Here is a 72089-nt window from a genome sequence, read left to right on the forward strand (position 1 = left end):
CATTCATCAGAAAACTTTTCTTAATAATTTGTTGTTGCGGTTCAACATGAGTGATTGCAAATCAGTTGCAACTCCTATCGAATGTAATTTGAATTTAGAGAAAGGCAGAGAGAACGAAAGAATTGATAAACCGTATCGGGAATTGATAGGCTGTCTAATGTATGTGGCACTAACATCCCGTCCAGACCTATGCGCAGCAACGATTTATTTTAGCCAGTTCCAAAGTTGCCCTAATGAAGAACATTGGGTACATTTGAAAAGAATACTGAGATATATTAAGGGAACGTTAGATTTAAAATTGATATACGATGGAAATATAGATAGGGAGATATTAAAAGCATTTGCAGATACCGATTGGGCTAGCAACAAGATAGATAGAAAATCGTTATCAGGATATATTTTCAAGGTCTATGGAGCAACAGTTTGTTGGCTCACAAGGAAACAATCAACAATAGCATTGTCGTCCACAGAAGCAGAATTAATTTCTCTTACTAATGCAGTATGTCACGGAGCTTGGTTGGAACGATTGCTTGAAGACTTAGGTTGCAAGCTAAGTAGTCCAATTCCTTATTATGAGGATAATCAGTCCACAATACGTGTAGCTGAAGATGAACGAAACTTAGGTCGGCTGAAGCATATGAGTGTGAAGCATCTTTTTATAAGAGATAGAATCCAGAGCGGAAAGATCGTTTTAAAGTACATTGCTTCAGCAGAACAACAGGCTGACATAATGACGAAAGGTTTGCCTAGACAAAGTTTCACTATGCAAAGAATGAATTTAGGATTGTTAGTGATATTGAATTGAGGGGGAGTGTTGAGATACTAATTCAATATGTAGAAACCGTGCTTAATGTATTCACATATACAACTGTACACTTGTAAATATCTTGAACTAGAATGTAGAATAAAAACTCTCAACGTATTAATACACGATGCGCAATCTCAGATTGCGCATATATTCGTTTTATCAAAATATATGTCATTTCGCGTAGCCAACTCTGAGCTATAAACGTCATTTCCATACATTTAGATTGCGCCAAGATTGCGCATAAATTTTCAAGATTATATGTCCGAGCTATATAATTTTTTTTTGACAGATAAATATATCAAATCGACCCGTTTGACAGATAAATATATGCGCAATCTGAGATTGCGCATCGTCTATTGCTACGGTCAGTTGAGCATTGGCAATCGACAGCAACGGTTGTGTTTACTGCGCTCGCATACGCCCAATACAAACATCAATTCGAAAAACATGCATTTTAGCATTACAGGGTTTAACAAGTCAGATTCAAATGTCAGCAAAACAATTTCAGAGGCTCAAGATGCAGTTTAGCTGTCAAAAGTTGTTGTTATCATTATCATAGCAATGGAACACAACTAGTCTTGTTAATTGTCTACATTTTATTCTGACATTCACAGTAAGCGGCTGTCAAAATCATTTTTTAATCATGATACAGTAATTATCCTATTATATATGAACCCTGGTATTTGACAGTTGTGTCATAACGCCTGACAGGTTGACCCTACCTTTCGTTTGTTGTTAAATGTCATTCTTTTTTTACACATTATTGAATTCGTTTGGTTACTTTTTGCTACAACTCCTTAAACAAACCTCAATGTACTTTTCTGCCTAATAAATGAGAATTAAATACATAACATTTTGGTGTCAGAAGTGGGATAGTCCAGGATACGTGTCGGATACATCTGAGCCAGCGGAAAAGCGATTTGTTGCCCGCTAAACAAACGATACATCACACACACATCCCAAGCAGAAAAGTGAGGTTAGCATCACCACGTGCGAACAACATTACGACAAGGAGGTTTCTTTCGCTGTACGCTGAATACAACAGAAAACGATGGCAAATGATAACCGTGAGTTGCTGGAGGCCCTTTCCGGAATGCTTGTGCAGGCACTTAAGGCATCCATCGGACCAGCCGTTGAACAAGTAAGTGCAGAACTACGCAACACAGGTGAAAATATCCCAGCGCCGCTTCCGAAAGCTCCGTCATTTGCTATGCACGAATACCGAGCCAACGAGGGAACATCGGTCGCTGATTATTTTAACCGCTTTGAGTGGGCGCTTCAGCTAAGTAAAATCCCGGAAATACAGTACGCGGATTATGCTCGTGTGCATATGGGAGCCGAAATTTTTCGGCGTTTTTTTAAACACGTCGCTAAAATTTTTAGTCGCACCAAAACAACCACAAGAAGTGCCATATTCGGAAATGCGGAGAATTTTAGTAGCTCATTGGGACCAGCAAAAGAATAAATTCGTAGAAAGTATTAAATTTCGAACCATCGTGCAACAACGAGACGAATCGATTGCACAGTACGTTCTCCGGTTAAAGCAAGGTTCAGCAAATTGCGAATACGACAATTTGTTAGACCGAATGCTCATTGAGCAAATGTTACATGGATTGGCAGAGCGCGGCATCTGTGACGAGATAGTTGCAAAGAATCCATCCACATTTCAAGACGCTCTCGATGTAGCCCTCGCGTTAGAAGCAACTCGCAATATTGCTCGAGACATTAATACGTCGCAACCAGCTTCCGAAGCTACTAACAAGCTAGGTTACGAAAAGCCAAATATAAAAAAAACCATACACGCGTCGAAACACGACAAACAAGCAGCATACAAACTCGCCAGAGAACACCGCATTCAATAATACACACGGTAACCAGCCAGTAGCTTGTAATGGCTGTGGAGGTCCACACCTCAGAAGCGAGTGTCGTTTCCGTAGCGCCAAATGTAACAATTGCCATAAGAAAGGTCATATTGCTAAGGTCTGCAAATCGGGTAAGTCCAACCATCACATTTCACAACAAGATATCTCTTCGCCCTCCGGTAGTATTGATCAAGTGCAACGGCTTAACCGTATTCATAACATACCGTCGAGTGAGAAAAAAATGATCGATGTTAAGATCGATGGTAAATCGTTGAAGATGGAGCTTGATACCGGTGCACCTTGCGCAATCGTATCAGAAGCAACCCTCAAATCAATTAAACCACATTTCACCTTGCAGACAAGCGACAGACAATTTTCTAGTTATACTGGGCATCGCATCAGCTGTATTGGTAGGATGAATGTCAATGTAACTATTGGAGCCACAACGCGAAAGGAGCAACTCTATGTAGTGTCCGGAGCACACGATTCACTCCTGGGACGCGAATGGATCTCTCACTTTGCAGATCAGATCGATTTAAATCGCATGTTCTCCTCGCGTACATCTATCCATACAGTATCAAATAGCACATTATCTCCAAATTGCGAAACGCAGCTAACAAGATTATTAGACAGCTATGCTGATGTTTTCAGTGAGTCTCCGGGTAAACTGACAGGTCCCCCGGCAAAAGTACACTTGAAAGAAAATGCAACACCAGTGTTTGCTAGAGCACGCGACGTTCCCCTCGCGCTGCGAGAAAGGTATGCCAAAGAAATTGATAGTAAAATAAATTCCGGTTTTTACGAAAAGGTCGAATATTCGGAGTGGGCATCTCCTACACACGTGGTCGTTAAGAAAAACGGTAAGCTGAGGATAACTGGTAATTACAAACCTACTGTAAACCCTTTAATGATAATAGACGAACATCCTATTCCTCGAATTGAGAGTATTTTCAACCGAATGAAAGGTGCTACTCTATTTTGCCATTTGGATGTTACCGACGCGTATACGCATCTTCCCATAGACGAACAGTTTCGTCATGTCTTAACCCTTAACACCACAACCCATGGGCTCATACGACCAACCAGAGCAGTATACGGTGCCGCCAACATACCCGCAATCTGGCAACGTCGAATGGAAGAAGTTCTCTTAAGCCTTAAAAATGTCGTTAGCTTCTATGACGACATTATCGTGTTCGCGAAAGATTTTGAAGAGCTTTTACAAGCCTTAACAAGTATCCTAAGCAGAATCAAGGAAAGTGGTCTGAAACTTAACCGATCTAAATGTGTCTTTGCCACACCAGCACTCGAGTGCTTGGGTACCGAATTGATCGCGAAGGTCTTCACAAGTCGACGAAACACATTGAAGCGATCCGAGACGCACCAAGACCGTCTTCTCCCGAACAATTACAGCTATTTTTGGGTAAAGCCACATACTATTCAGCGTTCATACCAGATTTGTCAACAAGAGCAAAGGTATTGCGTGAGATATTATCAGCAGATCGTTTTGAGTGGACGGCTGAAGCCGAAGAAGCCTACCGCGATATCAAAAACATTTTAATTTCACCACAAGTCCTTACTCAGTATGACCCAACACTACCATTGATATTAGCTACTGACACAAGCAAGACGGTTCTCGGAGCAGTGCTCTCCCATCGACTCAGTAACGGGGTAGAAAGACCCATAGTTTATGCAAGCTGTACAATGTCGGCGACGGAACAACGCTATCCGGTTATCGACAAAGAAGCTCTCGCTATCGTTTGGGCAGTCAAGAAGTTTTTCAATTATTTATATGCACGGAAGTTCACGCTCGTCACGGACCACAAACCGTTGACGCAAATCCTGCATCCAGAGAAGTCACTGCCTACACTTTGTATAAGTCGCATGGCAAACTACGCTGACTACTTAGCGCACTTCAATTTCGATGTAGTGTACCGATCGACTAACGAAAATAAGAATGCCGATTATTGTTCACGCATTCCAAGTCCCTCGACACAATCCAGTGTAAACAGCCTTTCTCTTAGTAGAGGAGGAAATGAGGATCAAGACGATTTTGAAGATTTTGTGCTTAACCAAATCCAGCAGCTGCCCATTAAAGCCGATCAAATCGCACGCGAAACGCGAAAAGATGAGCACATGGGTAAAATGTTGAAAGACCTCGAAATGGGACGAAACCTATCACAAATCGGCTATAAAGCACCAGAAGCCAAATACACCATGGTTGCCAATTGTTTGCTGTTTGAACACCGTGTCGTGATTCCCGACATCCTTCGTCCGGCAATTCTGCAAGATTTGCACGCAGCACATATTGGTGTGGTGAGAATGAAGTCTTTGGCCCGTTCATATGTCTACTGGCCGGGCATAGACAAAGACATCGAGCAGCTAGCCAAATCATGCCACGAATGCGCTCAAACGGTCTCAGCACCTCCTAAGTTCAATCAACACCATTGGGAGTATCCATCTAACCCTTGGGAGCGTGTTTATGTTGACTATGCGGGACCCGTTGCTGGCGAGATGCTACTGATCATCGTGGATGCGTACAGCAAGTGGGTTGAGGTGAAAGTGACTCACTCAACCACTACCGAGGCAACCATAAAAATCCTCGACGAGCTATTTGCATCCTATGGAGCCCCCCTAACTGTTGTAACAGACAACTGAACACAATTTACTGCAGCAGAGTTCACCACATTTCTTCAACGAAGCAGTGTCAAGTTCCACAAACGCTCCGCTCCATATCATCCGGCAACCAATGGGCAAGCAGAGAGATACGTTCAGACAGTTAAGCGAGCTTTGAAGGCTATGAATTCGTCCAGCACTACACTTCAAGCTAACCTGAACGAGTTCCTGCTCCAATACCGCAAAGTCCCGCACAGTGAAACCGGTGAAGCACCAGCAAAGCTTTTCCTAGGGCGAAACATCCGTTCACGTCTCGACCTGGTTCGACCACAATCCGTCCAGACAAGAACAGCAGAGAAGCAACGAGTCGCTTTTGAACCATCGTACCGAACATTCTTGCCCGGACAACTCGTCTACTGTCTCTCGGGAAGTACGAGAATGGATAAGTGGATCCGAGGTACAGTGGTATCCCGACTAGGTGATCTACACTACTCCATCAACTGCAATGGTAACCAGATGAAACGTCACGTGGATCAGATGCGACCAACCCTAGACGACAACAGGACAGAACAGCCGCCAAGTGTACCTGTACCAACTCAAACTCCGGAGGTACACCATCACCGCAGGCACTACTACGGGTCAACCGACTCTCCACAAACATCGAGTGTCCCCGTTTCATCTCGGACAGTCTCCGTGTCATCAGACTCATCTACTTCGTCCGATTCATCGTATGACACACCGACAGGAAGCCCGATCCGAGCCAGTGACGCCCCGCCCTTCGTCCGCCGTTATACAAGACTGCGAAACCCGCCGTTGCGATACTCGCCGTAGTCCATTTGACTGGTATTTGACAGTTGTGTCATAACGCCTGACATGTTGACCCTACCTTTCGTTTGTTGTTAAATGTCATTCTTTTTTTACACATTATTGAATTCGTTTGGTTACTTTTTGCTACAACTCCTTAAACAAACCTCAATGTACTTTTCTGCCTAATAAATGAGAATTAAATACATAACAATCCGATATACGCTATCCTACGGGACCAAGCGCAATAGTGTATCTCGATTTTTGGCGTACATTACCGGTTCCAGGGTCTAAAAATATCGCCACAGAGTATTGAAGTAAAGTTTTATGTTATAAAACAGTTATCTTTTGCATAAATTTATTGCAAAATGCATTAAAAACATTAAGATAATTCAAAAATAGCATAACACATTTTTAAGATTTCAAATACTTACTTACTTATCCGGCGCTACAACCGCTTTGCGGTCTTGGCCTGCCTCAGGAGTGTCCGAAACCGCTCACGGTCTCGCGCCTTCGTCTGCCAGTCCGTTATCCCGGCCTTAATGGCGGACGCCTCCACGCCATCTTGCCACCTCAATTTGGGCCTACCACGCCTCCTCTGTCCTTGTGGACGGCCTAAAAAGACTTTACGGGCTGGGTCGTCCGTTTCCAAGCGTATAACATGGCCAGCCCACCGGAGCCTGGCGAGCTTTATACGCTGTACGACAGTTAGGTCGCCGTACATCTCGTATAGCTCGTCATTATAGCGGCTCCTCCATTGTCCTTCCACACATACGGGGCCAAGTATCCTTCTGAGCATCTTCCTCTCGAACGCGGCTAAGAGGGTTTCGTCAGATTTGGACAGTGTCCATGTCTCAGAGGCGTATGTGAGTACTGGTACTATATAGGTACTATATAGTCCCAGCTTCGTCCGTCGCGACAGGTTCTTTGAGGTAAACTGCTTTTTCAGGCTGTAGAATGACCGGTTGGCAGCCAGCATCCTTGCGCGCAACTCAGCTTCCATGCTGTTGTCGTTGCTGACCTTTGACCCAAGATAGGTGAATTGTGGGACGACTTCAAACGTGCGTTCACCTATCTGTACGTCACGCCTACGTAGATTCGGATTATTTATTGGTAGGTCCGCTGATGTTGCCACCATCAGTTTGGTCTTTGCCTCGTTTATCTGCAATCCGAGGCTCTCTGCCGCCTGCTCAATCCCTTGGTTGGCTTCTGCTACATAGGAGAGCCGCTGACCAATGATGTCTATATCATCAGCGTATGCCAGGATCTGGGTTGACTTATAGAAGATGGTTCCCGTAGTCTCCACCCTCGAGTCGCGGATGGCCCTCTCTAGCGCCAAGTTGAATAGGAGACAGGCAAGCCCGTCCCCCTGGCGCAGACCTCTGGTGGTAGCAAAAGGTCCTGAGAGTTTTCCATCCACCCTCACCTGGCATGTGACGTTGGTCATAGTCATTCTAACTAGCCTTATCAGTTTGGCCAGGGTTCCAAAAGAGCTCATAGGGTCATACAGTTTTACCCTGGCTTTGCTATCATATGCGGCTTTGAAGTCAATGAAGAGATGGTATGTGTCGTATGTGGATGGTAAGATTTCTAAAGGAACTCTGTTCTTTGAAATACTTTAGAAGTTTTTTATTTTAACAAGTTTCTCTTTTATGCGACCGTTCTCGTCAATGGTTGATTTGCGACTGACTAAATGAATCGATCGTTCCTACACATATTAAAGTCTACTTCGATTACACGGCTACTTCGTTTACACCCCCTCTCGATCGTTCACTCCAAGTTTCTTCCTGAGGACTTCGAATCGACCAGCTTCTAAAGCTTTAGTAAAAATATCTGCTAGTTGATTCAAAGTTGAAATAGGTTCAACGATTATGTTTTCTTTTGCAATATGGTCCCGCACAAAATGGTATTTGATATCTATGTGCTTGACCCGTTTACATTCTAAATTTTTCGACATACCGATACATCCTCTGTTATCTTCAAATATTGGGACAGGTTTTATAAATCTTAGTCCAAGATCCTCCAAAAGTCCCTTCAACCATATAGCTTCAGCCGTAGCAGCACTTAAAGCGACATATTCAGCTTCACTGGATGATGTGGCTACAGTTGTTTGTTTTTTGCTTGACCATGAAACTGTGTTTCCATAAACCTTGAATATGTAGCCACTAAATGATTTTCGATCAACAGTATCGGCTGCCCAGTCTGCATCTGCAAATCCAACGAGTTGTTCGATTTGTTCGTTCCTTTTCAAAGTCAGTACCAAATTCTTTGTTCCTTGGAGATACCGTACAATTCGCTTAAGCGCGATCCAGTGTTGGTGTCCAGAATTCTGTTGAAAACGACCCATATATCCAACAGGATAACAGATATCCGGACGGGTGGACATCATAACGTACATGAGACTTCCCAAAAGCTCACGGTAAGGTTCTGTTATACCGGCATCTTCTGTTCCAAGTTTCAGACCTTTCTCCATAGGTGTTCTTGAAGAATTACAATCTGCCATTCCAAATTTTTCAAGAAGTCGATCGATATTGGCAACTTGTGACAACTGCATAATTCCTGCATTTTTATCGTAGTCGATCTTGATTCCCAAAAAATATTTTAAAGTTCCACAATCCTTCATCTCGAATATTTCCAATAGTTTAAATTTCAGCTCCATGATGGTATTTTTGTTTGTGCCTGCTATTATCAAATCATCGACATATAGTACAATATATATGAAATCGTTACCTTCTTTGTTGAGCCAAGTGTAAAGGCAGTAGTCATGCTTGGAACGAACAAATTCTAGCTGCAACAGTGCGTCATTGAATTTTTCATTCCAGCAACGGGGGGATTGCTTTAGCCCATACAACGATTTTTTCAAACGGCACACCATACCCGGAGCAGCTTCTACGCCATGTGGAACTTCCATATAAATTTCTTCTTGAAGCTCGCCGTGAAGGAATGCTGTTTTGACATCCATTTGATGAAAATAACATCCCTTTTGGATACCAACGGCCAGTATTGTTCGAATTGTTGTTAGTTTTGCCACCGGCGCGTATGTTTCGTGATAATCCATTCCAGGCTTCTGCAGAAAACCCTTCACTACTAGTCGGGCTTTATACTTCACTGGATTACCATTCTCATCCTCCTTTACACGAAATACCCACTTGGATTTCAATGGTCTACACGATGTCGGTCGCTTCACTAATGCCCAAACATCGTTTGTTTTCATTGACAACAATTCATCCTCAATAGTGTAAACATCTTGAGTTTATAGTAATCTTGGGTTTGTGAGCATCTTGGGTTTGTGAGCATCTTGGGTTTTGACAAATACGATGTCCGAAGAAGTGACAGTGTGCGAGCTGTCAAAGCAGAAAAAAAAAGAGATAAGCCTTGGGGAAAAGACCTTCTACAATAAACTCCTTGTGAAAATAATAAAAAAAACCGTGTGTATTACAATAGCTTCCATCCATAATGTACAATCTTCCCGATCCACGATTTCGCTGTACGCACATGGTGGTTCAGTTGACAACTGTCTATTTCTTCCAGCTGTTGCACTAAAGCCAGTGAAATAATCACGAAATTTTATCGGGAGCCTTCGTTCTCGTTCACTATGTCGTGTTGCTATTGATTGTTCGCTTTCGCCAGTTTCGCGAGATTCATCATCACATATTGCATCGCGATATTCCTCGTTATTTTCATAAAAATCATCATGCGGTGTGGTTTCGTTTTCATCATTACGTGCGACATCTTGAAGTGCTTGCGTGATATTGGCGGCGTCATCGTGTTCATCCATGTTGGTGTTGATTTCTTCTACGTTAACAGCATCATTATTATTATCCTCCGTTTCCCCCTCTTGCTGAAAACGGATAGAAATAATTTGTTTATCGTGATTTTCAACATCCTTCATTTGACAAAACGGGAAGCACTTCTCATCGAACTTAACGTCTCGCGCGATGATAATCTTCTCAGATCTTCGATCCCAAATACGATAACCGTTCGGAGCATAGCCGACCATTATTCCTTCAACACACTTATTGTCCAGTTTCTTTCTTTTCTGGTCCGGGATCCAAGTAAAAACCTTACATCCAAAAATTCGCAGCTTTCTAAAATCTGGTTTTACCTTCAGCCAACATTCAGCAGGTGTCATATAGCCCTCTAACGCGCTTGTTGGGCTGCGGTTTATCAAATATGTAGCCGTCAACACCGCCTCTGACCACATTCGCTTTGGCATGTTAGAATCAATAAGCATGGTTCTGACCTTCTCAACCAACGTTCTGTTAAATCGTTCTGCAACACCATTCTGTTGTGGAGAGTAGGCTACCGTACACTGCAATTGAATTCCTTTTTGCTTGTAATATGTTAGCTGCTCACTGGAACCATATTCTCGGCCCTGATCTACGGTTATTTTGCTTATTTTTCTCTCAAAGTGAGCTGTTGCCATTGCTTCATACTCTTTGAATCGCTCAAATACCTCAGACTTTCTTTTAATTGGATATACTACCGCAAAGTGCGTGAAATCATCTACGAAGCTAACAAAATATTTGGATCCGTTCCATGCAACAGGATCAATAGGACCACACACATCTGAATGTATCCTCTCTAGTGGGCGCGTGGCTCGTACTCGGTTGCCATCAAACGGTTCTCTACAAAGTTTCCCGAGAACGCACGTGTCGCAAAAACCAACCTGCTTAGGCTTTGGATCTAAACCAACTGCCATATTATGCCGCACTAAAGTGTCCATAGAGTGTTGACTTGCATGTCCAAGACGACGGTGCCATAGTGTACTCACCTCAGATGTACACATACTTGCAGATGATCCAGTCGTCTCCAGCTCTAGTTGCAACTCGTAAAGGTTTCGCCGCATATGAGCTACAGCAATCACTTCCTTCTTGTGTTTCATTATAGCCTTCTCACAGCCATTTTCGCGAGTGAAGAGAACATCAATTCCAGCTTCCGACATTTTCTTGACAGAAAGTAGGTTACTTCTCAACTCCGGTAGGTAAATTACGTTCTTGATTTCCACCGTAACGCCTTCATTGGTTTTTCCTGTAACGCTACCTTCGTATTCGCCTACCAAAGTTACACCGTCTTTGGCAACGTCCACGACGAACGGTTCGTTAAGTTTCCTTATATTCTTCAAATATTTTCTGTTGTTGATCAAGTGGTCACTGCATCCAGAATCAACGATGAAAGAGTCTACTGCGAGCTCTTTTTCTCCGATTTGAAGCTGCGATTTCACCATAAAACTCACAGTTTTCTCTGCCAAGACAGAGTTGGCGTTTCTGTCTTGCATTTTGGATCGACAATCCTTTTGCATGTGGCCTACTTTTCCGCAACGATGACATTTCCCTTTGAACTTTTTCTTCTGAAAACTTCCACCGACAAAAGCTGTTGATTTTTCTTCGCCACAGTAGTCTGCTCGATCTGTTCTCTTTGCTTCTTTACCTAACAACCGATGTTTCACAATTTCTAGGGAGAGATCTTTATCGTCCATGTTTTCTAGAGCTGTCACTAATGGATCGTAACTGCTCGGCAACGTTATGAAGAGTTGAGAGACCAAATCGCTTGTTTCCATTTTTGCACCTGCAGTTTTCAACTGACGCACCAGGTCGTCGAATTCGGCAAGATGGTTTCGCATTGACGATCCTTCCTTCATACGTAACGTGGCCAACCGTTTGCGCAAGATCGTCTGACTTACCCCCGACTTCTTCGCAAAAGTGTCTTCAAGGGCTTTCCACATTTCCTTGGCTGTTCCCTTTTCTTCGACTATGGCTAGACAATCGTCTCCAACAAATCCAACCAGCAAGGATTTTGCCTTCCGGTCCATTCGCAAAAACTTGTTCCGCGGTTCTCCGACCGCCTCAGGCACGTCTTCTTCGAGCGCCTCCCAAACTTCCGAAGCTTCCAAGAACAAACGAACTTGAAAACGCCATTTTCCGTAGTTCGTTCCATTCAGCTGGGGAATGCCAGCACCTTCCTTTACTGAGGAGCCCATAACCTAAAGGAACTCTGTTCTTTGAAATACTTTAGAAGTTTTTTATTTTAACAAGTTTCTTTTTTATGCGACCGTTCTCGTCAATGGTTGATTTGCGACTGATTAAATGAATCGATCGTTCCTACACATATTACCCTACCAGCATTAAACGGCTTTGAAGGCATTCAGAAGGCATTTAAGGCCTTAGTCGCCTTAGAAGGCGAATAAAGATTTCAACCGAAACTTTCACGGCTGTAACGGGTTCTCTTCGAAATCTTTCAACTTTTTGATTCAAGGAGAACAGATAGCTTACCGCCATCTTAGCTTGTTTATATACTGAATTTGCACCTGTACCAATGTAACTGCCAAATAGAGCAGTGACAACGCTTTTGGTTCCGAACCGAGAAAGCGTGTGTTCAAATCCAGATTTTTATGATCTTTTTTCTGCGTTTATTTCTTTTTAAATTATTTTTTTCTTACTATAATTACTTTAAACAAAATTTATGTGAAGCGAAATTAAAATAATACCTTTTTAAAAAAACATAATAATTACACTATGTTCACCGTTCATTATCAGGATGGGAGAAATATGTATCTCATTTTTCCTTTTATTTTAGTTATCGAAATGATGGTATATTATCACCTTTCAATGAGTTGGTCTTTAACAACCGAATAATGTAGACCATCTTTAATAAAGTGAAATAGCTCAGAGCTTAACGCAAGAGATCATAACACGTAAATCGTGCTATCGAATCTCACGCTCATATCTGGGAACACTACAACAGTGCAGTGCTGAAGACGCTTGTAAGGATTTCTTTTGACAGTTGCAATTTCAAATTTCAAATTAAAAGCGAAATTTTTCATTGACATATTTCAAAGGCATTTAATTACTGCTAAATGCACATATTTGCATTAAAATGTATTTGCAAAAATACATGGAACTGTCAAATTACAGGATTTTCGATGATATTATTGACATGTTCAGCGAGTTGTTGATTCGTTCGGGCATATAATTGACTCTTTCAGCGAGATATACGCTTAACCTTCATTTCTATAACCACCTACCCGGGTATGTTTAGCTTATTCTTTTTATGATAACTTTTTATTGGATTATCGAATCGATCCAAAAAAATTATAATGCCTAGAGAAACATGTTTCACAAAAGTGGTAAAAAATTCAGATTTTTTTAATTTTTTTAAATGTGCTTTAAAAAATAAAATCAACTTTTACCCCTTACTTCTATAACCACCTACCCGGGTAGGTACCCTACCCGCAAATTTCCGTTAAATGCCTTCTAATCGCCTTGTAATCGCCGGCGAATTGAAGGCGATCAGCAGTGCATTTAGCAGTAATTAAATGCCTTTGAAATATGTCAATGAAAAATTTCGCTTTTAATTTGAAATTTGAAATTGCAACTGTCAAAAGAAAACCTTACAAGCGTCTTCAGCACTGCACTGTTGTAGTGTTCCCAGATATGAGCGTGAGATTCGATAGCACGATTTACGTGTTATGTTCTCTTGCGTTAAGCTCTGAGCTATTTCACTTTATTAAAGATGGTCTACATTATTCGGTTGTTAAATACCAACTCATTGAAAGGTAATAATATATCAAACTCATTTCGATAACTAAAATAAAAGGAAAAATGAGATACATATTACTCCCATCCTGATAATGAACGGTGAACATAGTGTAATTATTATGTTTTTTTAAAAAGGTATTATTTTAATTTCGCTTCACATAAATTTTGTTCCCAAGCGCCACAGATTAAGCTTAAACGACTGGAAAATTGAATATCCATAGAAAAAAAATGAAAGCTCCACAGCTTCATTGGTTTGATCAATAGATGGCGTATTACAACTCATCATTATATTGCTATCCTTTTCTTGCAATGTGTTTCGACAAGTTGCATTTTATTATGACCTATATAGCCTTCTAACTTTCTGAGCAAAAATCTATATAAATGGTCGTGTGGTTAAATACGTGGGTATCAACACCAATGACCATTGCTCAAATCTCACTTGCTTCAGTGCTGGTGGTTTCAGTTGGAGTTTAGTATTTAAACAATCGTATCGCCGTTCTAGCTCTAGCGATGCATAACTTCAATGCGAAACCATACAACAGTACAGAGGAAATGAGAAAGCTCTCCTCCAAGCGATGAAGCTCAACTGGTTGGGGTATCCCACCAACAGATAGCGCCACCAGCTTTTTTGCTATTTTTAGAATGCATGAGTCGTTTGGCGTCTGCTAAACGAAGTCTTTCTATATTCCGTTTAGGTAGAGAAATTGAGTCGTTTAGAAGCCGTTTAGTGGTCGTTTAGTGGATTTGTGGCACTTGGGTTTCAAGTAATTATAGTAAGAAAAAATTAATTTTTTTAAAATTAATTAATTTAAATTAAATTAAATTAATTTAAAAGAAATAAACGCAGAAAAAAGATCATAAAAATCTGGATTTGAACACACGCTTTCTCGGTTCGGAACCAAAAGCGTTGTCACTGCTCTATTTGGCAGTTACATTGGTATAGGTGCAAATTCAGTATATAAACAAGCTAAGATGGCGGCAAGCTATCTGTTCTCCTTGAATCAAAAAGTTGAAAGATTTCGAAGAGAACCCGTTACAGCCGTGAAAGTTTCGGTTGAAATCTTTATTCGCCTTCTAAGGCGACTAAGGCCTTAAATGCCTTCTGAATGCCTTCAAAGCCGTTTAATGCTGGTAGGGTAATACATACAATAAAGGATTTTGGTTTCGATTAGTCGCTAATTTTGTAATGATAGGTATAGCAATGCTTGTAGTTATATTTAAAAAAACCATTCCAAAAGTTTTCTAGCTCTTAATATTCTTCTAAAGCCACATAGATAGAAATGAATGCCCCGACAGTCGGAAAGACATAGCGGTGTATTAGTGTCAGTTCATCTAATTGCTATGCAATCAATTTATGTAACTAAAAGCCATACTTCATAAATTTCTAACATAAAAAGAAGTATTGTTATTATCCCAAGTGCCACAAAACCACTAAACGACCACTAAACGGCTTCTAAACGACTCAAGTTCTCTACCTAAACGGAATATAGAAAGACTTCGTTTAGCAGACGCCAAACGACTCATGCATTCTAAAAATAGCAAAAAAGCTGGTGGCGCTATCTGTTGGTGGGATACCCCAACCAGTTGAGCTTCATCGCTTGGAGGAGAGCTTTCTCATTTCCTCTGTACTGTTGTATGGTTTCGCATTGAAGTTATGCATCGCTAGAACTAGAACGGCGATACGATTGTTTAAATACTAAACTCCAACGGAAACCACCAGCACTGAAGCAAGTGAGATTTGAGCAATGGTCATTGGTGTTGATACCCACGTATCTAACCACACGACCATTTATATAGATTTTTGCTCAGAAAATTAGAAGGCTATATAGGTCATAATAAAATGCAACTTGTCGAAACACATTGCAAGAAAAGGATAGCAATATAATGATGAGTTGTAATACGCCATCTATTGATCAAACCAATGAAGCTGTGGAGCTTTCATTTTTTTTTCTATGGATATTCAATTTTCCAGTCGTTTAAGCTTAATCTGTGGCGCTTGGGATAGCTTCATAGAATAAGTAAAATACGACATTTTTTTACCAATAAATATACGAATTCCCTTCTAAAATGTATTACCTACCCGGGTAGGTGGTCATAAAGATGAGGGTGTATTTTTGGTCATAGAAACGAAGGTTAACCTTTAAGTTGGCAACCGGATACCCGGGTATTTTTTTCAACTTCGAACTGCAATAACTTTTGATTCATTGCTTTTATTAACCTAAAATTTTCCGTAGTCTCTCAACTTTTAATTTATGATTTTTTGATGCATAAATTGTAATTTTAATTAGCCTGTAAGTATTTTTTTTAATTTTTTTTAAACTTTACCACGTAAGTTGGCAACCAGCATATCCGGGTATTCCATACATTTTGTATGGAGAATGACGTTTCTCTTCTTCCTCTTTTCGTATTGTGCTTATTTTCGAGTCAAATTCAAGCGATTCCAAATTTCAATTTGAACGTTATTTTTATAATAAAATGAAAAAAAAACTTAATGAATAAATGAAATAGAAGAGAATATCTGGTCTGCATTACTTGCTTACAGCATTAAAATATATAAAGCATTGTTTACCTATGAAAATCGTTAATTTTTTGCATCAAAACGTATGGAATACCCGGGTATGCCGGTTGCCAACTTATGTGTGTAAATCTGGTTGCCAACTCTACGGTTAAACGCGCTAATAATCACCTTCTAAATAAACACACCTTGATGTCAAGTCGAGAAATGTCATTTTGCTCCTAACAACTTCACCTTGTCATATTAAAACACCTTGTTCTTAATACATTTATCTTGATACGCGGGTTCTATACCGACCAGCGTTCAGAAGGGCTATGAAACAATTTGGCTTCTTAAGGCGAAAGGCCATGGGAGTGACAAAATGCTGACAAAATTTTCAAATCGTGAGCTTTTGTAACTTTTTTGAGCTTTTTTTTAGCAGCCAGGAAATAAAGTTGACAAAAGTTGACAAAAAGGGACAAAATATGACGTTCGCGAAAAAGCGTAAACAATCAACTATTTGGCACAGTTGTGACCCATTGCTATGATAATAGTGCTAAAATGCATGTTTCTAATTGATGTATGATTCTAATTGATTCTGATGATGTGTGACCTATTTAGTACTTATTAACCGTAGAGTTGACAACCAGATTTACGCTATTAATGCCGTAAGCAAGTAATATCGACCATATATTCTCTTCTATTTCATTTATTCATTAAGTTTTTTTTTCATTTTATTATTAAAAAAACGGTAACATTGAAATTTGAAATCGCTTGAATTTTACTCGAAGATAAGCACAATACGAAAAAAGGAAGAAGAGAAACGTCATTCTCCATACAAAATGTATGGAATACCCGGATATGCTGCTTGCCAACTTACGTGGTAAAGTTAAAAAAAATTAAAATAAAATACTTACAGACTGTTTATAATTACAATTTATACACCAAAAAATCAGAAATTAAAAGTTGGGAGGCTACGGAAAATTTCAGGTCAATAAAAGCAATGAATCAAAAGTTATTGCAGTTCGAAGTTGAAAAAAATACCCGGGTATCTGGTTGCCAACTTAAAGGTTAAACAAAATATTGATAATATTCAGATGTTGGAGCTTTTTGTCGTTCTTGTGTATGTTTGGTGCGGCCACGAGAAAAGCTCATTTTCGCAGTTGACAAGCAATTTTGACGAAGTTGACATTTTTTTCAACATTTTGTCACCTCCGTGGCCATGCGCTATTTTATCTTTCTTGATTGACATGTAGCATATGCCATTGCTGAGAATACGTTCCAGATTAATGATCAACTTATAATAATTTTTGTTGAAACGAAGCTTTAGTATGGATAAAATTTCATTTGATCTTACGGATGAAGGGTCATCATTGAATTGTAGTGCAGATAATACTGTGAATAGATCGGATAGCGCATGTCCCTCCTCGGTTAGAGGGAAACCTAAATCGGGTAGGATATGGAAATCCCAAAAGACACGGTAGGTAATAAACATGGATGTGCTACTTGGAAATATAATACGCATATATCTGCATATTCTTTAGATTTTCTTCTATTAAGAAAAGTGTACAATGTAAGAAGTCATCACAGCAACACGCATTTCGAGAAGAAATCAAGCATATCAAAGAATTATCACGATCTATAAAAGAAACAAGGCGACGTGAAAATGATATCAAACGTTTGAGACGCGAAGAAAACAAGCGCAGAAGGATTGAAAATGAACGCAAGTCGGAAATCGTACAAGTTATTAAAAATCCTGCCAAAATCAAAAGAATGAGAAAGAAACAACTACGAATGATTGATAGACGGGACATCAGTAAATTAAATGTCGTCTAATGCATTACCCAAGACAATAAACTATTGAACCGTTATGTAGCTACCGTGTTTTATTTAATTACTATCCGAAAACATCGAACCTGCATCTAGTCTGACAAGGAAATAAGAAATTCAAGAAGAGCATTCCACTCAAATCCATCCTTTTTTTCACGAAGGCTGATGTTACTGGTTTTGCTCGCCACATTAAACAACTTTTTGAACGGAGCATACGAATTCAGGGTCAATCGATCGCCTATAATGATAAGTTTCTCCTTGGCTCTTGTAATTGCAACAGTCAATCGGCTTTTATCGCTTAATATTCCGTAACCGTGAGAGCTCTGTTCTTTTCCTTTGTTAATCCAGGTATCATCTGATAAATTTGATGATTTTGTGCACGAAAATAGTATTATCTGCAAAAAAATAAGACATTTACACACAAGTCATGATGAAGAGTTCTTCGTATACTGTACCTTTTTATCCTTTCCTTGAAATTGATCTATAGTGTTGACTTCAATATTGCAAATGTAATTCAATTGCTCAACATTTTCCTTCGTATATATTAGGTTATGATTTGAACATGAAGAGTGATGAGAGATTTTTTGTTTTTGAAATAATTTCTTCAGGTGTTTTCGTATTAATTCCACCTGTGCTCGAAATGGTGCAAGAATACCTATTGATTCAGGTTCAACGCCAGCTTGAAGGAAAGCCCAACTAACGTATACGACAATGGCTATTTCCGAAACGTTTGTGCAGTTCGTTACGTTTTTACTTAGATCATCTGTGATGCTAATCGATATTTCATTCAATTTTCTATAGTTTAGGTTCATTTGATATGTGTTACCAGTGTCCACTAAGACTACTGATAAGTCAATTTGATTGGATATCATTTTCATTAGCCACCTTTCTACTTCATATATCCTACGTATATTTTCCAGCTTCGGAAGGTTAATGGTGTTATTTTCCACAATATCATTTCCACATATTAATTTACCGTTATAAGCAAACTCGTTAGCCAATTTTGTCAAGACACGATTCATTCGATACTGTGTTGGAAGTATGTAAAAGGAACCTTCTTGGTCCAATCTGTGAAACATACTTTCAGATGCGCCGAGGGAGCTGAAACAGATATAAATGCATTTTAAAATACTGTATGTTGAACAAGATGCAAATTATTCTTCTCCTTCTTTGGCACATCAACCGCTGTCGGTCAAGGCCTGCCTATACCCACTAGTGAAGTGGGCTTGGCTTTCAGTGACTTATTGTTACCATAGTAGGATAGTCAGTCCTACGTATGGAGGCACGGTCTATTCGGGACTTGAACCCATGACGGGTATGTTGTTAAGACGTACGAGTTGACGACTGTACCACCAGACCGGCTTAATATTACAATTTTTAAAATAAATTATTTTTAAAGCATTACCGTGCTTCAACAGATTTGATCACAGGAGGCAGTTGTTCTGGATCGCCTACTAATAGAAATCGTTTGCTACGTAACAATGGTCGAATGAGGCTAGGTTGAAAAACTTGAGTCGCTTCATCCACAATACAAAAGTCAAAGATGCGTTTATTAATCAGCGGATGATCGGTTCCTTGGCACGTTACTCCAACAATTTTCTGTAAAAATAAACAATATTTAATTAAAAAGCTAATGGGGTTTGTATATTTCTTACATACGTATTGTTCATATACTTCACTCAGTTTTTCCGGAGAATCGCAATGCTCAGTTACAATAGCTTCTGCAGATGATGCTACAGCTGGATCGATACGATCTATTGATCCAAGTCGAATAAACTTTAGATCTTGAAAAGGCAATAGGCGCTTCAGTACATTATCAACAGCAGAATGTGTATTACTAGTCAGTAGTATAGAATGGCCTAAGAGCGATAACAATCTGATCAATCCAACAATTGTTTGAGTTTTCCCAGTTCCAGGTAAACCCTTTAATAAGCAGTAGGATTTTGTAGCAGCGGCCTTAAGGGCTGCGTTTTTCTGATGACGGTTCAACTTTTTCAGGATTTCCTTGGCCTTTGGAATCATAGATTTTGAGAGAAATCCATCTGAGAATGTTGGCTTTTCACGATCAATAATAATCCTAGAATGAAATTTTAATGAAATTCATCGTAACATACGCCAAATTAGAGATAATTATTTACCTGCGATACTGCGAGCAACGGTCATCGTTATAGAGAAGCAATGCTAAGTTGGATAAATTAAATGTGGATTTATAGAGATTATTTTGATCTAATATAAAGGTTTCAGCTCCATAATTAGTGGACAAATCCCGTTCAATAGAGACAACAATTTCGTTACTAGCATGACTAATTATGTATCCAGAAGCTACGGCAATCCGTTTAGAAGTACTACAAATAATATAGTCACCAACTTGAAAATTATCCAAAGCTTTAGGTAATTTGCTACTTGCTGCTTCTAATTTGAAAGTATGAAAATATAAGTCATCCACGATACGCACAGGAGAGACTAAAATCAGCCCATAAATGCATCTTCCTGTTTCTGCACGTTCCTTTGGGGATGAATTCCAGATGTTTTGTACGTTGTGCGCTGAGAACGGTGGAATATGGTTAATTTAATTTTCTGGTGCTGGCGCTTAAACTCTACTTACATTGTAGTGTCTCGTCATGAGTTTCCAAGTATATAAGACCGGACCATTGAATGAAGTAATCGACGTCTTTAGTTCTTAGATGGCCACATGCTTCTTCTGCAAGTATTGACAATCCACAATTTGTTAAGGTGCCTTCACGTTCGCTTTTCAACAATGTTATGCAAACTGTGTTATATGGACATTTGGCACAAGCTCGTTCGTTATTGATAGGGTCTGGTAATATAGGCTTCATCGCAAACGATCCATTTTGAGTTAAATCATCTTTTACCATCCATTTGCTTAGGGACCGTGCAACTTCATTTCGCAGAATGATCAAATCGCGCTTCATGTTGCGATTTGCAGTTACACGACTACATTTTCCCTCTTTCAAGTACAGGAGTAATCCAGCGTCTACCTCATGTCCAACAAGATTCATCATCATTTGATACAACGCCAGCTGGCCAAGGTGTTCAAATGAATAACTAGCTCGACCTGTTTTCAATTCTAAAGGCATAATTTCAAACGTTTTCTTTGTCGCATCTCTTGATACGGAAACTGTTGCATCAATTCTGCCTTTAACTCCCAAATGATGGCACCAAATATTTTCCTCGATATCATTAACATCACAGATGGCAATTGTTTCAGTATCAGTTTGTATAGAACTGTGATGAAAGTATTTGTTTAAGAACGTCTCGATTTCATTAAGATATGGACCCAGTAAGCTGAACGCTTCCTTCGTGCTTAAGTTAACTTCATAAAGAGATGAAATAACCTTTTTAGTCTTCATAACTTTTCTTGCAATAGTTTCTACATGAGTTAGTACTTTACAAGACTTGTCCAAAAGGCACTGTTGGAAAATGTAATGCACCACGGTTCCAATAACCATCTAATGAGGAATACAGATTTAAAGAAAAATGCATTAAATTATGAAATTAATGTTGAGTAATTTCGCACAAACCTGTGTGTTCTCCGATTCCGACATACGAAACAGCTCCTGTAAGACTCCGCGCCGATGACAGAATAATGATCCCACTACAGTAGTGCCTGAAACGAGTCTATCAGGATCCGTGACAAAAAATCCGAAATCTGCGTTGACTACAAAATGGCTTGATGATGGACTAACTTTCATGGCCAACACTGATACTATCAAGCCCTGAGAGATGCATTGAATCATATTCCTGTAATATAGGAGACTTTGCTGAATTCAGTTGATTTTTCGTTTGTGCATAATTACCAAGGAGGAAAAAGCTGACAAATAGCTTTTTCTTCGGAATGAGAATCTTGCAATGATACTTTAATGGTTCCATTCTCAAGTTGTTCAATTGTCAAGATACTGCATCTTTTCCATGTAGTTAGGTCTAAGGTGAAGTGCTTTAAAAATAATCATTCGGTAAAAAATTTATGAAAATTTAATATTATTTCAACAAACAAAATCGTTACCTGATGTACAGTGTTACAGTGCATATCGTCCCATTCTTCATCCCAATTTATAAGAGAACAGACATTATTATCGTTATCAGAACAATCTTTCGATGCCGTTTCGACAGCGGTAACGACATTAGAAACGTTTAATTTCCAGTGCTTCTCCTCTAATCCCGCATCAATTTTGGGAGATTCGTTGTTTGAGGAACATCTCCTTTTCATCCTTTCCGTGAGTTATCAGTTGATATATATATATATATATGGAAATATATATATATATTTAGATATGTATGTGTATATGTTTATATTTGTATAACTGAGATAAGCAAAATGAACAATTTAAAGATACGTATCACAACAACTCAGCCCGTCACTGAACATAATGAATTGTCCGCCAAAAATAATACGCCTGAGCCAAGGTGGATTAAAAATATCAGGTGGTGGATAAGGGTTTTTGAGGGGTCGCCATAGTTGAGGGACTTTACGTCATTTTAAAACCGTTAACCAATGGTTTCCGCTCACAAAGCATATCAAATAGAAAAGATTTCTTTGTTACTACGTGCAATTTTATGTTTCTATTGATTTTATCGAAAAGATGAGATGTATTAACTAAAGATTTGATTATTTGTTTATGCACGAAATGTAAAATCATGTGAGTAAGGGCCGTGTCTGTGCTTCGTCGCATGCGATTCTGGCGCACGTGCTGTCAAACGCTTTTTCGATTCATGTTACGATTAATTAATGGTTTTAATAGTTTAACGATTATGAAAAATTAGTTTGTCGTTGTTCCTTCAAAACACCACGCATATAGATTTACAGATAACATCGGATGCGGCGTTCGACGAAATCGCACGTCCGACGTTATTTGTCAAATTCCATATAAAATGTTGACAGGCCTTCCGATAAAATCGCATCCGATGGAGCACAGACACGGGCCTAAGTGTTCGAATCTCACGTAAATTGTCCGTGCTGCTCGTATATAATGAGTAATTAACGTGAAAATTGCACAAAAAAATAATATCTTAGTTTTTATCCTCAAAAATGTCGAAAAAAACAATGAATCATAGAATAAATTTACGGAATAACACGAAAGAACACACTTAAATCTATGTTTAAATGTTAAATACGAACTCGTAAAGCCCTAAATATATATTTAAAGAATATTTAATCGAAAAAATGTGGTAGATAAATTAAATGAACCATTTTAAAAAATGTAAACAAAGTTTGAATCCTGGGGACCTTACGTCAAGCGACGAATTGTCAAAATGCACTAGATTCCATCACCTGATATTTTTAAATCCAACGTGGTTTGACAGCAGGCGGAATTTAAAAATCTGACAATATTAATACACGATGCGCAATCTCAGATTGCGCATATATTCGTTTTATCAAAATATATGTCATTTCGCGTAGCCAACCCTGAGCTATAAACGTCATTTCCATGCAATTTCAGATTGCGCCAACCCAAGTGCCACAAATCCACTAAACGACCACTAAACGGCTTCTAAACGACTCAAGTTCTCTACCTAAACGGAATATAGAAAGACTTCGTTTAGCAGACGGCAAACGACTCATTCATTCTAAAAAAAGCAAAAAAGCTGGTGGCGCTCTCTGTTGGTGGGATACCCCAACCAGTTGAGCTTCATCGCTTGGAGGAGAGCTTTCTCATTTCCTCTGTACTGTTGTATGGTTTTGCATTGAAGTTATGCATCGCTAGAACTAGAACGGCGATACAATTGTTTAATTACTAAACTCCAACGGAAACCACCAGTACTGAAGCAAGTGAGATTTGAGTAATGGTCGTTGGTGTTGATACCCACGTATCTGACCACACGACCATTCACATAGATTTTTGCTCAGAAAGTTAGAAGGCTATATAGGTCATGATAAGATGAAACTTGTCGAAACACATTGCAAGAACAGGATAGCAATATAATGATGAGTTGTAATACGCCATCTATTGATCAAACCAATGAAGCTGTGGAGCTTTCATTTTTTTATATGGATATTCAATTTTCCAGTCGTTTAAGCTTAATATGTGGCGCTTGGGAAGATTGCGCATAAATTTTCAAGATTATATGTCCGAGATATATAATTTTTTTTTTGACAGATAAATATATCAAACCGACCCGTTTGACAGATAAATATATGCGCAATCTGAGATTGCGCATCGTCTATTGCTACGGTGAAGAATGTATTAAAGACGTGCAACATACAGTTTTCTTAATTATTAGAGCAATTTTGCTGTGAAAATTTTGTAAAGAGCTGAAAAAAACATTTTTTACATTTTGTAATTTTTTCGAAAAAATCCGTTCTACTTTGAAAAGCTATATCTAAAAAACGGTAGTGAGTTGTACCAATCTATGCACAGTTATAGAAACTGCATTAGTTTGTTTAATTTTCATCAAAATATTGCATCGATATTGGATGACGCATTCAAAAGTTATAACCCAAATAGCCAGCTCGTACTTTATAGCTGATTTAGGGCTGTTTAACGAAAAATCGTTCCGATGTCGTACTTTATGGCTGATTAAGAGATAGACGGTACTTTGCGGAACTACGGAGCTTTTTAACAGGCACATGGTACTCTCAGGAACCTTGTAGCTGATTAGCCTGATGTGTAGGGTTCATGATGGAACTTAAAGGCTTGTTAAGAAAGCGTACCAAACTTGGTGGAACTTTATAGCTTTTTAATGCATGACATCGGTACGAGATGGCTCTTGTCAAATTGTCAAAGTGTGACGCCGTCAATCATCTCATTGCTGCTGCACAAGTTTCGTTTCGTTAATTGAAGAAGGGATTTTTAGGGAAGTGATTGTGACTGTACAGTAAATTGTGATACATTTCGTGTAATTTATTAATATTAAGGATTCAAACATACATACATGTACACAAACAAAACAAATCCTGTTGTTTATTTCATCGATGACGCTTGCTTGAAAATAAAACACAAAGAAAAACAATCCCCGGCACCGTAGCATAAGGAAGCTGCTTAGGCGCTATTTAAAAGGACCGCCTGGAACTTCGATGCTGTTTATCTACTGCAAAAGGCGAATTCAAGCAGCGATCTTTAGCATGCCAAAATGAGCTGCTTAAGCAATTCTGGCTATTTGGGAAGCCTCCAAAGTCGATGACTACCCGGGTAGCCCGGATGCCTGGAATATGATTTTTTTGGTTGCCAGTGACAGGGTTAAAATCGTCCCGCTGGGCAAAGCGATGGAAGAAATCATTGCCTTTCGTGCATTTTCTCATGCCTTCTTTTTCCCTCCACGGCAAATTTGTCAAGCAACTTGTTTAGCTATCTGTCGCTGGCTCGGCTTCAAGGCCTCGATACACGACCTGAAAACTCGAGGCGAAAACTCAAAATTGTGAAATCTTTACGTCAAAAAGTTTACGGGTCGTGTAGCCGCGTCTTGTGTACCACCATGCACACAAAACTACAGGCGGTCCCCGAGATACACGGTTAATGGGGACCGAAAACGACCGCAAAATACCGCGTATCTCGAATTTCCGCGTAAGTCGAATCTCGTGATTTCCAGCCAAAATATCACTAATTTTCGTGCAATTTTGCAAGTAGGGAGTGGTTTTCGCCACCAAATTAATTATTTGACATGTTTCTACTGAATTGAACAATTTTAAACCTTTTTAAATAGTATTTTAAAATTGTATTTATTTAAGCAAAAACGATATGCGACTTGTCGCTACAAAAGTACAGGAAAGAAGAAGTTCAATGAATCAAGATTAACGGCATGACTGCCAACCTAAAAGAGAGAAATGCGTTCCCAATGAACAAAGTCCAAATGTCAAAGTGACATCCGAATAAGCAATAGTTAAGCAGAGGTTGCTAACTTTAACACCCCCACTCAACCGATGCACCTTGCCAAACCTATGGCTAAACAGTTTCGCTGAAACGTTGCAGTCGGTAGTCCCTTTGTCAGCATATCTGCCTGCTGGTTCGCTGTCGGGATATCCTTGAGGACAATCTGTCTATCCTTCACCAAGTCTTTCAAGAAGAACAGCTTAACATCAACATGTTTCAGCCTTCCCAGTCCCTTGGGGTCTTTCACGATGCTCATCGCTGACTGGTTATCTTCGAAATAGGTCACTGGAAAATCCACCTTGCAGCCAAGGTCATAAAGCAGACGCGACATCCACACCCCATGACGAACAGCAACACATAGAGCCGTCAATTCAGCTTCCGTCGAAGACAGCGCCACGGTTTGTTCCCAAGCGCCACAGATTAAGCTTAAACGACTGGAAAATTGAATATCCATAGGAAAAAAATGAAAGCTTCACAGCTTCATTAGTTTGATCAATAGATGGCGTATTACAACTCATCATTATATTGCTATCCTTTTCTTGCAATGTGTTTCGACTGTTGGGAAGGAATGACTAGCTACCTTGAAACATGTATGCACCTTGTTGAGATGTCAAAACAAAAAGGAATAAGAATAAAAACAACTCTCTTGAACTTCGACCAGCAAAGAAAGTAGTTGTGCGTCGCTTCTCGTCTGGCATCCGAAATACATGAAAATACCAAATAATCATCAGGTTATGGGCCCAGTGCATCCCACCGTATCCCAGGTATCCCAGTAATCCGATAGTTGCTTTAATTTCACAAGGAATTCACCAAGGTAAAAGGTGTGTATTTAGCTGTGAAATTGTTCCCGGTGTGTCGCTGGCATTGTGCGTTGTTCCGTGATCGTGAAACGCTACAAGATGGCTGCCGAAGGCTTGAAAGCTTGTTTTACAAAGCTGAATGCTACAAATTATGTGGCATGGAAATTTCGGATGCAAACGCTGTTAGAACGAGAAGAAGTATGGGACGTTATCGAAAAAGAATGTCCGGTTCAAGAAAGTGCAGAGTTCGTATCTTGGAAAAAGATGGATCGAAAGGCTCGAAATACGATCGCTATGCTCGTGGAGGATAATCAGTTGCGTTTTATCAAAAAGGCTGAGACTGCTTTCGAAATGTGGGAGAACCTACGTGCCTATCATGAAAAGGCAACGATAAGCAACCAAGCGATGCTTCTTCAGCAGCTGTGTTCGACAAATCTGGCTGAAGATGGTGATATGGAGCAACACATTGAGCATGTAGAGGATTTGTATGAGCGATTAGACAATAGCGGTGTCGAGATCAGTGAACTGCTGCGAATAATAATGTTGTTACGATCTTTGCCACCATCGTACAGCAGTTTTGTTACGTCGTTGGAAAATCGGCCACAGGAGGATTTAACTATGGATATAGTTTTGGGCCGTTTGCGGGATGAAAGCTTGAAACGACAAAATCAGGATGGAGTTGGCAATAACGCAGTAAAGGCGTTGAAAGCAGAAGTAAAGAATAAAAATGAAAAGATGAAGTGCTTCTTTTGCAACCAGTCGGGTCATTTCCGCAGAAACTGCCGAAAGTTTCTAGAGTCGAAGAAGAAGAACGCAAGTTCTGCACAGCAAGCGAGACAAACAGATGCTAGGCAAATCCCCGATGACGCTCATGCTAACGTATGCGATACGGTTTGTTTCATGGCAGGTGAAGTAATTCCTGGAGCTTGGACTGTGGATAGTGGCTGTACTTGTCACATGACGAATGACCGTAATTTCTTTACTGAATTTAAAAGTGATATTTTCACTGATGTGATGTTAGCCGATGGAAAGAAAACAAAATCGACAGGTCGAGGTAGCGGAGTGATTTTCGGTCTGAATGACGCAGGAAAGCGGGTCGCGATAAAAATCGACAATGTACTGTATGTTCCTGGCTTGGAAGGTGGTTTGATTTCAGTCAGAAGATTAGTCATGAAAGGTTTCAATGTTGTATTTGAAGGGAACGCATGTAAGATCGCTTCCGACAAGGGCAATGTCGTCGCTGTTGGTGAAATACAAGGCAATTTGTACAAATTGAAAATGGCTGAGCAGTGCAAGGTAGCTACCGCAAATCATACCGATAAGTGTCAACACACTTGGCATCGCAGATTAGGACACCGAGCGATGGATGTCGTTGAAATATTGCAAACAAAGGGATTAGTCGATGGTGTGAACATCCAAGACTGTGGCGAAAGAGAGGTGTGCGAGTGTTGCCTAAAAGGGAAACTATCCCGATTGCCTTTTCCGATGGTGACTGAACGAAAGTCGAGGAAACCACTTGACCTTGTACACACTGATCTTTGTGGGCCGATGGAGAACCCTACTCCTAGCGGTTGTAAATATTTCATGGCGATGACGGATGATTACAGTCGGTTCTGCGTAGTGTACCTGTTGCGATCGAAAGACGAAACAACTGGCAAGATCAAAGAGTATGTCCGCTCGTGTGAGAATGTTTTTGGACGGAAGCCCTGCATCATTCGATCTGACGGCGGAGGTGAGTTTACGGGAAATGTATTACAAGAGTTTTATAAGAATGAAGGCATAAAAGCACAGTTCTCTACGCCGTACTCACCACAATCGAATGGAATTGCTGAGCGCAAAAACAGATCTCTGCAAGAAATGGCAAATTGCATGATTTTAGATGCTGGACTGCCGAAACGCTATTGGGGTGAAGCAGTTTTAACTGCTGCTTATTTGCAAAATCGCCTTCCGTCGAGATCAATTGATCGTACACCCTACGAGTTGTGGACCGGGTACAAACCGAACTTATCAAAGCTTCGAGTGTTTGGATGTGAAGCTTATGTGCACATTCCAGAAGAGAAGAGAAAGAAGTTCGAACCAAAAGGAAAGAAAATGGTTTTTCTTGGGTACTCCGATAACCACAAAGGGTACCGTTTTGTTGACATTACCACTGACCGTGTAACTATCAGTCGAGATGCACGATTTCTCGAACAAAGTGTTGGGTCAGGGCGACAGGAGGAGCATGGGCAAGTAAATGGTTTGCAACCCACAATATATGAAGAAGAAGCCATCGTGGAGCTAGATAGCGAGGAAGAAACGAATGGCGAGCTCGAGGAGGCTGAATCTGTTTATGAAGATAAACAAGAAGATACCCCGACTGTAGATCGTACGGGAAGAACATATCGTAGCACACGAGGTAAATTGCCATCTCATTTGGAAAACTTCATTGTAGGAAAGGTTACGCATGATGAAGAACCCAATGATTATCGCGAAGCGATATGTGTTGCTGAATGGAAGAACGCAATGCAAGAGGAGATGGAAGCACATTATGTAAACCAAACATGGGAGCTCGTGAACCTGCCAGAAAACAGAAAAACAATTGGAGCCAAGTGGGTTTTTAAACTCAAACGAGATGAGAATGGAAATGTTATAAGACATAAGGCTCGCATTGTGGCGCAGGGTTATTCGCAAAAATATGGAGATGATTTTACTGATGTGTTCGCTCCTGTAACTCGTCAAACTACCCTTCGAATCATGATAGCTGTTGCAGCTCAGAAAAGTCTAATTTTGAAGCAATTTGACGTGAAAACAGCGTATCTGAACGGAATGATTTAAGAAGATTTGTACATGAGACAACCACCTGGATTCATAGCTCATGGTCAGGAAGGATTAGTTTGCAAGCTGCGTAAAAGCATATATGGTTTAAAGCAGTCGGCAAGAAGCTGGAACAAAGCATTACATGCAATCTTGTTGAAGCTTGGCTTTATGCAGTGCGAATCAGATGCTTGCTTGTACATAGGAAGCAATGGTGGCATTGCGGTATATCTACTGGTGTACGTAGATGATTTGCTCATCGGTAGCGTATCAGAGGCAGAAATCGATCGGATTTTTCAGAGTCTTAAAGAAGAGTTCGACATTACTTCTCTTGGTGCAGTGAAACACTTCCTTGGGTACAAGGTGGAAAAGAAAGATAATGGTTACGCAATGGGACTCACTTCTTACATAGAACAGCTGATAGTGAAGTTTGGAATGGAGGAGGCATACCCAGCGAAGACTCCCATGGACACTGGGTACACGTTATTGAACGAATGCAGCAAGTCTCTTACAGAGAAAACTCGTTACCGTAGCCTGATAGGTGCACTAATGTACCTGTCCGTAAACGCAAGACCCGATATCTCATTAAGCGTTGGCTTATTAGGAAGAAAGGTGGAAAACCCTAATGAGAGCGATTGGGCTGCCGCTAAAAGAGTAATACGTTACTTGAAAGGCACCAAGGACTACAAGTTGTTTTATGGTCCTCGAAACGGATGGATACTTGAAGGCTATTCCGATGCAGACTGGGCAGGTGATAAGCAGACCCGGAAGTCTACAAGCGGTTTTGTGTTCTTCTACGGAGGAGGGCCAGTATGCTGGGCTAGTAAAGTTCAGGTTAGTGTTGCATTATCTTCCCTTGAAGCAGAATATAATGCGCTTACCCTGGCTTGTCAGGAAGCAGTATGGTTGAGACGACTATTGGCGGACTTTGGCGAACCACAAACTGCACCAACTACTTTGAACGAGGACAACCAAGGGTGTATCAGTTTCGCAACGGCGGAACGATCGAGTGGTCGTGTCAAACACATTGACACAAAAAGAAACTTTATCCGTGAGCTGAGTGACCAGAAGGCTGTTAAAGTGATCTACTGTCCATCGAACGAAATGGTAGCTGATGCTTTAACGAAGCCCTTACCTTCATCACAGTTTGACAAGTTTGTGACGCGGATTTATTACGAATCCGTATAACGTTTTTGTTTTGTCTTGAATTCGTTAGTCATTCAGGAGGAGTGTTGGGAAGGAATGACTAGCTACCTTGAAACATGTATGCACCTTGTTGAGATGTCAAAACAAAAAGGAATAAGAATAAAAACAACTCTCTTGAACTTCGACCAGCAAAGAAAGTAGTTGTGCGTCGCTTCTCGTCTGGCATCCGAAATACATGAAAATACCAAATAATCATCATCGACAAGTTTCATCTTACAATGACCTATATAGCCTTCTAACTTTCTGAGCAAAAATCTATATGAATGGTCGTGTGGTCAGATACGTGGGTATCAACACCAACGACCATTACTCAAATCTCACTTGCTTCAGTACTGGTGGTTTCCGTTGGAGTTTAGTTTTTAAACAATCGTATCGCCGTTCTAGTTCTAGCGATGCATAACTTCAATGCGAAACCATACAACAGTACAGAGGAAATGAGAAAGCTCTCCTCCAAGCGAGGAAGCTCCACAGGTTGGGTATCCCACAAACAGATGGCGCCACCAGCTTTTTTTGCTATTTTTAGAATGCATGAGTCGTTTGCCGTCTGCTAAACGAAGTCTTTCTATATTCCGTTTAGGTAGAGAATTTGAGGCGTTTAGAAGCCGTTTAGTGGTCGTTTAGTGGATTTGTGGCACTTGGGTTGTTTCCGGGTGATCCAGGCCACGGTCGATCCGAACATTTTGAAAACGCTTCCGCTCACTGATCGTCTATCGTTGGGGTCATTGGCCCAATCTGCATCCGAATACACCTCCAGCGCTTTTCCTCTGCCTCTGCGATACACGAGCCCCACATCTAGAGATCCTTGTATGTAGCGAAGGATTCTCTTGAGATGTGTCCAATGCTCGTCCGTTGGACAACTCTGATACTGACTGAAGAAGTTCACTGCAGCGGCCAGATCAGGTCTTGTCGTCTGAGCTGCATACATCAGACAACCTACTAATTCACGATAGGGTTGCGACGTACGTTTATCCTCGTCGCCTTTCATCAGCTTTAGACGATACTCGATAGGTGTCGCTAGCAGTAGCGAATTGTACTGCTTGCCCTCGATCGCGTCGCTCACCGTTTTGGCCTTCAGCCCGTGCGCCTGAATGGCAAGCTCGAGCGCGTGTATCTCCTCCCCGGCAATGTCCACTGCCGCGCGCGTTATCTCCGCCGCGAGCGTGTAGTTCTGCAGCAAACAGTCGGCCTGCAGTTCGACCGTCTTAATGCCGATCGCCAGCAACGCCTCCTTGGCCCGCTGGTGTATATCGGCGTACGAAATGGCCAGCAGACTGAGCAGCGTTTCGATCTGCCCCAGCATCTGGTCGTCCTTGGTCGCGTCCTCGGTAAACTTGTGATCGAAATCGGACAGCACGATCAGGTACAGCTCCGACAGTACGATCAGTGGGCGCAAATCCTGCAGTTGCTCCACCCGTTCGACCAGCACCGCCAGCAACCGCTCCGCTAGGTACGTTTTGCATCGATCGGGCAGCGAAATGCCGGGCTCTTTTTTGCGTACGATCAGCACGATCAAATCCTTGAACGATTGCAACCGTCCTAGCCAGTCGGGCGTAGGATCATTGGCATTATCAGTACGGCCGCCACCTCCTCCGCCGGAACCGACGCTCACATTGCCTTCGCTTCCATCTGCCGTCTGCCGGTGGGTGTCAGCGTGCGGCAGCTCAAGCACAATATCAACCCACCGCTTGAAGATGCCGAACGTTTGGGTGAAGCGTTCGAACACCTTCGTCAGCTCCGGGCCCATCTTGAGGCCGGTAGCCGAGCTGACGCGAAACAGTTCAATGCCGAGTATGTTGAACAGCTGACTGTACGAGCGCACATTGCTCGAGGTCTGCTCGCTAAACAGCGGATTGCACAGCGAGGACCAAAAGTTTGGCTTCTGCAGCAAACCCTTCACCAGCGCCTGCATGTTGTTCTTCCACAGCGCGTGAAACAGCGACATAATGCGCGACAGCAGCGGGCTGGCCAGTTTGGCCGGATCGTTCGAAATGGCCTCGAGAAACTCCTCCATGTACGTCGGTATGCCGTCGTTAATCATCGTTTTCGGGCGGCCCTTGCCACTACTGCCCGAGGCCGCCGCACCATCCTTTGCCAGCAGCAACCGACGATCGGGTTTGCCGTAGTTCACCTTGAAGAACGCTTCCGTCAATCCGGGCTGCTTGTGTACGCACGATTCGACAAACTCCAGCACGGCCAGCTTCAGATCGTCGCTCTCAATTTCATCGTGCAGCCGCTCGAGGAACGTGTGCCGGATCTGGTCCGGTTCCATGTCCAAACACGCCAGCAGCGACATGCGAAACTCGATCGCAAACCGGCGCAACAGGCGGCAGGACAGAATAGGCAGCCGGGGATTGAAGATGTTGCTCATGTACCCCGTCACCATCGGGATGATGCGCAGCGTGTCGCGCTGCTTTGGCTGCGTGTAGATCGCCGATTCCAGCGGGGACAGGTCGTACTCGTGGATGTGCCACTTCAGACGCAATATCTGCATCAGTATCGTCATCGAATGCTGGATCATCAGGTTTAGCTGCTGCTCCGGCACGAGCATCCAGTTCGATTCGCGCTCCATCACCGCCTGCAGGTAGCCGTTGCCGAGACCGACGATTTTGAGCAGCACCATGCCGTTGTCACGGTTCAGCAGGCTGTACACGCAAGCGTCCCGCAGCACGCGGCGCGCATAATCGCTCTCGAGCTTGTCTTCGCTCAGCTGCAGAATTTCGTAGATGTACTGGACGACGAACACCAGCACCCGGTACCGGTCGGAGCTCGTTTCGAAACGCCAGTTGTTGGCGTACGGCAGCACCTCGCGCAGTAGAAATATGGCGCCCGGTAGCTCCACGCCGAACACGTTGTCGCGCCCAAGTTTGGTGTAGGTTTTGAGGAAGTTAAAGTACGCCATCAGGATCGGATAGCGACCAGCGTTCCGCTCCACGTTCATCAGATAGTACCCGATAAGGCTCGAATCGTACCCCACACCGTTGGCGTAGTCCTGGTACGTTAGATTCGCGTTGTTCACCGAAGGCAGAATGTTGAGATTGATGATGCGCGTGTATATTTCCTGCTCGAACAGCGGCACCAGCGCGGTGCACACGTTCAGGCACTGTACCAGCAAATCGACCGGCGGGTTCGGGACGGCTCGGAACTTGAGCAGCACATCGAACACCATCTCCGTCGGGTGTACCATTTCCGCGGTGATGTCGTGCGGTTGCTGTATGCGTCGGACGGCCACGGCCAGGTACTTCAACCCGGTCGCAATCCGCTGCACCCGCTCCAAGTTCAGCGTGCTGGTCGCTTGCGCGTCCTCGAGCAGTTCGTTTATCTCGTGGTGCAGTGCGTTAAAGTAATTGTAGCCTGTGCTAAAGTGCACGTACGTCCGCTGGTTGTGCAGGTCCCGCACGATCAGCTTCGTACCGCGCGGGATGGTGAAATTAATCTTGCTCGATGGGGTGTAATCGTGGCACAGGATGAACTCGTCCTCGTTCGAGCTGGCGGCTTTCCGTATCTCGTACTGGTTCTGCCCGGTGTACAGCTCCGTATAGACGGGCAGATTTTCCACCAGCTCCTGTATGTATTTGTTCTGCGACGAGCCGGCCGATGCGAGCGCGTACGCCACCTTTGACAACGGTGTAAACTCGACCGGAAAGTGCTCCAAACAGATGTTGAACAGTGCCCGTATCGGGTGATCCTCGATTTTGCAAAACTCTGTTGCAATTGTTGGCGAGGTGAGCAGCTCACTCAGCAGATCGTAAATGTTGCTGTGATGGGCGATCGATTCGTCTGCATCGAACAGTTGGCACAGAAATCCCAGGTGGTTAAAGATGGACTTTCGTACGATCCTGGCCGTCAGGCTCTGGTCCTTAAACATCGGATGCGATACGATCGCGTGCAGATACTCAAACACGCCGAGCTTGATGGCCCGCGATCCCAGCTGCTGGTAGCGTCTCGTCGTGTCCTCGTCCTCGACGGTGTGCTGCAGGCGAAAGTTGAACAGCATCCACACGAGCAACAGTGGCCCGTGCTCGGGAAATTGATGCAGCGACACCATCGGTCCGTCGAGCGCGGCCACCACCCGCTCGATCCAGCCCGCGTCGTCAAACTTGTCGGAAAGATCGAGCGTGCGGAAAACCAGCGCAAGCTCATTGTACGTGATGCGCTTCACCAGCTCGGCATGGATTTCCGACCCCGGGTCCAGGTGCTCCTGCTGCTTGCCGAACGAATGCTCGCGGAACAGCTTGAACAGTTGGTCCAGCTCCTCCGGGCTGATGCCGCTGTAGTGTACGATCAGCAGCAGGATCTGCAGGATTTCGTTCGTTTCTCTCAGCCGCCGTTCGGCACAGGCGACCCTCGTTTGGCCGTGCAGCAGATCGCCCGCGAGCGGCGCTTTCTGCGAGCTGGGCGGATCCGCTATCAGGTGCGTTAGCTGGGCGAGATAGGATTTGCGCAAAGCCTGAAGGCCCATCTTTTCCACCACCTCGCGGTACTCCTTCGAGTACGGATGGGTGCCGGAGTGGAAGTATTCCAATAGATTCTTCATCACCTTCAGCTGCACCATGCGCTCCAGCGTGTGGTACGTCCAAATGTCGTGCAGCAGCTTCACCATCGACGTTTCGGTGGAAATGTACTCCGCCAGTGCCGTTGCCGCACCGCGGTACTCGTTCACCAGATAGTAGCACAATATTTGCCATGATTGTACCGCATCTATGTCCTGCAGGAAAGGGGAGGGGAGCAATGGAATTGGTAAGAGTTAGTCGGAACAAACCACCGCTCCACTTACCAAATATTGGTGCAGTTTGTTGGCGAACGGTTGCAGCTTCAGCTGGTTCCTGTCTTTGATCAGCTTCTGCAGCTTTTCCTCCGAGGCTTTGGTAGGCTTTTTGTAGTGCAGTATTCCGTCGACCAGCTCCTTCGACACCTGGAACAGCTTCTCCTTAACATCCGCGTTTGGTGTGCCGTAATGTATGCCCGAAACAAACTGCCACAGCTTCCTCCATTGGCTGGAACAGAAACCGGACCGTGTATAAGGTTATGTGAACGTAAACAAAGCCAAACGAGCGGCAATCGCGCCTCCAACTTGTTTGTCGCCTTCATTGTACAGCTCATTACCAACACTTACATGATATCGCCGTTGATGTCTTCCATTGAGAGGGGAGTTTAGAGCTAAGAGTTTGTAATTAGCACTTTGTATTCTAGTCTAAATAAACATTTACTTAGGAAAGTAAAGGAAATTGTATAATGAAATGAACCGGGCTGCAGTGTCGGTCACACAAGATGAAGATATTCAATGTACCGAGGTGAGATATGACAGTTAGAGCATGACACATGAAGGAGCGATTATACGGTGCGTAATTTTAGAGACAGTATTTAAAAAAAAATCAAGTAAAAATAAGGATTTTTTACATTTTCTTAGTTTCCTTTTTTGTTTCTAAATTTCTTCTGATTTTAGCGATAGTGATGGCATTTCCCTAAATGATAGCATGGTGCAAATGTGTAGAAATCCTCACGATTTTCATCTCTTTATCTTGATATTTCGCAGTCAAACCCCAGCTTTTCACAGGCTTATCCTCATTGTATGACGTCATAATGGTTTGTGTACACAATTCTGACTAGCGCAAAAGAGACCGCAACAGTACAGCACGCTTCGGCTCGTTACCCGATATGGGCAGGCTACGGAGCAAGCTGCAAATCTCCAAAACAAGGTCAACTAAACTGTATGGGCATACACACACGCACACATACTATTACAGTCGACAGCATTTTCGCGTGCATTGAGATGGTTTTATCGCAAGTGTTCATTCAACTGCGATCTCGATGTGTGTCTGCACAGGAACAAGCGCAAACATATCCATTTAGCAATCCTGCAAGTGGATGGCCATCCTTTTTGTTAAATTAGCTTTAACAGGCTACGTTCGGGATAAAGGAACCGTAAATTGCGATGCGGTTGTGTGTTCTTTTGTCAGTACGCAAGCAGAAACCAAACGCCCGCAAGTGGTCTCTTTGTCATATCAGTAAGCATTTTATTTGTGATATTACATTCTTCATCATCAGCCAGAGAGAGAGAGAGAGAGATATATATAAGAGGAACGAGGAACAAGAAGGGATAAAAAAACATATAAAGATTGAAAACAGAGAAAAGGTATAGAAAGAGAAAGAGAAAGAGAAAGAGAAAGAGAAAGAGAAAGAGAAAGAGAAAGAGAAAGAGAAAGAGAAAGAGAAAGAGAGAGAGAGAGAGAGAGAGAGAGAGAGAGAATTCTCCCGACTAAAGGAGACTATAGTAGATTGTATGAAACACTAGAGGAGCATATTTTTAAACCCGCTGTACATATGGTAACGCAACTAATTTCCGTCGCAAGACATCTTGAAGATAATGGCGCTGGTGAATCTGCATCACACCTTGTTCCCTATCGTAGCTTATGTTCATTCCAAGAAAGCACTTCACCTCACCAATATCTTTCATCTCGAATTCGTTTGATAGGCATCTTTTGACACAAACCACATCCTCTAGAGCTGAACCCACGATCACGAGGTCATCCACGTACAACACGATGATAACAATGCCGTTTTTCGTTGATCTTATGTAAAGGCACTGGTCGTTTAGATTCCGTCTAAAACCCAAACGTCCATGAACAAAATCGTCAAACCGATCATTCCATGCTTTAGACGCCTGCTTAAGACCGTACAGAGATTTATGTAAACGGCACACAAGATCTCCGTCAGTCTGAAAACCCTCAGGCTGTGTCATGAAAATCTCCTCCGTTAACGTGCCGTTCAAGAAGGCAGTTCGAACATCCATCTGATGCACTATCATCTTTGCTTCATTAGTATAAGCCAAGACCATGCGCAGAGTATCCAATTTAGCAACCGGAGAATATGTTTCATTGTAATCGAAACCGTAACGCTGGCTAAAACCTCTAGCCACTAAGCGAGCTTTATAACGACAAGGTTGGTTATCCATGCTCCGCTTCATTGCAAACACCCATTTGCATGAAATAGGTGTCCTATTCTCCGGTAGCTTTACTAACTCCCATGTCTTATTCCTTTCCAAGGACTGCATCTCTTCAGCAACAGCCTTTTTCCATTCGTTCCAATCCTCGCGCTGACGAGCTTCTGCTAGTGAGGTCGGTAAATTCTCAACATAATTTGTGGCATTCAATGCGTATGCTGCATATTCCACCGCATAGTCTTTGTGCCACACAGGAACCGTCCGTTGTCGTTTTGAAGTTTCATCATCAGGAACCACTTCAACATCAGAATTCAGGCTAGGAGCCGTGTCATACCCTTCCGCAGATTCGATGTCATGGTCATTGTTACTTGCTTCATCGTCTAACTCAACATCATCTGATGAACCTTCTCTATTCATTGGTGTCAAAAAGAAATCGTCGTGTGACATATCTTCAATTGCTTCTGAAGTAATATGACAGCCTTCCAAAAATACAACATCACGCACGTGCACAATTTCATGCTGCTCCGGGTTCCAAACCCTATACCCATTCACAGAGTATCCTACTAAAACTCCTTTCCAAGCCTTGGCATCCAGCTTAGCACGTTGTTCTTTCGGAATGTGAACGTACACATCACATCCAAAAATTCTGAGCTTTGTCAAATCAGGTTTCTTACCTTCCCATCTTTCGTATGGAGTCTTGTTGTCATCGATCGCATTCGTGGGGCTGCGGTTGAGAAGGTATGCAGCCGTTTGAATGGCTTGCCCCCAAAATCGCTTATCGATTCCGGAATCCTGCAGCATTGTTCTGGCCTTGTCAACCAAGGTACGGTTCATCCGCTCGCTAACCCCGTTTTGCTGAGGTGTATGTGGAATTGTTCACTCCACAACGATACCACTCTGCTTCAGGAATTGCTCAAACTGCTTGCTTCGGTATTCACCGCCATTGTCACAACGTAAACGGCTGATCCGTTGACCAAACTTTGCGGTAACAATAGCCTCGTACTCACAAAAACGCTTGAACACCTCATCCTTTGACTGAATCAGAAAAACCATACAAAAATGGCTCCAGTCGTCTACGAAAGACACGAAGTATTTCACACCACCGTTACCAACTGGAGTAACTGGACCACAAACATCCGAATGAATGAGCTCTAACACTCGCGACGATTGTTTTTCATTACGCGATGGAAACGGATTCCGTGTTTGCTTCTCGGTTAAACAAGACTCGCACACCACAACATTTTTGTCGGTACATTTCACTTTCAGCCCAGAAACCATTTCATTCCGAATCAATTGCTCAATACTGCGCACGTTTAAGTGACCAAGACGCTTATGCCATAATTCCAGCTCTTTAGACACTCGACCTGTCGTCATCATCGAATATTCACCACGCTTCACATAACTAAAATCTAGTTGATATAATTTTCCAACACGTGAACCACACGCGACAATTTCCAAACCACGATAAATCTGTACCGCTCCGTTTGCATATACCACTTTCATACCAGCAGCATCGACACGCATTACTGAGAAAAAATTACAACGCAAATCAGGCACATATAAAACATTTCGCACCACGCACTCAATTTGCTTTCCGAACGCATTGCTGATGATCTTCACGTTTCCAGAATATTCCGCACGAATCGTCACATCATCCTTAGCAATCGCAATTTCAATCGGATTTTCCAATAGCCACATTTCATCGAAAAACTCTTTGTTATTCACCAGATGATCGGAACAGCCCGAATCTATATACCACTCCATTTTGTTAAAGCATCCCGCATTTACACCAACAAAACTAACACTTGCTTCACCGACGTGTGCCTTCGATGTATTGGTGTCACTTTGCCTTTTGTTCGGACACTCAGATAACTTATGTCCGATAACCTTGCAGCCAAAACACCTAACCTTACTTTTCTGCTGCCAATTTGGCCTCGTGCCAGAGAATGCAGCTTCATTTTCCGGTGCGCGAAGATTTACACTCTTTCTTTTTGTTTCTTCGTCAAGCAACCTACATTTAACGAATTCGATGGACAGACTCTCCTCGGGCATTGTTTCCAATGCTGTTACAACGGTCGAATATGACGATCCGAGCGTAACTAACAAATGGCAAACCACATCAAGCTCTTCCAGCACAGCACCAGTAGCCCGATATTCCCGCACTAGTTTATCAAACTTTAAAAAATGCTGCTGAAGTGTTCCGCCCTCGAAACGAAGAGTAAGCATTTGTCGCTTCAAATGCATGCGACTTGCAATGCTGCGTCGCTCGAACACACGCCGAAGAGCATCCCATACGTCCTTTGGAGTTTTCTGGTCCTGAATGTACTCCAATTGCGAGTCGTGTATTCTCGATACAAGTAATGATTTGCATCGCCGATCTAACTTGGCCCGCGCTTCACGGTTCCGCTCCTTTTCCCTAGCTATCGCCTCACTATCTCCCGACTCGTCCTTCAGCACCTCTAGCCCATCCGCGTTCGTATTAATGCACTCTAACAGCTCATGCTCCTCCAAGAGTATTGTCATGCGATACTTCCATGCGGTATAATTTGTGCCGTCAAACAGCGGGAGAAAATGACGATCGTTCTTTTCTTGCTCCATCACAATACACAATTTCGATTATTCACTTTCCTTTTGTTCAAAAACGTGCTGGGCCCATAACCTAAATTGTATTTATTTAAGCAAAAACGATATGCGACTTGTCGCTACAAAAGTACAGGAAAGAAGAAGTTCAATGAATCAAGATTAACGGCATGACTGCCAACCTAAAAGAGAGAAATGCGTTCCCAATGAACAAAGTCCAAATGTCAAAGTGACATCCGAATAAGCAATAGTTAAGCAGAGGTTGCTAACTTTAACACCCCCACTCAACCGATGCACCTTGCCAAACCTATGGCTAAACAGTTTCGCTGAAACGTTGCAGTCGGTAGTCCCTTTGTCAGCATATCTGCCTGCTGGTTCGCTGTCGGGATATCCTTGAGGACAATCTGTCTGTCCTTCACCAAGTCTTTCAAGAAGAACAGCTTAACATCAACATGTTTCAGCCTTCCCAGTCCCTTGGGGTCTTTCACGATGCTCATCGCTGACTGGTTATCTTCGAAATAGGTCACTGGAAAATCCACCTTGCAGCCAAGGTCATAAAGCAGACGCGACATCCACACCCCATGACGAACAGCAACACATAGAGCCGTCAATTCAGCTTCCGTCGAAGACAGCGCCACGGTTTGTTGTTTCCGGGTGATCCAGGCCACGGTCGATCCGAACATTTTGAAAACGCTTCCGCTCACTGATCGTCTATCGTTGGGGTCATTGGCCCAATCTGCATCCGAATACACCTCCAGCGCTTTTCCTCTGCCTCTGCGATACACGAGCCCCATATCTAGAGATCCTTGTATGTAGCGAAGGATTCTCTTGAGATGTGTCCAATGCTCGTCCGTTGGACAACTCTGATACTGACTGAAGAAGTTCACTGCAGCGGCCAGATCAGGTCTTGTCGTCTGAGCTGCATACATCAGACAACCTACTAATTCACGATAGGGTTGCGACGTACGTTTATCCTCGTCGCCTTTCATCAGCTTTAGACGATACTCGATAGGTGTCGAACAAGGTTTACATGTCTCCATCTTGAACCGTCGCAAGACATCTTGAAGATAATGGCGCTGGTGAATCTGCATCACACCTTGTTCCCTATCGTAGCTTATGTTCATTCCAAGAAAGCACTTCACCTCACCAATATCTTTCATCTCGAATTCGTTTGATAGGCATCTTTTGACACAAACCACATCCTCTAGAGCTGAACCCACGATCACGAGGTCATCCACGTACAACACGATGATAACAATGCCGTTTTTCGTTGATCTTATGTAAAGGCACTGGTCGTTTAGACTCCGTCTAAAACCCAAACGTCCATGAACAAAATCGTCAAACCGATCATTCCATGCTTTAGACGCCTGCTTAAGACCGTACAGAGATTTATGTAAACGGCACACAAGATCTCCGTCAGTCTGAAAACCCTCAGGCTGTGTCATGAAAATCTCCTCCGTTAACGTGCCGTTCAAGAAGGCAGTTCGAACATCCATCTGATGCACTATCATCTTTGCTTCATTAGCATAAGCCAAGACCATGCGCAGAGTATCCAATTTAGCAACCGGAGAATATGTTTCATTGTAATCGAAACCGTAACGCTGGCTAAAACCTCTAGCCACTAAGCGAGCTTTATAACGACAAGGTTGGTTATCCATGCTCCGCTTCATTGCAAACACCCATTTGCATGAAATAGGTGTCCTATTCTCCGGTAGCTTTACTAACTCCCATGTCTTATTCCTTTCCAAGGACTGCATCTCTTCAGCAACAGCCTTTTTCCATTCGTTCCAATCCTCGCGCTGACGAGCTTCTGCTAGTGAGGTCGGTAAATTCTCAACATAATTTGTGGCATTCAATGCGTATGCTGCATATTCCACCGCATAGTCTTTGTGCCACACAGGAACCGTCCGTTGTCGTTTTGAAGTTTCATCATCAGGAACCACTTCAACATCAGAATTCAGGCTAGGAGCCGTGTCATACCCTTCCGCAGATTCGATGTCATGGTCATTGTTACTTGCTTCATCGTCTAACTCAACATCATCTGATGAACCTTCTCTATTCATTGGTGTCAAAAAGAAATCGTCGTGTGACATATCTTCAATTGCTTCTGAAGTAATATGACAGCCTTCCAAAAATACAACATCACGCACGTGCACAATTTCATGCTGCTCCGGGTTCCAAACCCTATACCCATTCACAGAGTATCCTACTAAAACTCCTTTCCAAGCCTTGGCATCCAGCTTAGCACGTTGTTCTTTCGGAATGTGAACGTACACATCACATCCAAAAATTCTGAGCTTTGTCAAATCAGGTTTCTTACCTTCCCATCTTTCGTATGGAGTCTTGTTGTCATCGATCGCATTCGTGGGGCTGCGGTTGAGAAGGTATGCAGCCGTTTGAATGGCTTGCCCCCAAAATCGCTTATCGATTCCGGAATCCTGCAGCATTGTTCTGGCCTTGTCAACCAAGGTACGGTTCATCCGCTCGCTAACCCCGTTTTGCTGAGGTGTATGTGGAATTGTTCACTCCACAACGATACCACTCTGCTTCAGGAATTGCTCAAACTGCTTGCTTCGGTATTCACCGCCATTGTCACAACGTAAACGGCTGATCCGTTGACCAAACTTTGCGGTAACAATAGCCTCGTACTCACAAAAACGCTTGAACACCTCATCCTTTGACTGAATCAGAAAAACCATACAAAAATGGCTCCAGTCGTCTACGAAAGACACGAAGTATTTCACACCACCGTTACCAACTGGAGTAACTGGACCACAAACATCCGAATGAATGAGCTCTAACACTCGCGACGATCGTTTTTCATTACGCAATGGAAACGGATTCCGTGTTTGCTTCCCGGTTAAACAAGACTCGCACACCACAACATTTTTGTCGGTACATTTCACTTTCAGCCCAGAAACCATTTCATTCCGAATCAATTGCTCAATACTGCGCACGTTTAAGTGACCAAGACGCTTATGCCATAATTCCAGCTCTTTAGACACTCGACCTGTCGTCATCATCGAATATTCACCACGCTTCACATAACTAAAATCTAGTTGATATAATTTTCCAACACGTGAACCACACGCGACAATTTCCAAACCACGATAAATCTGTACCGCTCCGTTTGCATATACCACTTTCATACCAGCAGCATCGACACGCATTACTGAGAAAAAATTACAACGCAAATCAGGCACATATAAAACATTTCGCACCACGCACTCAATTTGCTTTCCGAACGCATTGCTGATGATCTTCACGTTTCCAGAATATTCCGCACGAATCGTCACATCATCCTTAGCAATCGCAATTTCAATCGGATTTTCCAATAGCCACATTTCATCGAAAAACTCTTTGTTATTCACCAGATGATCGGAACAGCCCGAATCTATATACCACTCCATTTTGTTAAAGCATCCCGCATTTACACCAACAAAACTAACACTTGCTTCACCGACGTGTGCCTTCGATGTATTGGTGTCACTTTGCCTTTTGTTCGGACACTCAGATAACTTATGTCCGATAACCTTGCAGCCAAAACACCTAACCTTACTTTTCTGCTGCCAATTTGGCCTCGTGCCAGAGAATGCAGCTTCATTTTCCGGTGCGCGAAGATTTACACTCTTTCTTTTTGTTTCTTCGTCAAGCAACCTACATTTAACGAATTCGATGGACAGACTCTCCTCGGGCATTGTTTCCAATGCTGTTACAACGGTCGAATATGACGATCCGAGCGTAACTAACAAATGGCAAACCACATCAAGCTCTTCCAGCACAGCACCAGTAGCCCGATATTCCCGCACTAGTTTATCAAACTTTAAAAAATGCTGCTGAAGTGTTCCGCCCTCGAAACGAAGAGTAAGCATTTGTCGCTTCAAATGCATGCGACTTGCAATGCTGCGTCGCTCGAACACACGCCGAAGAGCATCCCATACGTCCTTTGGAGTTTTCTGGTCCTGAATGTACTCCAATTGCGAGTCGTGTATTCTCGATACAAGTAATGATTTGCATCGCCGATCTAACTTGGCCCGCGCTTCACGGTTCCGCTCCTTTTCCCTAGCTATCGCCTCACTATCTCCCGACTCGTCCTTCAGCACCTCTAGCCCATCCGCGTTCGTATTAATGCACTCTAACAGCTCATGCTCCTCCAAGAGTATTGTCATGCGATACTTCCATGCGGTATAATTTGTGCCGTCAAACAGCGGGAGAAAATGACGATCGTTCTTTTCTTGCTCCATCACAATACACAATTTCGATTATTCACTTTCCCTTTGTTCAAAAACGTGCTGGGCCCATAACCTAACATTGTATTTATTTAAGCAAAAACGATATGCGACTTGTCGCTACAAAAGTACAGGAAAGAAGAAGTTCAATGAATCAAGATTAACGGCATGACTGCCAACCTAAAAGAGAGAAATGCGTTCCCAATGAACAAAGTCCAAATGTCAAAGTGACATCCGAATAAGCAATAGTTAAGCAGAGGTTGCTAACTTTAACACCCCCACTCAACCGATGCACCTTGCCAAACCTATGGCTAAACAGTTTCGCTGAAACGTTGCAGTCGGTAGTCCCTTTGTCAGCATATCTGCCTGCTGGTTCGCTGTCGGGATATCCTTGAGGACAATCTGTCTGTCCTTCACCAAGTCTTTCAAGAAGAACAGCTTAACATCAACATGTTTCAGCCTTCCCAGTCCCTTGGGGTCTTTCACGATGCTCATCGCTGACTGGTTATCTTCGAAATAGGTCACTGGAAAATCCACCTTGCAGCCAAGGTCATAAAGCAGACGCGACATCCACACCCCATGACGAACAGCAACACATAGAGCCGTCAATTCAGCTTCCGTCGAAGACAGCGCCACGGTTTGTTGTTTCCGGGTGATCCAGGCCACGGTCGATCCGAACATTTTGAAAACGCTTCCGCTCACTGATCGTCTATCGTTGGGGTCATTGGCCCAATCTGCATCCGAATACACCTCCAGCGCTTTTCCTCTGCCTCTGCGATACACGAGCCCCATATCTAGAGATCCTTGTATGTAGCGAAGGATTCTCTTGAGATGTGTCCAATGCTCGTCCGTTGGACAACTCTGATACTGACTGAAGAAGTTCACTGCAGCGGCCAGATCAGGTCTTGTCGTCTGAGCTGCATACATCAGACAACCTACTAATTCACGATAGGGTTGCGACGTACGTTTATCCTCGTCGCCTTTCATCAGCTTTAGACGATACTCGATAGGTGTCGAACAAGGTTTACATGTCTCCATCTTGAACCGTCGCAAGACATCTTGAAGATAATGGCGCTGGTGAATCTGCATCACACCTTGTTCCCTATCGTAGCTTATGTTCATTCCAAGAAAGCACTTCACCTCACCAATATCTTTCATCTCGAATTCGTTTGATAGGCATCTTTTGACACAAACCACATCCTCTAGAGCTGAACCCACGATCACGAGGTCATCCACGTACAACACGATGATAACAATGCCGTTTTTCGTTGATCTTATGTAAAGGCACTGGTCGTTTAGACTCCGTCTAAAACCCAAACGTCCATGAACAAAATCGTCAAACCGATCATTCCATGCTTTAGACGCCTGCTTAAGACCGTACAGAGATTTATGTAAACGGCACACAAGATCTCCGTCAGTCTGAAAACCCTCAGGCTGTGTCATGAAAATCTCCTCCGTTAACGTGCCGTTCAAGAAGGCAGTTCGAACATCCATCTGATGCACTATCATCTTTGCTTCATTAGCATAAGCCAAGACCATGCGCAGAGTATCCAATTTAGCAACCGGAGAATATGTTTCATTGTAATCGAAACCGTAACGCTGGCTAAAACCTCTAGCCACTAAGCGAGCTTTATAACGACAAGGTTGGTTATCCATGCTCCGCTTCATTGCAAACACCCATTTGCATGAAATAGGTGTCCTATTCTCCGGTAGCTTTACTAACTCCCATGTCTTATTCCTTTCCAAGGACTGCATCTCTTCAGCAACAGCCTTTTTCCATTCGTTCCAATCCTCGCGCTGACGAGCTTCTGCTAGTGAGGTCGGTAAATTCTCAACATAATTTGTGGCATTCAATGCGTATGCTGCATATTCCACCGCATAGTCTTTGTGCCACACAGGAACCGTCCGTTGTCGTTTTGAAGTTTCATCATCAGGAACCACTTCAACATCAGAATTCAGGCTAGGAGCCGTGTCATACCCTTCCGCAGATTCGATGTCATGGTCATTGTTACTTGCTTCATCGTCTAACTCAACATCATCTGATGAACCTTCTCTATTCATTGGTGTCAAAAAGAAATCGTCGTGTGACATATCTTCAATTGCTTCTGAAGTAATATGACAGCCTTCCAAAAATACAACATCACGCACGTGCACAATTTCATGCTGCTCCGGGTTCCAAACCCTATACCCATTCACAGAGTATCCTACTAAAACTCCTTTCCAAGCCTTGGCATCCAGCTTAGCACGTTGTTCTTTCGGAATGTGAACGTACACATCACATCCAAAAATTCTGAGCTTTGTCAAATCAGGTTTCTTACCTTCCCATCTTTCGTATGGAGTCTTGTTGTCATCGATCGCATTCGTGGGGCTGCGGTTGAGAAGGTATGCAGCCGTTTGAATGGCTTGCCCCCAAAATCGCTTATCGATTCCGGAATCCTGCAGCATTGTTCTGGCCTTGTCAACCAAGGTACGGTTCATCCGCTCGCTAACCCCGTTTTGCTGAGGTGTATGTGGAATTGTTCACTCCACAACGATACCACTCTGCTTCAGGAATTGCTCAAACTGCTTGCTTCGGTATTCACCGCCATTGTCACAACGTAAACGGCTGATCCGTTGACCAAACTTTGCGGTAACAATAGCCTCGTACTCACAAAAACGCTTGAACACCTCATCCTTTGACTGAATCAGAAAAACCATACAAAAATGGCTCCAGTCGTCTACGAAAGACACGAAGTATTTCACACCACCGTTACCAACTGGAGTAACTGGACCACAAACATCCGAATGAATGAGCTCTAACACTCGCGACGATCGTTTTTCATTACGCGATGGAAACGGATTCCGTGTTTGCTTCCCGGTTAAACAAGACTCGCACACCACAACATTTTTGTCGGTACATTTCACTTTCAGCCCAGAAACCATTTCATTCCGAATCAATTGCTCAATACTGCGCACGTTTAAGTGACCAAGACGCTTATGCCATAATTCCAGCTCTTTAGACACTCGACCTGTCGTCATCATCGAATATTCACCACGCTTCACATAACTAAAATCTAGTTGATATAATTTTCCAACACATGAACCACACGCGACAATTTCCAAACCACGATAAATCTGTACCGCTCCGTTTGCATATACCACTTTCATACCAGCAGCATCGACACGCATTACTGAGAAAAAATTACAACGCAAATCAGGCACATATAAAACATTTCGCACCACGCACTCAATTTGCTTTCCGAACGCATTGCTGATGATCTTCACGTTTCCAGAATATTCCGCACGAATCGTCACATCATCCTTAGCAATCGCAATTTCAATCGGATTTTCCAATAGCCACATTTCATCGAAAAACTCTTTGTTATTCACCAGATGATCGGAACAGCCCGAATCTATATACCACTCCATTTTGTTAAAGCATCCCGCATTTACACCAACAAAACTAACACTTGCTTCACCGACGTGTGCCTTCGATGTATTGGTGTCACTTTGCCTTTTGTTCGGACACTCAGATAACTTATGTCCGATAACCTTGCAGCCAAAACACCTAACCTTACTTTTCTGCTGCCAATTTGGCCTCGTGCCAGAGAATGCAGCTTCATTTTCCGGTGCGCGAAGATTTACACTCTTTCTTTTTGTTTCTTCGTCAAGCAACCTACATTTAACGAATTCGATGGACAGACTCTCCTCGGGCATTGTTTCCAATGCTGTTACAACGGTCGAATATGACGATCCGAGCGTAACTAACAAATGGCAAACCACATCAAGCTCTTCCAGCACAGCACCAGTAGCCCGATATTCCCGCACTAGTTTATCAAACTTTAAAAAATGCTGCTGAAGTGTTCCGCCCTCGAAACGAAGAGTAAGCATTTGTCGCTTCAAATGCATGCGACTTGCAATGCTGCGTCGCTCGAACACACGCCGAAGAGCATCCCATACGTCCTTTGGAGTTTTCTGGTCCTGAATGTACTCCAATTGCGAGTCGTGTATTCTCGATACAAGTAATGATTTGCATCGCCGATCTAACTTGGCCCGCGCTTCACGGTTCCGCTCCTTTTCCCTAGCTATCGCCTCACTATCTCCCGACTCGTCCTTCAGCACCTCTAGCCCATCCGCGTTCGTATTAATGCACTCTAACAGCTCATGCTCCTCCAAGAGTATTGTCATGCGATACTTCCATGCGGTATAATTTGTGCCGTCAAACAGCGGGAGAAAATGACGATCGTTCTTTTCTTGCTCCATCACAATACACAATTTCGATTATTCACTTTCCCTTTGTTCAAAAACGTGCTGGGCCCATAACCTAACATTGTATTTATTTAAGCAAAAACGATATGCGACTTGTCGCTACAAAAGTACAGGAAAGAAGAAGTTCAATGAATCAAGATTAACGGCATGACTGCCAACCTAAAAGAGAGAAATGCGTTCCCAATGAACAAAGTCCAAATGTCAAAGTGACATCCGAATAAGCAATAGTTAAGCAGAGGTTGCTAACTTTAACACCCCCACTCAACCGATGCACCTTGCCAAACCTATGGCTAAACAGTTTCGCTGAAACGTTGCAGTCGGTAGTCCCTTTGTCAGCATATCTGCCTGCTGGTTCGCTGTCGGGATATCCTTGAGGACAATCTGTCTGTCCTTCACCAAGTCTTTCAAGAAGAACAGCTTAACATCAACATGTTTCAGCCTTCCCAGTCCCTTGGGGTCTTTCACGATGCTCATCGCTGACTGGTTATCTTCGAAATAGGTCACTGGAAAATCCACCTTGCAGCCAAGGTCATAAAGCAGACGCGACATCCACACCCCATGACGAACAGCAACACATAGAGCCGTCAATTCAGCTTCCGTCGAAGACAGCGCCACGGTTTGTTGTTTCCGGGTGATCCAGGCCACGGTCGATCCGAACATTTTGAAAACGCTTCCGCTCACTGATCGTCTATCGTTGGGGTCATTGGCCCAATCTGCATCCGAATACACCTCCAGCGCTTTTCCTCTGCCTCTGCGATACACGAGCCCCATATCTAGAGATCCTTGTATGTAGCGAAGGATTCTCTTGAGATGTGTCCAATGCTCGTCCGTTGGACAACTCTGATACTGACTGAAGAAGTTCACTGCAGCGGCCAGATCAGGTCTTGTCGTCTGAGCTGCATACATCAGACAACCTACTAATTCACGATAGGGTTGCGACGTACGTTTATCCTCGTCGCCTTTCATCAGCTTTAGACGATACTCGATAGGTGTCGAACAAGGTTTACATGTCTCCATCTTGAACCGTCGCAAGACATCTTGAAGATAATGGCGCTGGTGAATCTGCATCACACCTTGTTCCCTATCGTAGCTTATGTTCATTCCAAGAAAGCACTTCACCTCACCAATATCTTTCATCTCGAATTCGTTTGATAGGCATCTTTTGACACAAACCACATCCTCTAGAGCTGAACCCACGATCACGAGGTCATCCACGTACAACACGATGATAACAATGCCGTTTTTCGTTGATCTTATGTAAAGGCACTGGTCGTTTAGACTCCGTCTAAAACCCAAACGTCCATGAACAAAATCGTCAAACCGATCATTCCATGCTTTAGACGCCTGCTTAAGACCGTACAGAGATTTATGTAAACGGCACACAAGATCTCCGTCAGTCTGAAAACCCTCAGGCTGTGTCATGAAAATCTCCTCCGTTAACGTGCCGTTCAAGAAGGCAGTTCGAACATCCATCTGATGCACTATCATCTTTGCTTCATTAGCATAAGCCAAGACCATGCGCAGAGTATCCAATTTAGCAACCGGAGAATATGTTTCATTGTAATCGAAACCGTAACGCTGGCTAAAACCTCTAGCCACTAAGCGAGCTTTATAACGACAAGGTTGGTTATCCATGCTCCGCTTCATTGCAAACACCCATTTGCATGAAATAGGTGTCCTATTCTCCGGTAGCTTTACTAACTCCCATGTCTTATTCCTTTCCAAGGACTGCATCTCTTCAGCAACAGCCTTTTTCCATTCGTTCCAATCCTCGCGCTGACGAGCTTCTGCTAGTGAGGTCGGTAAATTCTCAACATAATTTGTGGCATTCAATGCGTATGCTGCATATTCCACCGCATAGTCTTTGTGCCACACAGGAACCGTCCGTTGTCGTTTTGAAGTTTCATCATCAGGAACCACTTCAACATCAGAATTCAGGCTAGGAGCCGTGTCATACCCTTCCGCAGATTCGATGTCATGGTCATTGTTACTTGCTTCATCGTCTAACTCAACATCATCTGATGAACCTTCTCTATTCATTGGTGTCAAAAAGAAATCGTCGTGTGACATATCTTCAATTGCTTCTGAAGTAATATGACAGCCTTCCAAAAATACAACATCACGCACGTGCACAATTTCATGCTGCTCCGGGTTCCAAACCCTATACCCATTCACAGAGTATCCTACTAAAACTCCTTTCCAAGCCTTGGCATCCAGCTTAGCACGTTGTTCTTTCGGAATGTGAACGTACACATCACATCCAAAAATTCTGAGCTTTGTCAAATCAGGTTTCTTACCTTCCCATCTTTCGTATGGAGTCTTGTTGTCATCGATCGCATTCGTGGGGCTGCGGTTGAGAAGGTATGCAGCCGTTTGAATGGCTTGCCCCCAAAATCGCTTATCGATTCCGGAATCCTGCAGCATTGTTCTGGCCTTGTCAACCAAGGTACGGTTCATCCGCTCGCTAACCCCGTTTTGCTGAGGTGTATGTGGAATTGTTCACTCCACAACGATACCACTCTGCTTCAGGAATTGCTCAAACTGCTTGCTTCGGTATTCACCGCCATTGTCACAACGTAAACGGCTGATCCGTTGACCAAACTTTGCGGTAACAATAGCCTCGTACTCACAAAAACGCTTGAACACCTCATCCTTTGACTGAATCAGAAAAACCATACAAAAATGGCTCCAGTCGTCTACGAAAGACACGAAGTATTTCACACCACCGTTACCAACTGGAGTAACTGGACCACAAACATCCGAATGAATGAGCTCTAACACTCGCGACGATCGTTTTTCATTACGCGATGGAAACGGATTCCGTGTTTGCTTCCCGGTTAAACAAGACTCGCACACCACAACATTTTTGTCGGTACATTTCACTTTCAGCCCAGAAACCATTTCATTCCGAATCAATTGCTCAATACTGCGCACGTTTAAGTGACCAAGACGCTTATGCCATAATTCCAGCTCTTTAGACACTCGACCTGTCGTCATCATCGAATATTCACCACGCTTCACATAACTAAAATCTAGTTGATATAATTTTCCAACACATGAACCACACGCGACAATTTCCAAACCACGATAAATCTGTACCGCTCCGTTTGCATATACCACTTTCATACCAGCAGCATCGACACGCATTACTGAGAAAAAATTACAACGCAAATCAGGCACATATAAAACATTTCGCACCACGCACTCAATTTGCTTTCCGAACGCATTGCTGATGATCTTCACGTTTCCAGAATATTCCGCACGAATCGTCACATCATCCTTAGCAATCGCAATTTCAATCGGATTTTCCAATAGCCACATTTCATCGAAAAACTCTTTGTTATTCACCAGATGATCGGAACAGCCCGAATCTATATACCACTCCATTTTGTTAAAGCATCCCGCATTTACACCAACAAAACTAACACTTGCTTCACCGACGTGTGCCTTCGATGTATTGGTGTCACTTTGCCTTTTGTTCGGACACTCAGATAACTTATGTCCGATAACCTTGCAGCCAAAACACCTAACCTTACTTTTCTGCTGCCAATTTGGCCTCGTGCCAGAGAATGCAGCTTCATTTTCCGGTGCGCGAAGATTTACACTCTTTCTTTTTGTTTCTTCGTCAAGCAACCTACATTTAACGAATTCGATGGACAGACTCTCCTCGGGCATTGTTTCCAATGCTGTTACAACGGTCGAATATGACGATCCGAGCGTAACTAACAAATGGCAAACCACATCAAGCTCTTCCAGCACAGCACCAGTAGCCCGATATTCCCGCACTAGTTTATCAAACTTTAAAAAATGCTGCTGAAGTGTTCCGCCCTCGAAACATGTCTAAGCATTTGAACGCGTCGCAAGCATCTTGAAGATAATGGCGCTGGAATCTGCATCCACCTTGTTCCCATCGTAGCTTATGTTCATTCCAAGAAAGTACTTCATCACCGTATCTTTCATCTCGAATTCGTTTGATAGATCTTTTGACACAAACCACATCCTCTAGAGCTGAACCCACGATCACGAGGTCATCCACGTACAACACGATCTAACAATGCCGTTTTTCGTTGATCTTATGTAAAGGCACTGGTCGTTTAGACTCCGTCTAAAACCCAAACGTCCATGAACAAAATCGTCAAACCGATCATTCCATGCTTTAGACGCCTGCTTAAGACCGTACAGAGATTTATGTAACGGCACCAAGATCTCCGTCAGTCTGAAAACCCTCAGGCTGTGTCATGAAAATCTCCTCCGTTAACGTGCCGTTCAAGAAGGCAGTTCGAACATCCATCTGATGCACTATCATCTTTGCTTCATTAGCATAAGCCAAGACCATGCGCAGAGTATCCAATTTAGCAACCGGAGAATATGTTTCATTGTAATCGAAACCGTAACGCTGGCTAAAACCTCTAGCCACTAAGCGAGCTTTATAACGACAAGGTTGGTTATCCATGCTCCGCTTCATTGCAAACACCCATTTGCATGAAATAGGTGTCCTATTCTCCGGTAGCTTTACTAACTCCCATGTCTTATTCCTTTCCAAGGACTGCATCTCTTCAGCAACAGCCTTTTTCCATTCGTTCCAATCCTCGCGCTGACGAGCTTCTGCTAGTGAGGTCGGTAAATTCTCAACATAATTGTGGCATTCAATGCGTATGCTGCATATTCCACCGCATAGTCTTTGTGCCACACAGGAACCGTCCGTTGTCGTTTTGAAGTTTCATCATCAGGAACCACTTCAACATCAGAATTCAGGCTAGGAGCCGTGTCATACCCTTCCGCAGATTCGATGTCATGGTCATTGTTACTTGCTTCATCGTCTAACTCAACATCATCTGATGAACCTTCTCTATTCATTGGTGTCAAAAAGAAATCGTCGTGTGACATATCTTCAATTGCTTCTGAAGTAATATGACAGCCTTCCAAAAATACAACATCACGCACGTGCACAATTTCATGCTGCTCCGGGTTCCAAACCCTATACCCATTCACAGAGTATCCTACTAAAACTCCTTTCCAAGCCTTGGCATCCAGCTTAGCACGTTGTTCTTTCGGAATGTGAACGTACACATCACATCCAAAAATTCTGAGCTTTGTCAAATCAGGTTTCTTACCTTCCCATCTTTCGTATGGAGTCTTGTTGTCATCGATCGCATTCGTGGGGCTGCGGTTGAGAAGGTATGCAGCCGTTTGAATGGCTTGCCCCCAAAATCGCTTATCGATTCCGGAATCCTGCAGCATTGTTCTGGCCTTGTCAACCAAGGTACGGTTCATCCGCTCGCTAACCCCGTTTTGCTGAGGTGTATGTGGAATTGTTCACTCCACAACGATACCACTCTGCTTCAGGAATTGCTCAAACTGCTTGCTTCGGTATTCACCGCCATTGTCACAACGTAAACGGCTGATCCGTTGACCAAACTTTGCGGTAACAATAGCCTCGTACTCACAAAAACGCTTGAACACCTCATCCTTTGACTGAATCAGAAAAACCATACAAAAATGGCTCCAGTCGTCTACGAAAGACACGAAGTATTTCTCACCACCGTTACCAACTGGAGTAACTGGACCACAAACATCCGAATGAATGAGCTCTAACACTCGCGACGATCGTTTTTCATTACGCGATGGAAACGGATTCCGTGTTTGCTTCCCGGTTAAACAAGACTCGCACACCACAACATTTTGTCGGTACATTTCACTTTCAGCCCAGAAACCATTTCATTCCGAATCAATTGCTCAATACTGCGCACGTTTAAGTGACCAAGACGCTTATGCCATAATTCCAGCTCTTTAGACACTCGACCTGTCGTCATCATCGAATATTCACCACGCTTCACATAACTAAAATCTAGTTGATATAATTTTCCAACACATGAACCACACGCGACAATTTCCAAACCACGATAAATCTGTACCGCTCCGTTTGCATATACCACTTTCATACCAGCAGCATCGACACGCATTACTGAGAAAAAATTACAACGCAAATCAGGCACATATAAAACATTTCGCACCACGCACTCAATTTGCTTTCCGAACGCATTGCTGATGATCTTCACGTTTCCAGAATATTCCGCACGAATCGTCACATCATCCTTAGCAATCGCAATTTCAATCGGATTTTCCAATAGCCACATTTCATCGAAAAACTCTTTGTTATTCACCAGATGATCGGAACAGCCCGAATCTATATACCACTCCATTTTGTTAAAGCATCCCGCATTTACACCAACAAAACTAACACTTGCTTCACCGACGTGTGCCTTCGATGTATTGGTGTCACTTTGCCTTTTGTTCGGACACTCAGATAACTTATGTCCGATAACCTTGCAGCCAAAACACCTAACCTTACTTTTCTGCTGCCAATTTGGCCTCGTGCCAGAGAATGCAGCTTCATTTTCCGGTGCGCGAAGATTTACACTCTTTCTTTTTGTTTCTTCGTCAAGCAACCTACATTTAACGAATTCGATGGACAGACTCTCCTCGGGCATTGTTTCCAATGCTGTTACAACGGTCGAATATGACGATCCGAGCGTAACTAACAAATGGCAAACCACATCAAGCTCTTCCAGCACAGCACCAGTAGCCCGATATTCCCGCACTAGTTTATCAAACTTTAAAAAATGCTGCTGAAGTGTTCCGCCCTCGAAACGAAGAGTAAGCATTTGTCGCTTCAAATGCATGCGACTTGCAATGCTGCGTCGCTCGAACACACGCCGAAGAGCATCCCATACGTCCTTTGGAGTTTTCTGGTCCTGAATGTACTCCAATTGCGAGTCGTGTATTCTCGATACAAGTAATGATTTGCATCGCCGATCTAACTTGGCCCGCGCTTCACGGTTCCGCTCCTTTTCCCTAGCTATCGCCTCACTATCTCCCGCCTCGTCCTTCAGCACCTCTAGCCCATCCGCGTTCGTATTAATGCACTCTAACAGCTCATGCTCCTCCAAGAGTATTGTCATGCGATACTTCCATGCGGTATAATTTGTGCCGTCAAACAGCGGGAGAAAATGACGATCGTTCTTTTCTTGCTCCATCACAATACACAATTTCGATTATTCACTTTCCCTTTGTTCAAAAACGTGCTGGGCCCATAACCTAAAATTGTATTTATTTAAGCAAAAACGATATGCGACTTGTCGCTACAAAAGTACAGGAAAGAAGAAGTTCAATGAATCAAGATTAACGGCATGACTGCCAACCTAAAAGAGAGAAATGCGTTCCCAATGAACAAAGTCCAAATGTCAAAGTGACATCCGAATAAGCAATAGTTAAGCAGAGGTTGCTAACTTTAACACCCCCACTCAACCGATGCACCTTGCCAAACCTATGGCTAAACAGTTTCGCTGAAACGTTGCAGTCGGTAGTCCCTTTGTCAGCATATCTGCCTGCTGGTTCGCTGTCGGGATATCCTTGAGGACAATCTGTCTGTCCTTCACCAAGTCTTTCAAGAAGAACAGCTTAACATCAACATGTTTCAGCCTTCCCAGTCCCTTGGGGTCTTTCACGATGCTCATCGCTGACTGGTTATCTTCGAAATAGGTCACTGGAAAATCCACCTTGCAGCCAAGGTCATAAAGCAGACGCGACATCCACACCCCATGACGAACAGCAACACATAGAGCCGTCAATTCAGCTTCCGTCGAAGACAGCGCCACGGTTTGTTGTTTCCGGGTGATCCAGGCCACGGTCGATCCGAACATTTTGAAAACGCTTCCGCTCACTGATCGTCTATCGTTGGGGTCATTGGCCCAATCTGCATCCGAATACACCTCCAGCGCTTTTCCTCTGCCTCTGCGATACACGAGCCCCATATCTAGAGATCCTTGTATGTAGCGAAGGATTCTCTTGAGATGTGTCCAATGCTCGTCCGTTGGACAACTCTGATACTGACTGAAGAAGTTCACTGCAGCGGCCAGATCAGGTCTTGTCGTCTGAGCTGCATACATCAGACAACCTACTAATTCACGATAGGGTTGCGACGTACGTTTATCCTCGTCGCCTTTCATCAGCTTTAGACGATACTCGATAGGTGTCGAACAAGGTTTACATGTCTCCATCTTGAACCGTCGCAAGACATCTTGAAGATAATGGCGCTGGTGAATCTGCATCACACCTTGTTCCCTATCGTAGCTTATGTTCATTCCAAGAAAGCACTTCACCTCACCAATATCTTTCATCTCGAATTCGTTTGATAGGCATCTTTTGACACAAACCACATCCTCTAGAGCTGAACCCACGATCACGAGGTCATCCACGTACAACACGATGATAACAATGCCGTTTTTCGTTGATCTTATGTAAAGGCACTGGTCGTTTAGACTCCGTCTAAAACCCAAACGTCCATGAACAAAATCGTCAAACCGATCATTCCATGCTTTAGACGCCTGCTTAAGACCGTACAGAGATTTATGTAAACGGCACACAAGATCTCCGTCAGTCTGAAAACCCTCAGGCTGTGTCATGAAAATCTCCTCCGTTAACGTGCCGTTCAAGAAGGCAGTTCGAACATCCATCTGATGCACTATCATCTTTGCTTCATTAGTATAAGCCAAGACCATGCGCAGAGTATCCAATTTAGCAACCGGAGAATATGTTTCATTGTAATCGAAACCGTAACGCTGGCTAAAACCTCTAGCCACTAAGCGAGCTTTATAACGACAAGGTTGGTTATCCATGCTCCGCTTCATTGCAAACACCCATTTGCATGAAATAGGTGTCCTATTCTCCGGTAGCTTTACTAACTCCCATGTCTTATTCCTTTCCAAGGACTGCATCTCTTCAGCAACAGCCTTTTTCCATTCGTTCCAATCCTCGCGCTGACGAGCTTCTGCTAGTGAGGTCGGTAAATTCTCAACATAATTTGTGGCATTCAATGCGTATGCTGCATATTCCACCGCATAGTCTTTGTGCCACACAGGAACCGTCCGTTGTCGTTTTGAAGTTTCATCATCAGGAACCACTTCAACATCAGAATTCAGGCTAGGAGTCGTGTCATACCCTTCCGCAGATTCGATGTCATGGTCATTGTTACTTGCTTCATCGTCTAACTCAACATCATCTGATGAACCTTCTCTATTCATTGGTGTCAAAAAGAAATCGTCGTGTGACATATCTTCAATTGCTTCTGAAGTAATATGACAGCCTTCCAAAAATACAACATCACGCACGTGCACAATTTCATGCTGCTCCGGGTTCCAAACCCTATACCCATTCACAGAGTATCCTACTAAAACTCCTTTCCAAGCCTTGGCATCCAGCTTAGCACGTTGTTCTTTCGGAATGTGAACGTACACATCACATCCAAAAATTCTGAGCTTTGTCAAATCAGGTTTCTTACCTTCCCATCTTTCGTATGGAGTCTTGTTGTCATCGATCGCATTCGTGGGGCTGCGGTTGAGAAGGTATGCAGCCGTTTGAATGGCTTGCCCCCAAAATCGCTTATCGATTCCGGAATCCTGCAGCATTGTTCTGGCCTTGTCAACCAAGGTACGGTTCATCCGCTCGCTAACCCCGTTTTGCTGAGGTGTATGTGGAATTGTTCACTCCACAACGATACCACTCTGCTTCAGGAATTGCTCAAACTGCTTGCTTCGGTATTCACCGCCATTGTCACAACGTAAACGGCTGATCCGTTGACCAAACTTTGCGGTAACAATAGCCTCGTACTCACAAAAACGCTTGAACACCTCATCCTTTGACTGAATCAGAAAAACCATACAAAATGGCTCCAGTCGTCTACGAAAGACACGAAGTATTTCACACCACCGTTACCAACTGGAGTAACTGGACCACAAACATCCGAATGAATGAGCTCTAACACTCGCGACGATCGTTTTTCATTACGCGATGGAAACGGATTCCGTGTTTGCTTCCCGGTTAAACAAGACTCGCACACCACAACATTTTTGTCGGTACATTTCACTTTCAGCCCAGAAACCATTTCATTCCGAATCAATTGCTCAATACTGCGCACGTTTAAGTGACCAAGACGCTTATGCCATAATTCCAGCTCTTTAGACACTCGACCTGTCGTCATCATCGAATATTCACCACGCTTCACATAACTAAAATCTAGTTGATATAATTTTCCAACACATGAACCACACGCGACAATTTCCAAACCACGATAAATCTGTACCGCTCCGTTTGCATATACCACTTTCATACCAGCAGCATCGACACGCATTACTGAGAAAAAATTACAACGCAAATCAGGCACATATAAAACATTTCGCACCACGCACTCAATTTGCTTTCCGAACGCATTGCTGATGATCTTCACGTTTCCAGAATATTCCGCACGAATCGTCACATCATCCTTAGCAATCGCAATTTCAATCGGATTTTCCAATAGCCACATTTCATCGAAAAACTCTTTGTTATTCACCAGATGATCGGAACAGCCCGAATCTATATACCACTCCATTTTGTTAAAGCATCCCGCATTTACACCAACAAAACTAACACTTGCTTCACCGACGTGTGCCTTCGATGTATTGGTGTCACTTTGCCTTTTGTTCGGACACTCAGATAACTTATGTCCGATAACCTTGCAGCCAAAACACCTAACCTTACTTTTCTGCTGCCAATTTGGCCTCGTGCCAGAGAATGCAGCTTCATTTTCCGGTGCGCGAAGATTTACACTCTTTCTTTTTGTTTCTTCGTCAAGCAACCTACATTTAACGAATTCGATGGACAGACTCTCCTCGGGCATTGTTTCCAATGCTGTTACAACGGTCGAATATGACGATCCGAGCGTAACTAACAAATGGCAAACCACATCAAGCTCTTCCAGCACAGCACCAGTAGCCCGATATTCCCGCACTAGTTTATCAAACTTTAAAAAATGCTGCTGAAGTGTTCCGCCCTCGAAACGAAGAGTAAGCATTTGTCGCTTCAAATGCATGCGACTTGCAATGCTGCGTCGCTCGAACACACGCCGAAGAGCATCCCATACGTCCTTTGGAGTTTTCTGGTCCTGAATGTACTCCAATTGCGAGTCGTGTATTCTCGATACAAGTAATGATTTGCATCGCCGATCTAACTTGGCCCGCGCTTCACGGTTCCGCTCCTTTTCCCTAGCTATCGCCTCACTATCTCCCGCCTCGTCCTTCAGCACCTCTAGCCCATCCGCGTTCGTATTAATGCACTCTAACAGCTCATGCTCCTCCAAGAGTATTGTCATGCGATACTTCCATGCGGTATAATTTGTGCCGTCAAACAGCGGGAGAAAATGACGATCGTTCTTTTCTTGCTCCATCACAATACACAATTTCGATTATTCACTTTCCCTTTGTTCAAAAACGTGCTGGGCCCATAACCTAAAATTGTATTTATTTAAGCAAAAACGATATGCGACTTGTCGCTACAAAAGTACAGGAAAGAAGAAGTTCAATGAATCAAGATTAACGGCATGACTGCCAACCTAAAAGAGAGAAATGCGTTCCCAATGAACAAAGTCCAAATGTCAAAGTGACATCCGAATAAGCAATATTGTTGCGGCAGCAACGGGTAGGTTGGTACGATTCAAAGTTTAACGAATATTTCATTTGCAACGGCTGAGTTTGGATAGAAATTCGAAGCTATTGTAACTTATCGTATGAGAACGAGATCGCTGGCCTAAATAAACATACATCTTGGGAACGGCCCGTTTCTTGAGTTCATCGATAAGCATAAGCCACTCGACCAACGCGTAGGGTAATAAAAATATTTTAGATCTGGTGCACCCCGTAGGAGGACAGAAATGCATGAAGAACGACCGGAGAAAAAATGCATGAAGAACGAAAAATGCATATGTGCATGTAACGAATTCTTTCACCAATCGACCCAAAACGAAGACGTTATAAAATTTCAAGGGCGTCATAAAATTTCAAGTGTTCCTAGGATTAATCTAGAATGCGTGAAATTGAAGCGTAGACATAGCAGCATATGGAAACATAAAGATTATAAACAAACCGTTGCATGCACCAGCCAAAAAGGGCCACGGTACTTTCATACACTGGCACCCATACAATTAAACAACGTGTACGGACACGTTCAACACCTTCAAAAATGTTAGTATATAAGAACCAATTTTGTCAAATAAACGTTAGATCTAATTTAGAAACTGAACGGAAAACGTCTCGATTTTCTTTGAACGTCTTGGCCTTTCCTAGGTTTTTCTTTAGGTCTCATCCGGGTCCCTCAGCCCCCATCCGAAAAGTTATTGAATGAATTGTGCCACTTTCGAAGCATAGGTTCCCACGAACCGCGAACACTAGCCGAAAGTTTAATGTACAATTTATTGTGGTAACTCCTTTCGGGCAGAAACCCATCTTTATATAAATTTGTTTTCGGTTGGATCTCAGGACACTGAAGGCCTTTCCTTCGCGTGGCCTGGCCCGAGTTCCGCCGTCAACATTGGTGACTCCAGAGAGGAAACGAATCCTTATTCGTCAAAACAAAAAACTCCAGTCAGGGAACAACTTTCACATCAAGAGAGGATACGAAATTTATTCGATCCAGTTTGTAAAGAAAATAGCTCAGCTTTACAAGAACGAACCTGTCCAGAGAAGAAGGCGTTCAAACCCAAGGCTTAGGCCATTAGGAACAAGCGAACTCTACCTGTTGGATAAATCCTTCAGTTATTAAACAACTGACCTACGTGCTACCTTGAGGTATAACATTTGATTAGGAAAGAAAACATTCTCTTAACGTAAAAGGAATATCAATGGAAACTAGAATGAGTTCCAGGAGTAAAAAATTCTTTGTGGAAAACAAGGATGGCCATTGCAAACTTTGTACCAGGCCTGATGATGCTGACCCATCAATGGTTCAGTGTGATGAGTGTGATATATGGTTTCATCTATCCTGTACTAAGCTAGAGAAGAAGCCCGGCAAGGGGGAGGAATATCTTTGCGTAAAGTGTAAGTTCGATAACTCGAAGTCGATGCCTCAACCCGATGATCGCGGTCAAGATTCTGTAGTCAATGCTTTAATTGAAGCGTTGAAAAAGAATAGCATGAGTGATAGTACTTTCTACAAACGTACAACACTCCGAGAACTTCCTTTCTTCGATGGAAGAGCAAAGGATTGGCCTAAGTTCAAAAAGGCATTTGATGAAACCTCGGAGGAAGCTGGATTCAGTAACTTAGAAAATATGAATCGACTTCAAAAATATCTGAAGGGAGACGCAGAAAGAAGCGTAAGATCACTTTTCCTGGATCCTGTAAACGTTAAAATGATCATGAAAAGATTAGAGGAATTATTCGGAAGACCGGAATTAATCTATCAAGAATTGCTCAGAGATGTTACAAGAATCCGAGTAGATAGTAATAAAATTCCGGAACTTAGCGAAGCGATTGAGGCGCTTGTAACGAATATAGAGATTATGGACGAAAAGTCCTATCTTTACGATCATAGACTGATTGATGAAATTGTAGGAAAATTACCCTATCATTTACAAACAAATTGGGTGGAACATAAGCAAACCGTTAAGCGAAATGAAATAATTAATTTATCTCATTTCTATAACTGGCTGTTGCCTATAGCCAACACAGTTCGAAAACTTCCAAAACGGAATGAACGTCACGCGGTAAACATGCATGATAACCAAAATTCAACCAAGTATAACAATGGAAAGAGAAATAATCCTTTCGAAAGATCATATAACAGAGAAAAATCTTGCTCAAATAATAAGAGAGCAATAAAAAACACGCAACCATGGGTACTAAAATGTCTTATTTGTAACGCAGCTCACTTACCGTCGAACTGCGATACATTCAAACAAAAGACGCTTAATGAAAAATTTGATCTTGCTAAATTACATCGATTGTGTTTGAGCTGCCTTAAGAGCAGAAATCACAAAACAAAAGAATGTCGATCAAGAATAACAAGCGATGTAGAGAATTGCAATCAACTAATTCATCCTTTACTTCATCGCCACGAAGCTCCCGCTGTTAATTATCATAAAATCACAAACGGAGTGGTTTACTTTCAAATTGTGCCTGTAATTCTCATCAATGGGGCAATCAAGCAAAAGACTTATGCCTTTTTAGATCCAGGCTCATCACTCACGTTGATGGAGGCAAATATGGCAGAAAAACTTCAACTGGATGGAACAAATGTTCCATTGACCATGACTTGGACACAAAATTTATCTGTCAATGAAAAGTGCAGTCAAAGAGTGGATTGCTTAATTCAGGGAAGTAACGATCAAACTATATACAAGTTAAAAGGAATAAGAACAGTTGAAAATTTACAACTACCACAGCAAAGTATTAACGTAGCCGATCTCAAAGAAAAATTTTCACATTTGAAGTCAGTACCAGCTGATTCTTATTTAAACGCTAAGCCAACAATACTTATTGGCTTGAATCACAGCCACCTCCTAGTTGCAAACGCCAAGAAAGTAGGAAATCCAGATGAACCTGTGGCAATAAAAACAAAACTAGGATGGATCATTTTTGGGGAGGACAACACTCAGGAAATTCGTGAAACAAATCACTTTATGGTTCACAAAAGCGAACAGCTGATGAATGAGATGATAATGAAGTACTTCTCGATTGAAGACTTTGGCGTTACAGGGTTTCCCACGATTTATTGGTTGGTTCCCACGATTTATTGGTGCGTTCCCACGATTTTTTGGTCATTTCCCATAATTTTTTGGTAGCAACCCACGATTTATTGGTCGGTTCCCAAATATTATTGGTCGGTTCCCAAATATTATTGGTCGTTTCCCAAATATTATTGGTCGGTTCCCAAATATTATTGGTCAGTTCCCATAATTTTTTGATTTGTCGCGATATGATGTGTATACTCTAGCTAGAGCTTAATTTAGGGTGGCGTGGGGTGGCGTAGGGTGGTGTGAGGGGGTGTGGGGTGGATGAGGTGATGTGGAGCGGTACGAGGTGGTTTGGTGTGTGGGGTGGGGTGGAAATATGTGGTGTGATATGAGATGAGGTGTGGTGAAGCTCGATGGGATAAGGAGAGATGATGGGAGTCAGAACGGGGCGAGGTGGGGTTGGGTTGGGTTTGGTGGGATAGTGGATGGATGCACCATAGGGGTGTAGTAAGTTGGCATGAGTAGATGTGTTAAGTGGGGTTGTATGTAATGGGTTGATGCGAGATGGGGTGATAGGTGGTAATGGGATGGGGTAAAGTGTGGTGGAATGGGATAGGATGGGGTAGCGCGGGGTGGGACGGTGGGGGAGGGAAGTAGGGGGTCGATGAGCAGAGCTGGGTTGATATGGAATTTGATTGTGTGATTTTTGGTTTGCATGTAAAAATAAAATTATGACATTCAAACTTAACTGTTGGCTTTTTTGGAGCATTTATTGCATTAAATGTTAATGTTTTGTTTAGCATTATTAACATTAACAGTTTGAGCGCTGGCTTTCTGCATTAAAACAGTGCAAGATAAAAGAGCGGTGAGAGCGTTTCGTTGGGTTACGATCGTTTACTCCCTTTCTGATCTTCAGAGACGATGCTTTTTCTGCATTATGTTCTCTCTCTCTCTCTCTCTCTCTCTCTCTCTCTCTCTCTCTCTCTTTGATCCCGCTCATATTGTCTGAGACCATTCACAGAGAGTCAAGCAGACCATTCAAGCCGGCGATAGAAATCGATCGCCGTAGCGCCACAGCCATACTAAATGTCACACTAATAAACGCAGCCATACTAAAACATTAAAAACACTAAAAAAACACTACCAAAATAGAATAAAAAATCTATAAAATTAAAATTAATGATATCTTCGTTTAGTGATAATTATTTGTAACATCTATTATATTCTCAACATAATTCGTTTATACAGGGTTTCCCACGATTTATTGGTTGGTTCCCATCATTTTTTGGTGGGTTCCCATATTTTTTTGGTGCGTTCCCACGATTTTTTGGTCGTTTCCCAGAATTTGTTGGTCCAATTGTATTGATATCCAATCGGAAAATACCAATAAATTATGGGAACGAACCAAAAATCTATGGGATACGACCAAAAAATCGTGGGAACGCACCAAAAAATCATGGGAACTGACCAATAAATCGTGGGAAACCCTGTAAGTAGTTTTTTTATATATTAATATTATTTATTTAGAGAGGAGGTGTCTACTTAATCCTCAATTATCTCCGAGTTGGATGATCGCGTTAGATACGGAATGATATTCCGAAAATAACTTTCGCAATCCCGTTGTGAAATTAAGTTTCTTCCGGTTTCTATGAGATCTGTCATCATCGCCTCATCGGTCGGATTCCCTCGTTTCACAATATTTTTCCATTTGCTAAACATATTTTCGATCGGGTTTAGAAATGGAGAATATGGTGGTAGAAATAATATTGTGAACGAGGAATACCTATCCACAATGGCTTTAATTGCCCTAGCATGATGAAAGCTTACGTTGTCCATTATTAATACGCCTTCACAAATGTTTCTCTCCTGCAAATCAATAAACAATTGCTCTAAGAAGCTACCAAAGCTAGACGTATTAAAGGCAAACCTTTGGGACGTATAGGAAATTACTTCGTTTTTGTTGATTGCGCAACAAATAGAAATATTTTTGGACTTTATGTGTGGCACACGCATGACTGCCGGGGTGCCCACTAACGATCGTCCATATCCTGTACGCATTGAAACGTTAAAACCTACCTCATCTATGAAAATAAATTTCTCTTCCGATACTTGACCCTGAAGTAGGTTTAAAAATTGATCTGCATATTGTTTCCGTTTTGTAATAGTCGACTCGCAATTCCTCCTCTCTGGAACTACTGAAGTTCTCTTAAAACTATAATTGAAGCCTTTAATGGCCCTATCAACGGTCGATTTCGAAACATCTATTCCGTAACTAGCACTAAGCCGTCTAAGAGACTAAGATCGTCTCTGAAGATCAGAAAGGGAGTAAACGATCGTAACCCAACGAAACGCTCTCACCGCTCTTTTATCTTGCACTGTTTTAATGCAGAAAGCCAGCGCTCAAACTGTTAATGTTAATAATGCTAAACAAAACATTAACATTTAATGCAATAAATGCTCCAAAAAAGCCAACAGTTAAGTTTGAATGTCATAATTTTATTTTTACATGCAAACCAAAAATCACACAATCAAATTCCATATCAACCCAGCTCTGCTCATCGACCCCCTACTTCCCTCCCCCACCGTCCCACCCCGCGCTACCCCATCCTATCCCATTCCACCACACTTTACCCCATCCCATTACCACCTATCACCCCATCTCGCATCAACCCATTACATACAACCCACTTAACACATCTACTCATGCCAACTTACTACACCCCTATGGTGCATCCATCCACTATCCCACCAAACCCAACCCAACCCCACCTCGCCCCGTTCTGACTCCCATCATCTCTCCTTATCCCATCGAGCTTCACCACACCTCATCTCATATCACACCACATATTTCCACCCCACCCCACACACCAAACCACACCACCCTACGCCACCCCACGCCACCCTAAATTAAGCTCTAGCTAGAGTATACACATCATATCGCAACAAATCAAAAAATTATGGGAACTGACCAATAATATTTGGGAACCGACCAATAATATTTGGGAACCGAGCAATAATATTTGGGAACCGACCAATAAATCGTGAGATGCTACCAAAAAATTATGGGAAATGACCAAAAAATCGTGGGAACGCACCAAAAAATTATGGGAAATGACCAAAAAATCGTGGGAACCAACCAATAAATCGTGGGAAACCCTGTAAAGCCACAAAACAAATACTATCATCTGAAGAAAAACGAGCGAAAAACATAATAGATAAAACGCTCAAAAGGGATAATGAAAGATACGAGATAGGCTTGCTGTGGAAAACAGATGATGTGGTATTTCCGGAAAGCTATAACCACGCCCTCAAACGCCTTGAAACACAGGAGAAACAGTTGAAAAGAAATCCTCAATTACATGAATGGCTAGGCAGAACAGTTGAAAAATATATACAAAAGTGATATTTGAGGAAATTGTCCCAAGAGGAGGCAAAGAAAAAAACCAAAAGAATATTTTATCTACCACACTTTATCGTGGTAAACAAGAATAAGCCACAGCCGAAACCAAGATTAGTTTTTGACGCAGCCGCAACAGTGCAAGGTGTTTCCTTGAACTCTCAGCTGTTAACGGGACCAGACGAAATGGCATCGTTATTTGGATTGTTGATTCGTTTTCGTGAAGGGTCGATCTGTGTAACTGGTGACATTAAAGAAATGTTTCACCAAGTGAAAATTCGCCGTGAAGATCAAGACGCTCAGCGAATTTTGTGGCGAAATTGTGAGACAAATAAAGTGCCTGATACATACGTCATGCAAGTGATGACTTTCGGCGCAACGTGTTCTCCAGCCTGTGCACAAGTGGTTAAAAATCGTAATGCTTTAGAACAGCAAAAGGAATATCCTATGGCTCTCGAGCCCATCGTGAAACAACATTACGTGGATGATTATTTAGATAGTTTCTTTACCATGCAAGAGGCTATTACTACCACCGAACAAGTAATTAAAGCACATCAAAACGGTGGATTCATCCGTAATTTTATCTCCAATAAAAAACAACTGTTAGATTCGATTCCTACAAACACCAGAGTTAGAAGTGATAGAGTACAAACACCAGCGCCCATTGTGGTGCTCGAGGAAAAGGATTCAAACGTGGAAAAAATATTGGGTGTACAATGGGATACAGTGAATGATACTTTCGGTTATAAAGTAACAATGCCGGTAGTAAAAGAATCTGATCAATTTACAAAACGTGTATTGCTAAGTTTCGTGATGAGTGTTTTCGATCCTCTTGGATTGATCAGCTATCTTACCATACAAGGTAAAACGTTAATGCACGAGGCGCATATTGCTACAGCTGAATGGGATTGTGAATTGCCAGAGCAGTTGAAAAATAAATTTTTTGAGTGGAAGAAGGTCATAGGAAATGCAAAAGATCTGGCTATAGTCAGACAAATTGTTGTTTCAAAACCAATTAGTTTGGAATTACATACGTTTGTCGACGCTTCAGAACAAGCATTCGCAGCATGTGTTTATGCCAGAAGCCGCTATAATGATTATTATATCATACGTCTAAGCGCAGGAAAGGCGCGGGTAGCATCGATAAAAGCCATGTCGATTCCCCGTTTGGAACTTCAAGCAGCTTTGTTGGGAGTACGATTGACGGAAGCTGTCAGAAAGAACTACGTATTCCGGTTAAAAGGACAATATTTTGGAGTGATTCACAAACTGTCCTTGATTGGATCAATAGCAACCACAGAAAGTATCATCAATTCGTTGCACACAGAGTGAGCGAAATTTTGGAATTTAGTAGTATGGATCAATGGAGATATGTTCCGACTAAGGAAAATCCTGCTGATTTAGCTACTAAACCATCGAACGATGTTAGGCCCTGGTTCAATGGACCGTCTTTTTTGGAAGCGGATGAATCAAAATGGCCCATTAAATACAACAAAAATAATACAAAGGAAGAAATGCGTATGATAGGGTTACATAATGAAAAAACAGAAATATTCGTTGAAGAAAAATACTCTAGTTGGGACAGATTATTGTCACATGCGACATATATGAAAAAATTTGTAGATTTTATCAAAGACAAAAGGTCATTCAATAAAAATATAACAAATGAAGATACACTGGTAGCCAAAATACATTTCTATAAAAGAGCGCAATGGGAAAAGTTTCCTGATGAAATGAAGGATCTTACAAACGGGCGAGAAGTATCAACTAGGAGTCATTTGCGGTGTTTAATGCCATATCTAGACGAGCATGGTGTTATGAGGTCACGTGGGCGTCTTGAAAATATAACTACGATTGCTGATAGTACTCGCAAGCCCATCATTCTTCCTCAAAAGTCAAGAATCACTAGGCTTATTGTGCGCCACTATCACGAAAAATATCTGCATCAAGCGGATAATGTCGTTATTGCTGCAATAAGGCAATCATTTTCGATAGTAAGATTAAAATTGGTACTGAGACTCGTAAAAAGTTGTTGTCAAAAATGTATTTTACGCTCAGCGAGGCCGGCAGCCCCTCTTATGGCACCACTGCCGACGTTCAGATCTCAACCGTATAATCCTCCGTTTTTGCATACTGGGGTAGATTATTTTGGTCCCTTGGAGGTAGCGGTTAAAAGATCCATAGAAAAACGATGGGGTACAATTTTCACGTGCATGTCTACAAGGGCAGTGCACATCGAATTGACAGAAAAATTAGACACAGACAGTTTTCTCGTGTGTCTTAAGAATTTTCAGCACCGCAGGGGAAAAATAGTTCATTTGTACAGTGATAACGGTACAAATTTTGTAGGTGCTGTAAAGGAGCTAAAAACTCTAGTTCATGAAATTGATCAAAGAATGTGTAAAGAAGCTGCTACCAAATATCAAATTGATTGGCACTTCAATCCCCCTTCAGCGCCTCATTTTGGAGGATCATGGGAAAGGCTGATTCGAATAATAAAGAAAGCCTTGCGATTCATGGCTGAAGAATGGAAACACAGGAAGCCTACTCCTGAAACTTTGAGAGCTACGCTAATTCAAATAGAGTATATGATCAACTCAAGGCCTTTAACGGATATTCCGTTAACCACAGATGAAGATGAAATATTAACACCATTTCACTTTTTAATCGGCAAATCAGCCGAAGACGTACCCCCAAATCCAATGACGACAACAGCTTTGAGTAGAAAGGATTATGTGCGAATTCAACATCTTTCAAAGATATTTTGGGACAGATGGAAGAGAGAATATTTGCCCACTTTAATCAAAAGAAATAATGGACAAACAAGGTAGAACCATTAAAAGAAGGTGAAATCGTGATACTGACTGACGATAATGCACCGCCAGGGAAATGGTTAAAGGGAAAAATTCTTGAAGTGCATTCAGCACCCGATGGACAAGTTAGATCAGTGACAATTAAGACAAAAAATTCTGTTTTAAAACGTCCAGCAGTGAAAATAGCTGCTGTAAATGTTGAACCAAAGGAACATTTGCTTCAACATGATCAAACTAAAAGACCATTGGAAGAGTCATTTAAATACACAAAGAAGAAAAAAACAAATACAATGAATCTTAATTGGCCAACTATTACGATGTTAGTACTGATGTTTTGTGCCACCTCAATACTTGGATCAGAAATGAAAGGATTGATTGCGTATGATTGCGCAAACAATGATATAAATATCACGAGCTACTCTTTGATGGATGTAGCGTCATGCGTACCGCCTACAAGAAATCTAACTACTAAAGAAACCAGGATTCAAGTTTTACAAAGGAGTCCGAAAACAAGCGTCCATATATTTCAGTGCAAGGTGATAATTAAACGATCGATTAGACACTGCGGAGCATTTTCCCACACCTCTGATTACGAGTATGGCTACGCTTACATTGTAAAGGAATTCAAACTTGATGATTGCCGTTTAGCTCAATTAACAGGTACAATAAGATTAACGGATAACCATAAAGTAGTAGAATTGAAACAAAATAGTACCACAAGAAGAAAAGTAGTAATAGCAGGTAGCTTGAAAGGCACGTCTTGTAAGGGAGGAGTATTCAGTACTTCAAGTTACACTTGGGAAAACGCTTTAGTTTATTAGGAATATGAAATAGCCTTGCATGATTATACTGCAGTTGCAGATATCGAAAATAACCAAGTAAATTTAAGAAGAGGTATCGTGTGCGCGTATACTACTGGGAGGTGTCTCGACGCAGAATTGGGCTACATGACCTGGGAGGTAGACATGGGACGACTTTGTGTGGAGACAGAATTTGAAACCATTTACGAAGGAACAGTCAACAAAACTGTTGACAACGATGGAACTCAACAAAGATCAAGTGGAGTATATACGTTACTAGCAGATGTTTTCGATCAGAGTCCGAGAAAAAACCCAGATATGTGGATTTGACGGTTATCTTACAGATCATCCGAGAGTTTTTGTATTGGAGTCAAATGGCTATAAATCTCCTTTCAACAGAAAAGCAAGCGTTGGTAGCAACCTCGACTTGTTTACCTATTTCAACTCAAAAATTACTCTTGTTGAAAATTACCTCGGACAAAAGATAAACGAGGTATATACCACAGTAATGACGGAAATGTGCAAGATAGATAAAGCACTGTTAGAAACCAAGCTCACCTTAGCGCGAGTCAGTCCTAACGAATTTGTCTCCAATATAGTAAAAAGTTCTGGCTACACGGCAATAGTAGCAGCAGAGGTCCTCTATATTTTAGAGTGCAAACCAGTATACGTAACATACGAAAGTAAACCAGACTGTTACCAAGAAATTCCGGTGAAATACAACAATCGATCCATGTTTATGGCACCGGTGACGAGAATCCTTCAATTAAGAGGTACTGAAATCGACTGCACTCCTTTATTACCAGCCAAATTTACGATTGGAGGACGATGGTACACCACTGATCAACAAATACGAGAAACTACCGCACCAAAACAACTAACCACTGATATATTGACGAGTTGGACATACACGCCATTGCCAAGTCTTATGGAGAGTGGTGTGTACGATTCGGAAAGTTTGGAGAAGATGAAAATAATGGTTTACGAGCAAGGAGACAGAAGGGTCGCATCGTCTGTGATGCACAAAGTCATATCTGGGCAACATCCTAATCTACAAGGGTATTCTTTTGACGCACTAGTTACAGAGAAGATTATCAAAAACGCTTTCGAGAAATATTGGTCCAAATTCCTCACATGGTCAACCTGGATGGGCAACATGACGTCAACGGCGATTGGAATCTACATGATGGTCAGAATGGTGAAGTTCGTCATCGACACTCTGATACACGGAAAAATATTATTCGACATCTATGGTTTCGGGTGGATGCTACTAGCGTCATTCTGGGACTCCCTCACCAACTTTCTATCTCATCGCGGAAACCAGCAAACAACTGCGAGAAATGATACTGCACAAAAAGATACCGTTATAGAAATAGAAGAAAAACAAACTAACAATTTAGCTGTAAGCTGCATGCATAATAATACAACTATATATCCCAATATTAACAAGCAAATAGAGATAGAGTTAGAAGAAAGGCCAGAAAGATCAACCTACAAACCAAGAGTAAGGTGTAATTCATAGAGATGAATTACAAGGGGGAGAATGTTGCGGCAGCAACTGGTAGGATGGTACGATTCAAAGTTTAACGAATATTTCATTTGCAACGGCTAAGTTTGGATAGAAATTCGAAGCTATTGTAACTTATCCTATGAGAACGAGATCGCTGGCCTAAATAAACATACATCTTGGGAACGGCCCGTTTCTTGAGTTCATCGATAAGCATAAGCCACTCGACCAACGCGTAGGGTAATAAAAATATTTTAGATCTGGTGCACCCCGTAGGAGGACAGAAATGCATGAAGAACGACCGGAGAAAAAATGCATGAAGAACGAAAAATGCATATGTGCATGTAACGAATTCTTTCACCAATCGACCCAAAACGAAGACGTTATAAAATTTCAAGGGCGTCATAAAATTTCAAGTGTTCCTAGGATTAATCTAGAATGCGTGAAATTGAAGCG

The 72089-nt window shown here is 42.5% G+C and overlaps 4 protein-coding genes across 9 annotated transcripts; 2 read left to right on the plus strand and 2 right to left on the minus strand.

The window, feature by feature from the left end:
* The first annotated feature begins 4371 nt into the window (after positions 1 to 4371).
* LOC121594664 (uncharacterized protein K02A2.6-like) lies at positions 4372 to 5325 on the plus strand. The gene has a single exon (XM_041918176.1). It carries the CDS (start codon positions 4372 to 4374, stop codon positions 5323 to 5325), a length of 954 nt encoding a protein of 317 aa, XP_041774110.1.
* Positions 5326 to 17348: 12023 nt separating this feature from the next.
* On the plus strand, positions 17349 to 17994 carry LOC121594728 (coiled-coil domain-containing protein 86). Its single transcript, XM_041918348.1, has 2 exons — positions 17349 to 17599; positions 17664 to 17994. The coding sequence occupies exons 1-2, from the start codon at positions 17451 to 17453 to the stop codon at positions 17953 to 17955; spliced, it is 441 nt and encodes a 146-aa protein (XP_041774282.1). The 5' UTR covers positions 17349 to 17450; the 3' UTR covers positions 17956 to 17994.
* On the minus strand, positions 17988 to 22370 carry LOC121594712 (DNA replication ATP-dependent helicase/nuclease DNA2). Of its 6 annotated transcripts, none has more exons than XM_041918325.1 (9): positions 21974 to 22367; positions 21768 to 21904; positions 21492 to 21686; positions 20555 to 21419; positions 20088 to 20493; positions 19609 to 20026; positions 19355 to 19548; positions 18405 to 19050; positions 17988 to 18344 (listed from the first exon to the last, which is right to left on the minus strand). In XM_041918325.1, exons 3-9 carry the CDS (start codon positions 21660 to 21662, stop codon positions 18042 to 18044), a joined length of 3003 nt encoding a protein of 1000 aa, XP_041774259.1. In that variant the 5' UTR covers positions 21663 to 21686; positions 21768 to 21904; positions 21974 to 22367; the 3' UTR covers positions 17988 to 18041. The 6 variants fall into 6 exon arrangements, with proteins under 6 accessions (XP_041774259.1, XP_041774258.1, XP_041774257.1 ...); XM_041918324.1 differs by having other exon boundaries at positions 19624 to 20026; positions 21492 to 21711; XM_041918323.1 differs by having other exon boundaries at positions 21492 to 21711.
* Positions 22371 to 30618: 8248 nt separating this feature from the next.
* On the minus strand, positions 30619 to 35948 carry LOC121594667 (nucleoporin Nup188-like). Its single transcript, XM_041918179.1, has 4 exons — positions 35688 to 35948; positions 35349 to 35568; positions 31210 to 35279; positions 30619 to 30622 (listed from the first exon to the last, which is right to left on the minus strand). Exons 1-4 carry the CDS (start codon positions 35711 to 35713, stop codon positions 30619 to 30621), a joined length of 4320 nt encoding a protein of 1439 aa, XP_041774113.1. The 5' UTR covers positions 35714 to 35948.
* Positions 35949 to 72089: the final 36141 nt, after the last annotated feature.

The sequence above is a fragment of the Anopheles merus genome, chromosome 2L (genome assembly GCF_017562075.2).
Source record: "Anopheles merus strain MAF chromosome 2L, AmerM5.1, whole genome shotgun sequence".
Classification (NCBI taxonomy): Eukaryota; Metazoa; Arthropoda; class Insecta; order Diptera; family Culicidae; genus Anopheles; species Anopheles merus.

Bases quoted from the DNA above. Each gene is read 5' to 3' on its own strand.
- LOC121594664 (XM_041918176.1), top strand. From the start codon at position 4,372: ATGTCGGCGACGGAACAACGCTATCCGGTTATCGACAAAGAAGCTCTC.
- LOC121594728 (XM_041918348.1), top strand. From the start codon at position 17,451: ATGGATAAAATTTCATTTGATCTTACGGATGAAGGGTCATCATTGAAT. The intron at 17,600-17,663 runs GTAGGTAATAAA...CATATTCTTTAG, and splicing joins TGGAAATCCCAAAAGACACG to ATTTTCTTCTATTAAGAAAA.
- LOC121594712 (XM_041918323.1), bottom strand. From the start codon at position 22,177: ATGAAAAGGAGATGTTCCTCAAACAACGAATCTCCCAAAATTGATGCG. The intron at 20,027-20,087 runs GTAAATAATTAT...ATTTCATTCTAG, and splicing joins CGTTGCTCGCAGTATCGCAG to GATTATTATTGATCGTGAAA. The intron at 18,345-18,404 runs GTACAGTATACG...ATTTTTTTGCAG, and splicing joins TTCAAGGAAAGGATAAAAAG to ATAATACTATTTTCGTGCAC.
- LOC121594667 (XM_041918179.1), bottom strand. From the start codon at position 35,713: ATGGAAGACATCAACGGCGATATCAT. The intron at 35,569-35,687 runs GTAAGTGTTGGT...TTTCTGTTCCAG, and splicing joins GACATCAACGGCGATATCAT to CCAATGGAGGAAGCTGTGGC. The intron at 35,280-35,348 runs GTAAGTGGAGCG...CCTTTCCTGCAG, and splicing joins ACAAACTGCACCAATATTTG to GACATAGATGCGGTACAATC.